General features: G+C 39.9%; 3 protein-coding genes across 5 annotated transcripts; 2 read left to right on the forward strand and 1 right to left on the reverse strand.

Annotated features, from left to right (window-relative positions):
• Positions 1-1,669: 1,669 nt before the first annotated feature.
• LOC127622869 (E3 ubiquitin/ISG15 ligase TRIM25-like) lies at positions 1,670-5,185 on the reverse strand. The gene is made up of 6 exons (XM_052096987.1): positions 4,547-5,185; positions 3,528-3,623; positions 3,196-3,429; positions 2,875-3,023; positions 2,663-2,710; positions 1,670-1,738 (listed from the first exon to the last, which is right to left on the reverse strand). Exons 1-4 carry the CDS (start codon positions 5,129-5,131, stop codon positions 2,886-2,888), a joined length of 1,053 nt encoding a protein of 350 aa, XP_051952947.1. The 5' UTR covers positions 5,132-5,185; the 3' UTR covers positions 1,670-1,738; positions 2,663-2,710; positions 2,875-2,885.
• A 3,695-nt stretch (positions 5,186-8,880) lies between these two features.
• Positions 8,881-31,164, forward strand: gnb5b (guanine nucleotide binding protein (G protein), beta 5b). 3 transcript variants are annotated; one of them, XM_052096986.1, is made up of 15 exons: positions 8,881-10,058; positions 10,172-10,415; positions 10,907-10,977; positions 14,134-14,283; positions 15,023-15,134; positions 15,651-15,787; positions 16,316-16,357; positions 16,783-16,859; positions 17,044-17,176; positions 19,719-19,862; positions 26,292-26,383; positions 27,409-27,457; positions 27,854-27,950; positions 29,852-30,018; positions 30,575-31,164. In XM_052096986.1, the coding sequence occupies exons 4-15, from the start codon at positions 14,158-14,160 to the stop codon at positions 30,584-30,586; spliced, it is 1,188 nt and encodes a 395-aa protein (XP_051952946.1). In that variant the 5' UTR covers positions 8,881-10,058; positions 10,172-10,415; positions 10,907-10,977; positions 14,134-14,157; the 3' UTR covers positions 30,587-31,164. The 3 variants fall into 3 exon arrangements, with proteins under 3 accessions (XP_051952946.1, XP_051952945.1, XP_051952944.1); XM_052096985.1 differs by having other exon boundaries at positions 10,172-10,406; XM_052096984.1 differs by lacking the exon at positions 10,172-10,415.
• Positions 31,165-32,713: 1,549 nt separating this feature from the next.
• bcl2l10 (BCL2 like 10) lies at positions 32,714-38,428 on the forward strand. The gene is made up of 3 exons (XM_052096988.1): positions 32,714-32,806; positions 33,681-34,091; positions 37,610-38,428. The coding sequence occupies exons 2-3, from the start codon at positions 33,684-33,686 to the stop codon at positions 37,730-37,732; spliced, it is 531 nt and encodes a 176-aa protein (XP_051952948.1). The 5' UTR covers positions 32,714-32,806; positions 33,681-33,683; the 3' UTR covers positions 37,733-38,428.
• Positions 38,429-72,089: the final 33,661 nt, after the last annotated feature.

The following is a 72,089-nucleotide window of genomic DNA, read 5'->3' on the forward strand; positions in this document are numbered from 1 at the left end:
TTTTTATGCACTACAGGCTTCTCATCAGCAACGTGACATTTTTGCTGTGCAATTAAAGCTTGTTTTCTCGCAAGTGCAACAGAACCACTTGCGCCAATGATCTGCTGCCCTGCACTCTGGTGCGCTCACATAAATGGGGCTTCCTTCGATATTTTGTCGATATTGTGGCACGTAGACCACAAAACTAATGTGACCCATTTGAATCCTAGTGAGAATTTTCTAGTTTCAAGCGAAATGGGGGAATTCATCCATAAGATATTTTTAAGTGGTTATAAGACATTACAAGTCATGCTAGAATTTATATACATTACACATGTACATAATTTAAAATAACATACATTAAATGTAAATTGAGATATTACAAAAAACACACCTAAGAATTATAAAAGAAAATATATTGATTCTGAATCTATACTGGACTTTATTCAATAAATGTTTATGTCAGTGCATCTTATTTGGAGACTTATTTTATAAATAACTTCCACTGTATAAGTTTGACTTGTTATGTTTTGTATGTTACAATTTTATGTTATGGCTGTTTATAAGAAGATATTGCTTTTGTAACTTAAAACAGGCAAAGACCCCATATTATACAATCACGTCAGAAAGCCTTTGGAATGTTTACACTTTACCACACTTTTACAATTAACTTTATTCATTTCTGTTATGTTAAAATTGGATGTTGCTTGTGTTATGCATTATACTCTACAGTTTAACTATGAATAGGGCAAGTTTTATAATGTATCATAACTGTAGTTATAATCATTTATGAGAAGTTATAACATATTATAAGGTGTATTATATACATGTATTATGCCTTTACCATATATATATTTTTTTAGCTAATTATGTTTTCTATTCCCAAACCCTACCCCTAAACCTAACCCTCATACAAACCATTTTGCTTTTCAGAATTTTCATAAATGCATTATTAATATGTTTGTTAAGCGGATTTGCTATTGTGATTTATGTCGGTACTGTTTGCTTGTGTAATTTTCTAATTTATTCTTAACTAACTTTTAAAGCACAATCATTAAAAGATTACTGTAATCTGATGAGGTTTTTACTCTGTTACAGAAATATCTGACTTGTGATATCAGTGGCAGATCTTCAGCTGTAGTATTTATTTATTGATCAGAAAATACATCTCCACAACACTCTATTAAAGCTGCATGAAAGTATTACTGATATCATTTCTGTATAATCTATATTGTTAAATCACAGAGTTTCACTGTTGAACCACAATAAACAGTAAACCCCGGATATAAAGGTTGAGTGAATGTGGTCTGTTCTCTGTGGATGAGGTTCATTGTGTCAGAAACGTTGTAGAAACACAGAGTTCCTGCACTGTGATCCACATACACTCCTATTCTACACGAGTTGTAGCGTACAGGGAGATTAGTCTGTTTATTATTGTGACTGAATGAGTAACTGTAGTGAGAACAGAACAAACTCCAGGACTGATCATTATTTCCAAATCCACACTCATCACCTTCCTTCCTGCTGATGCTCTTATACGACATGGATATAAACACACCATTTTTCCCACTCCACTCAGTCTCCCAGTAACAGCGTCCACTCGCTCTCTCTACACACAACACCTGACGTAAACGTTTAAATCTGTCGGAATGATCAGGATACAGCTGGCGTCCGTGTGTGTAAGAAGCCACTCTGTTCCCCTCAGACAGATAGACGTGTTCATTTACTGTGTTTGGATCCAGATTGAACTGATGGAAATCTGATGGGGATAAAACAAAACAGAATCAGTGAATGTGAATTTTAAACATGAACATGAAGATCTAGATGAACTGTTAATAAATGTGTCATGTATCAAGTGTTGTGTTTAGTAGCTCTTGGGATTTAATAATGATTTAAAGGATGAAGTTAGGTTCAAATAAAACATGTTTTACTATTCATTAAGTTCATTCACTTTTGAGATACTTCAGCATCTTGTGTATTGTTTTCCTGTTAGTTTAAAATGTTTTCCTTGACATTGTTCAGTCATTAAATGAAGCAGTGAGTTTTATTTGATTTTATTGCTACATTAAAAGTATTTTTGGGAACTTTTGCTTATTATTTTTTCCTCCAATGTTTGCTAATCCATGGGTTCACTTTTCTAAAGTCACTAAATCTGTTTGTGATTTCTGGTCCAGTCTCCAGAAGTGTAGTTAGAGATCAGAACTCACAGCACAACAACGTGCGTTCAAATCACCAGTTGGATCTTTTCATGTGTTCAGTCATCATAGGTTTATTTCTCACTAAAGGTGTGTTGCTACAGAGTTTGATTGAGTACCATTTTAAAATATTGTCTGTTTAATTAGTAGCTAAAAATGTAGTTCACTTTCATTGATTTACATAAGAACAGCTTGAACATTTTGCTAAAAATCTCCTATTATATTCCACGGTTTCAGAAAAATGAGAGATAAGGATGGCATAATTTTTATTTGTGTGTGAATTATTCCTTTATTTGTTAGTTTCTGCATTAGCGAGTCTCATGTTCATCAAGGTAAACGTGAAACGCTGTTTATTTTAAAGTAATGTTGGTTCTTTCATGTATCTTTCATGTGCTTTCAAGACTCTTTTTAGGACCTTTCAAAAATGAAACCTTCTATAAGTATCTTAGCACACTAATTATGTTTTGTGCTTTTTCTTTGTGACATACATTGTTGGAACTCCTCTCTGATCCTCGGGACAATGTTGATGTGTGTGACTGAAAATCAACAGACATAAACAGCATCATTCTCATATAAAGACAAAATCATAACTGTGTCCATTCTGAAATCCCTTTAATATGCTCTCGTGCGTTTTCTACAAGATATTAGATGATTTATGACTCATTTGTGAGAGTAAATGAATGTTCAGTGTTTAACCTACCAGAAAACGTTTTAATCTGCTCTTTGCAGAAATCCTCCACTTTTGTCTCTCAGCTGAAGGACAGATTGTCTTATATCATCAACAGAGAGAGGGGAACTGAAAGTAATTCTGACTGTACATTCTAGAGGTGCAGAGAGAGACTGGAAACTCTACAAAACACACACAAAGGGGAAAATATCTCACCACCTGCACACTACTGCCTTAAACCTGCACTACAGTCAAATGTTTGCTGCTCTTGTTGACTTATCTTTAGTCACTCAAGTGCCAGTAAATTTCATTTTAACAGCATGTTCTTGTCGTGTTTTTGTAGATCTCTGTTACCTGCAGGAAATGGATTTGATCATCTGTGTGTAAAAGCTGCTCCAGCTCAGCATTTCTCCTCATCAGATCAGCGATCTCCTGCTCCAGTCGCTCCAAGAGTCCTTCAGCTCGACTCACTGCAGCCTTTTCCTGATCTCTGATCAGCTGTGTCACCTCAGAGCGGCTTCTCTCAATGGAGCGCATCAGCTCAGTAAAGATCCTCTCACTTTCATTCACCGCTGTCTGTGCAGAGCGCTGTCACACACACACATTACAATCACACAGTGAAAGAGCTTCAGCACTGGAGGAGAGTCCCAACTGAGTCTCAAACTTCTCTATTGCTCAAAACTCACCTTATGAGACTCCAAAGTCTCTATCAGCTGCAGAATATCTTCCTTTCTCTCCTGTATTCTCTGCTGGTATTTTCTCTGTGTTTCTCTCAAGTGTTTCTGTTGAACACAGAAGGGGTGATACATGATCCCAAATGTTTTACATTGTTTTGTCATTGCACTTCATCTGTATTCTGTTGAACACTGAAATAACAGAAAATGGGATTTAGTACCTGTGTCCCAGGCCGCTGCCTCGTCTAAATCCCTTGCATTGCCCTCACATGAGTCCCTTTCTTTGCCTCCGCATGAGTCTTGTGATGTATGCTATTGTGACAGGGCGGAGGGCGGGGCCGGGTCGTGGTCCTACACACCCGGTCCTTATCAGGCTAATCCTCCGAGAGGGATAAAGGCCGACTGCGGACGGTGGTGCGACAGAGAGAGAGTGATTTACGGACAGCTGTCCGACACCATGGTGTGTTTGTCTTTTTGATTAAGTTTATCATTAAAACTATTATTTATATCGTCAAGCCGGTTCTCGCCACCTCCTTTCCATTAATTATCTTTACAGCTATTTTTCCTATAATGTGGTATATGCTATTTTTCTATGTATAACTGTGTACATCATACTGTGCTTAGATTATATTTCACTGCTGTACTTCTCCGTCCTTGTGATAGTGAAGGGGGTTTGGTATGTGTGGGATTCTTGCATGAGAAACACAGTGCCAGACACCAGCAGACACTAGATAACCAGAAACAAACCGCCTAGGCCTCAAGGCTCTTTGCTGTAGACACACCCATACACACAAACACACACACACACACACACACACACACACACATGCACATAGTCATAGAAATGTTTGAAGCTCAATCCCTTTTTCTCCACTTTCACTTTGACTCTGTGAAACACACTGCATCTGTGAAGCTCTATAAAGATGAATATTTTTTCTGCAACCCTGGTCTTCTGGTCTAAAAAATATAACACTGCTTCCTAAGAATGACTGTTCAGTATTAATACATCAATAAATAATTTCAGTTCATACCTCTTTCTCTGTCCACTCTGCTGCAGCCGATACAGTGGCATGGTTTTCATGTTCATCCATCGTACACAACATACAAATACACTTCTGGTCAGTATGACAGAAAAACTCCAGCAGTAAACCATGTTGAGAGCAGATCATCTTCTGGAGTCGTCCAGTGGCGTCCATCAAATAGTGTCTCTTACCTTTAAAGAAACTCTCATGTTGTTCAAGGTGATTGTAACAGTAAGAGTTCAGACACACCAGACAGGACTTGACGGCTTTGTATTTTCTTCCAGTGCAGATGTCACACTCCACATCTCCATCTGCAGCATCAACAGGAACATCAGCTTGAAGTTTAATCTTCTTCAGTTTCTCCACCACTTCAGCCAGCATGGTGTTTTTATTTAAAGCAGGTCTTGTAGTGAAGGTTTGTCTGCACTGAGGGCATCTGCAGACTCTCTTCTGATCATCCTGATTCCAGTAGTCTGAAATACAGCTCATACAGTAACTGTGTCCACAGGGAATAGTCACCGGATCCTTCAGTAGATCCAGACACACTGAACAACTAAACTGATCCTGAGCCACTGAAATATTGGCTTCTGCCATTTCACTGCATGTAAACAGATTGAGAGACACATACGGCAACTCCACAACACTTAAGTTTTGTTTTCTCTGAACTGAAACACTGAAGCAGTTCCTGGTTCTGTATTTAAATGACGTGTGCAAAACATCTAGGTTACGTATGTAACCGCCATTCTCCGATGGAGGGAACGAGACATTGTGTCGGAGAAGCGACACTAGGGGTCTCTCTTGAGCGCCGAAATATGCCTCTGACTTATGAAAAAAGGCCAATGAGAAGTTGGCAGACAGTATTTGCATACCCCGCCCCTGGACATATGGGCATTTAAGCAGGCAAATAAGGGAGTTCATTCAAGATTTTTCTGAGGAGCCAGAAATGGTCTGGCCACAACAGTGGCTCGGATCAGCGACATGGCGGGGAGGACACAATGTCTCGTTCGCCCTCGGCGAGCAGGCGGGGCATGGCCCGTGGTGGCAGTCTTGCGGCGGGGCATGATGTGAGAAATCGCCAGTTCTGCTTCTTCACCGTGGAGAACTGTTGGGCAAAGTCCTCGACGGTGTCGCCGAAGAGGCCGAGCTGGGAGACAGGGGCATTCAGGAAGCAAGTCTTGTCGGCTTCACGCATCTCGACCAAGTTCAACCATAGGTGACGTTCCTGGACCACCAGTGTGGCCATCGCCTGACCGAGTGACTGCGCTGTGACCTTCATCGCTCTCAGGGCGAGGTCAGTCTCTGAGCGCAGTTCCTGCAGTTTCGAGTTTTGTCTGTGCTGTCGAAGCGCCCAGGGGCAACAATGCACAGCCGTGCACAGGAAAGGAGAAAGCCGCTGTTATGCGCCGTCAGATCCAACAGCATACAGATCGTCAGAGGATTACATGGAAACTTGGTGTGTGTGTAACTCACAGCAGACTGCATACACGACCATCGGCTCCGAAGTAATTTTCTGAATGAACTCCCGTATTTGCTCGCTTAAATACCCGTATGTCCGGGGGCGGGATATGCAAATACTGACTGCCAACTTCTCATTGGCCTTTTTTCATAAGTCAGAGGCATATTTCAGCGCTCGAGAGACCCCTAGTGTCGCTTCTCCGACACAACATGGAGAGAGCGACAGAAAGGGAACTGTGAGTAGCACTCTGATTATTTACTGTAATGCACATTTGCATATATATATATATATATATATATATATATATATATATATATATATATATATAAAATTAGGGTACAATGGGGATAAAGAGGGGTAAAAAGCACATTTGATTTGATTTTCTCTTAAAACACCATCTATCAACAAAACTAGTACTTTCTTTAACACCAGTTTGTCACTATACACTGCAAGATATTCCTGATCCACGAGATCATTGTGTGCAATGTCTAAAGTTTGATTTTGAGGTCATTTGATCTAATATTTAATCATTTTTTAAAATCTTGCAAATTTATGTAGCTGATGAAAATACCAGAAATGATCACATTTATTTAAATACCAAATACTTTTGGGGGGTCAAAAGCCCCCCTGTTACAGGGACTAAAGGCCCTCATAATACATTTCTTTAGAGAGGGGAACAGATTTGTTATGAAAAATGGTTTAAAGTGTGCTCATGTTGATTGATCAAATCACAGTGGAGATTTATTTGTTTATAGAATACTTGAGATGTAATGAAATGCCAAATGTGATTGAAATTAACAGGAAATGGTGCACACTTTTCTGAAATGGTTATTTTGAATAAGCATAATCTTAATTTGCTAATCAAAAAAGCATCTTGCTGTCTCAACATTATTTGAATTAATTGCATTAGAAAAAAGCAAATCTTCCTTATGGTGTGCCTTTAGCTGTGTTGTACCCTATCAGACTAACACAGAATAAGTTACCAGTATATTAAATTATACACAAAGTAATTACAAATTAACACCTCCACGTATTTCAGTTCTTCACTATCTTTAGGCTTACACAACCTCTTCTTCCTGTACTGGCGATACCTGACGGCTTGATGTTGGGAAAGGTGCACATTGTTTTTGAGTCTACTTAGATTAAACCTTAAAAAAAGAAAATTGGGTTCAGTAATTTAAGCTCAATCGGCAGCATTTTGGTTTTTTTTTACCAAAAAAACATTATTTTGACTCGTCCCTCCTTTTCTTTAAAAAAAAAAATCTAAAGTCATACAGTGACACTGTCACGATTTCCTGGTTGTCTGCCCTGTGTTTCACTAATCTTTGTCTAAAACTACACTTCCCACAATTCCCGGCCCTTATCACTGCCAGCACTCTGTCATTGTTCGCACCTGATTGTCGTTTGTGATCATCCTGTGTCTGTGTCTATAAACCCTGTTTGTTCTCCATTCCCTTGTCGATCGGTGAATGTTGATGCTTGTTTTCACTGCCTTGAATGTTCCTCATGTGTTCAATGTTTGCCGCTTGGATGTTTTGATGTTCCCATGTTTACCCGTCCTGCCGTGTTCATCCTGCCGTGTATTCCCAGTTCCGTGTTAATCCGATGTGTTCGTGTTTTAGTTTCAGTTCCCCCGTGGATGTTTCTTTTGTTCCTGTTTGTTTGTTTGCACTTTGTCAATAAAGAACCCGCACGTAGATCCCACTCCTTGTCTGCCCTCGTCTGCATTCATAACTGTCTGTATTTTTTAACATTATATCAGTGCATTGCCTTTGTGCCATTAGTTTATTCAATAAAACACAGATTCTTATGTTATCTGAACAAATTAGTAAATCTAAGTTGATCTGTCAAAAATATAAAGTAAAAAAATATTTTTTACAGTATGGTATATCATGCTCTACTGAATACTGTAGCCTATGTCTCCATGAAATTCAAACACAGAGGTAAAGTTGATAATTTTTAGTGCTCTTCTGTTTCATCTTCAATGAGTTCATTCTTTTCTATGCTATACAGATGACACTGTGGCATAAAAGTGAACTAAACAAAAAATGAGGAACTATTGCAGCTGACCTGTTATAAAATACATACAAAATAACTTTATAAGATAAATAGCTATTAAGTGCATTACTTTGAAGCTTATAACAATGATGATTCTCTTCAATTGCCTGGTTTGTTCTCAAAACTGGCCCGACCAAGTAATCGGTGAAGACGAATGAATTGAAGCTGCTGTAGCGAGCAGCCCCCTCTGCTGGTCAAAATAAACAACACACCGTTGGCTTTGCTGCTCAGGCTTTCTTGCCATGTAATATTTCACAATGAACACTGTTTTGAATGCTCAGGAAAAACGGGGACATTAACAGGGACAACTCCAGTCAGTTGCAGGCCACCAAAAACCGGGACTCTCCCCAGAAATCTGGGACGTCTGGTCACCCTACCAGACAAGCTTAAACATGCTCGCTCCTCCGAAACTGGACCACGGTTCACTTGATGACCACTGATGCTGTTGTTGCACGTGCTGGGTGTTGTTAAACTCATGCTGAGTTTTACACAGAGAGGGCTCGGATGTTTACCGCGATTTTATCAAAATCATTTAGAAGGTCAGATAAAAGTCATCGAATCACTGACTTACATTGAATAAAGACTTACATCGTACCGGGAGACTCTGAGAAGAGGTGGTATGCAAGAAAAACTAGACTAAATTAAAGTAGTGCAGGTGCTGGGGAGTACTCGCCCATTTCAAGCACTAATCAGAAGCATTAATTAAAGAAAATTATTATTATTATTATTATTTTATTTACAACAATAGAATATCAGCAACAGATAATACCTCTATTGATACCTCTATTTACATATTCCCTTATGTCTCTACCAGCGGCGGAATGGCCTTTTTCCCAGGGGGACGGACGTGAAACTGGGCCAAAGGGTGCCGAACGGGCGGCGATAAGATGAAATGGGCCACTGCGTTATGCTGAACGGGCCATGACTGGCTGAAAAGGGCCGCAAAACCCTCAAGTCAAGTCTTTTTTTCAACTACATTTGACTAATTGTCTGAATAATGCACAATATTAGTCACATATCACTCCTACAACAAATCATATTTTCCCACCTCATGCGTCAAAGCCCTTTTATTTATTTATTTATTTATTTTGATTTGGACCCCCTTTTATCTCAACCCATCATGGACATGTACCATGGAAGTGTTTTGAAAATGATTCAACACAATTCTTGCAGTTCTGGGTAGTAACAGAATTACATGTAATCTGTATTACATAATCAGATTACAAAAATCAAGTACTTGTAATTGGATTCTTTAAGGGTTCTGCACATAGTGTACACTATTGTTCAACTGCAAAATGTGCAGCAATATGGAACAAAGCCCATCGCTATTGTTGCTGCTGATGCAGTGCAGTCCACTGTATGAACAATTGTTCCTTGTGTGACTCGGTGGAAAAACTGTGTTTTACAATATTCTGCTCTTTTAGAATATTTTTGTTGTTCAGCTTTGGAATAAGTGATGGACTATCAGTAAGCAGTAAGGGTTAAAAGTGTTTCACTGTTTTTATATGAAAGCTTTGACCTATCAATGTCATTGCTGTTAATTTTATGGTCATTAATGTTTGTAATGTTGCTATTATTATGCTCTTAAATGAACTTGAAGTCTCAGTGTGTTTTTATTTCTAAAAATTGTATAATTATATTTTGGCAATGCGCTGTCATTGTTGTTAGATTTAATGTTATTTCATTCATGTTCCAAAAGTAATCAGATTAGATTGTCCCAAAAAGGGGCGGAGGAGTGCCCTGCCGTCCCCCAGAAACCCGGAGGGGGTCAAGGTTAGACCGCCGTCCGCGAGGGGAGGAGGGAAGTAACTCCCCGATCGCCTGGAGCGGTAGGTCCGCTGCCAGGGGCGGAGGAATGTCCCCAGGTGCCGCCAGAAAAGCGGAGGGGCGTCCTGTCCGCTGGGGGTCGGAGATTTGACTCCGGTTCGCCCGGAGAGGAGCGGCTGTTGTCCGCCGGAGAGTGTGGTGTAGTGTTCGAGGACCACGCGACGGTACATCAGAGAACTGGTGAGTGAGCTTCTCTCGCTCCTCTCTCTCTCCTCTCTCTCTGTCACTCCGTGTTGGCCTTTTCCCTCGCCTATTTTTTGTTGTTGTTGTTTTCCCCTCCTGTCTCCTCCCAGGTCGAGTAAGGCGGGGATGACCTGAAGGGGCGCAAAGCACGCCCCTCCCAGGGAAAGGGGGGAGGGTGTAGGTCATGCCGGTGGCACTGAGGAAACGCCGGGAGGAGTGTGGAGCAGAGGGGGGGCGGGGCCGGGCTAGAATGTCGCACGCCCGGTCCCCAATCGGCCTGATGGGGCGCGCGAGGGATAAAGGCGGCCGGTGACGACGGTTCGAGAGAGAGAGAATTACGAGCATGTCCGTCATGTGTGTGTTTATGTTTGTGTGTTTTGGTTTTGAGTTTAATTAAATATTATTTATATTGACAAGCCGGTTCTCACCATTATGTTTAAAATACAGCTGATTGGGTCAGACCAACTTATAGAGAACTGTTCCTTTAAAACATTTGGATGATCATTTGAACTAGGTGCAGTTTGGACTTCACATTGTGCTCACTATTTTGTTTTGCTTTAATATCAGTGTGTAATACATCATTGTACATCACAGTCTGTTTTGATTGCTATCTCACTCAATAAAATAAAGCAGATGTCAAGATCTATTTGGCAATTGCAGGACCACATACAGTAACTACACTGATGAAGTACAGGCCTGAGCTTTAACCAGCTTAATCAAGAGTATTTGTGAGCTCTCGTGTGTCTCTGTCTCTGACTGGCTACTATTTTAGCTGGTAAAACTTCTCCAGGGTATAAACCCTAATGCTCCTGTAAGGAGCTTATAATCGCCTGCCTTTCTCACAGGTCCAATCCCTTTCTCCTCCCTCTGAAGACTGGAGCCTAAACCGGCAGCACACATCAGAATAATTTGAAAGGTACGTTTAAATAAACAGATTCTGTTAAACTTTAATGTGACAAGAAATAATATCACAAATGTGTCTGCAGAGATACAAGAAGCTTTAGAGAAACAAAGGCAAAATGTCCATAAAAACATTCAGTTAACTGCACTTTAAAGTGTGGGTGAATAGATTGTGTTGGTAAGTTTGAATGCAGTTAAATGGTAAATATAATCTTATACAGTTTGCATGGTATGCATGGGTAGGAAGGCAAATGAAACATTTGTAGATGACTATTGTTTTCAAATGCATTAACATTTGCATTTACATTTAGCAGACGCTTTTATCCAAAGCAACTTACAGAGCCCTTATTACAGGGACAATCCCCCTGGAGCAACCTGGAGTTAAGTACCTTGCTCAAGGACACAATGGTGGTGGCTGTGGGGCTCGAACCAGCGTCCTTCTGATTACCAGATTACCAGTTATGTGCTTAGACCACTACACCACCACCACCACTCCATTTGCAATACTGTTGTATCCTTAATTTTATTTAGCACGGATGTAATGTTGTGTCGTCATTTCCAGTACAGTACGTGTGATTGTGTTATGATAACGTGTTAATATGGTGTGGTTTTAAAAGGTCTTGAATGCTCCTCATAAAAGCCTGTATGAACACACTGTAACCAGCAGGGGGAGCTGCTCTTTGATCATTTGTTGCACAAATAACACACAGTCATACCATAACGTGAATTTTAAAGCCGCCCTGTTTGAAAAATAATGGATGTTGCTAACAAATCGCTAGATAAGAACTACAAATGCCACATGCTTAAGAGTAAACGTGCCTGACGAAATGGAAAGCTCTAGTATTACTTTAGCTGAGTTCCATTAATCTGGGAATTTTCGATTTGATATCTCTGACAATAAAAACATTCCATTGCTTGGTGCGCAAAGATGTATAAGCAAACAAAACTGCCATGCTACCGTTAGCTTGATGTCTCATAGCAACCAAACTGATAAACAATGCTGCAAAACTAGCATTTGTTGTACAGGTGTAATCAAAATATTCTGAACACATGTCTCTGCAAACGTTTGATAAACAGGGACTTTGACTCACTGACTGATTTTAATGAAAGTGAATGATTATATTTAAGTGCTTCTCCCTGAGTGCCGACATGTTTGCGTGATGTCACGCACCTGCATCTCAGCGAAAACAGAGTTGAAGATTTCTGCATGAGTTTCCAAGTTGGAAGTCTGACTTCAAAGGGCATTCCATTGCATTTTTCCTATGTTCAAAATGAATCTTATCTCTTGGGGGGTCCCTTACACTGACCTTTTCCATAAGAACAAATGCTGGTAGCTGCAAAAGCGCAAGACTGTCTGCTCCGTTTGAACTGAATAATTACATCAGATGCAAGAATGACTCCCCGAGAATCACTACAGGAATCCTACCAAAACTTCAAAGAATAATTACAAAGAAAAATATGTATATATTTATTTTTAAACGTGGTGGCTTTAAAATTCACATTATTGTTATGATTGTGTATATAAATTGAAAAATCCAGATGGAACTATTGCTCGAAAATGCTAATTTTCTTCCGGGTGTTTGAGTCCAACCTGGCTGTGTATCGTTTCAAAGGCTGCGTGCTAGATAGGATGTGTCATTTGAAGGCTGCAGTATACCGAGTGTCCGGACAAACGGTATGTAACATGATTGCTATGACAGCACGCCACTCTTTAACATGCGCAAGCGCTTTGAGTGAGAAGAGTCCCTTTATAGAAGGGAATGTATGAGGTACATTTTAGGAGAGTTATAATGATGTAGAGAGAAAAGAAAATAGATTTTACAGGTGTACTTTTAGTCTAATAATTTATTTTAATTATATATTCATATAGGCCTAATTATACATATTACAGTATATACTCTGCACCCATCTACTGAGATACTTCAACTTGGGAATTAACATTCCTTGCATTTGAACATCATATTTACGGGCAAATCGGCATCATGTGTTTGTTAGACATTTACATTGAAGCAAAGAATTGTGGGTTGTGAGTGCTCATGAAGGATACACCTCATGCATCCTCCGAATTCCGTGAAAGAAGGACGCATTCGAAGTGTCCTACTCACTTTTCTGAAACGAGACAGCCTCGATGACGTATGCGGCCAACAAATACGACCTCCGGAGGATACAGCCTTCCAAACGAGACACAATGCTACACTGTTGTCACATGACGCTATTACAGTACATTGAATGTTTAATTCAGGTGTCCTGTTGTCATCTTGAAAATAAAACTGGTTATTCCAATTTTCTGTTAAATTGTCAAGTCATGAGACATGAAAGAGATCGTTGCTGTTTATCAATCACACCGGAAATGGACAAAGTTGTGCGAATTACATTGTAGGATTCAGTTTTCCATGCAGTGAACTCTGTTTCACATATTGGCAATTAGGTCATCCATACAGAAAATGTGCATGCTGTGCACTGTATACATGCTACATAGAGCAGCAATAGTTAGAGTATGCTTCTCCAGTCGTAGCCACATACACAGTCCGCAGTAGAACACAGAATTGATTTGGTATTGTATTGTTATTTGTTGGTACTGCACGGGGTTGTTTAATTACTAAATCACCTTTGTCACAGCTAGTTTAAAACATGGGTGTAACACTGATACCAAGATATTACACATTCGACATTTACACTTTTTTAATCGCTTTCTTATTATATAAACATTTACAGACCACAAAACGTCTTTTAACTGGTTTTAAATAGTTTAAGTAACAGCTATGAACCAGAATAGGAGAATTTGATTACAAATTGTGGGTTCATATTGGGATCTCTGATTTTTAATTGCTTGAATTTGTATCTTGGCCGAATTTGAGCACAGTTTGAAACATTACTGAGCTGTCCTCTGAATCTCTATAGGAGGCACATGCTAGATTATGGGGTCTTTTTCTCTGGAGAAACATCTGAGAAGCAGGAGACTTCAACAAACTTCTATATTTTTAATCTTATTGCTGTCAAGAAGAGAAACTATTTAGATATTAAGGAGATCTAATTTGTGGTTTTTCATGAAATAAAAAAAAAGCCATAAAAATGTCAAGTTTGGAGTTCATGGGGTCATAAATAGTTTTTTATTTTTTAGTAGTTTTTGGTTTCTGTGAATCCTTCTGTCTTTTTATCCTCATGTTTACAGGCCCGTCCTCAAACAGACGCAAAGATGTGTGACCAGACATTTTTGGCCATCACGTTTGGCCCGTGTGATAACTGCAGTCATAGCAAACCTCTGATGAACATCTATCTGAAGAATGAGCCTATCAACTACTGCTCGCTGTGTGTGGAGCTGGTATGTCATCACACACAGCGCTTATTTTAAGACTTCTCTCAGAATCTCTCAGAACCTGATTTCTGTTGCTTAATGCTTAATTTAGAGAACAGCACAGACACTTATACAGAACACCAACACCAAAATGAAATACATGTACATTATTCTTTCTTTTTATGTGGTAAAAAATACACTAACATGTTTTCAGCCACAAAGCTATTGAAGCTACTGTATTGCAGATAAACATTTTAACAAAAGAACAACATCCAGACATCAAGTTTATAAAATACATTTAGAATAAAAAAGACAATTGGTATATGGCAGGAAAAAAAATATTTTGCAGTAGTGTTACAAATATTATTTTAGAAATATAACAAAAAATATAACAAAAATACATATTTAAGGGAAAGAAGGGAAATCCGGAAAATGAAAAATTAATGACTAAAATAAAATATAAATACATTTTATTTTCAAAAAGAAGTCGAAAATTAAAACAAATACTGTATATGCAATATGCATGATATTTTAATGATATGGAAATTTTTAAAGTTAAGTGAAAAATAAATGAAATGGTTTAAATGATATTTGGGGTATTTTATGCATTTTATACAGGGTATTTTGGGGTGGGATGCTGATGGTGGTGATGCGTCACGTGACGTGCACGCTTTGACCTCAGCGCATCATCAGCTGTATCAGTCTCTCAGCTCGTGACACAGCTCATATTTACTGATGTTCTTCATGTACCTGTGATTTATTAAAGATGGCCTGTCAGGGACTGGCGAAGGGCGAAACCATCAACACGCTGAAAGTGGAGTCTGACTCTCTGAAATCCAAACTGGAGGAGGAGAGAGCTAAACTGCACGATGTCGAGCGTGAGTAAAACACAGCGGCGGTGTGTCGATCACTACTGAGCTGCCTACATAGACAGCATTTATGGGCGTCAATAATGCACGCTTAGGAAAGCTATCCAGGTAGGCAGCTCACTAATTTTTTAAACAGCCATATATAAGACATGACTGCTTTTCTCCAAAATGTAATCTAGTACGATCCAAAGATGTTCGCATGTCCTAAATCATTTGTGGAAGAAGTTTTAGTCTGTTGGCACCGATTTTTAATTGTCAAATGTGCGATTTAGATTTTATATCTAGATGTAGGCCTATATTTTTATTTTTATTTAACATTTAGCCTAAATTGTATCCACATATTAACATAATAATTTAATTCTTGTTTTTATGTATCATCAGGTTTCTGTAATAGTCTGAACATGCAATGATTTTAATTCTGGGGGTTATCTGATGAAGAAATGTGGTTAAATGATATTTGGGGTATTTTATATAAATCATGTAGCAGCTGTGTGTAAAAGAAGATTTGTGTTTTTCTAACTGCAGTACATCAGGTGGCAGAGAAGATCGATTCTTTGGGTCAGTTCGTCATGAAGACCAGGAGAACTTTAAAAGGACATGGGAATAAAGTTCTGTGCATGGACTGGTGCCGGGACAAGAGAAGAATCGTCAGCTCCTCTCAGGTAACACGATGTATCATCATCACTATGGGCCGTCACAGTACCAAAGCACTTTCCTGCTTTCATGAAAAGACATTGGTTGATCACTTTTAAAGCGATAGTTCACCCAGAAATGAAACTCACCCTCATGTGTGACAATTTTGCCAGGATGTTTGAGCTGCACTTTCCATACAATGAAAGTGAATGGGGACTGAGGTTGTCAAGCTACAAAAAGACTTTTGTCTGTGACATAATAAAGCATAATAAAAGTAGTACAAATCACTTGTGCACAAGTCTTCTGAAGCCAGAGGATAGCTGTGTGTGAGGAGCGGACTGAAATTTAAGTTGTTATTTTTGAAAATCTTCCTTTACATTAATTTTCATTGTATGGAAAAAAGCACTTTGGACATTGTACTATAAAATTATACATTTTAAAGAACTATTCCTTTAACATTTATTAGAAATGGAAATGCCATGTGCTTAGTTATCCACTCATTTTATTATATTTTATTTTGTATTTAATTTTTTCACTGAAATGTATCTCCTCTGTAGGATGGAAAAGTCATTGTGTGGGATGCATTTACAACCAACAAGGTAAGTCTATCTGTCGCACAGAACTGTGTGTGTGCTGCAGAGAGATGTTTTTCAGTTTTACAGCCATTTTACAGTATAATCTGCATGCTTTACAGTTGTAATGCACTCTAATGGAAGCCCAAAGTATTAGTGCAAAAATAATCCTGCAGACACACACCATACCACGGTCAGCTAACATTTATTTGAGCCCAGAATGACGCATTTGACTTATCTGAATCAATTATGAACTATACTTCATGCAGGTGCCATCACTGCACATCTGGCTGTGTGTTTTTGATGGTGGCTAAATCTTGGTTACCTTGATAGTTAATAAATCTTTGCACATGGCACATTTAATCTCGGTCAGTTTTGTTGGAATAGTGATGAAACGAATGTTTGTGGTGTGTGTGTGTGTGTGTGTGTCTGTGTGTCTGTGTGTTGTACAGGAGCACGCAGTCACTATGCCCTGCACCTGGGTCATGGCTTGTGCTTACGCCCCCTCTGGTTGTGCTGTGGCCTGTGGGTGAGTTTGTGTCAATGCTTTTTCAACTTCAGACAATATCAGCTATATCCATTGTATTATAAAAGAACAGAGTCAGCATTAAACACAAGTACTGTAAATAAAATCTGTGATTTAATAATATAATCCATGTATCTACTCAATATATAAAATATTCATTACTGTGCAAAATCTCTTTCTTTCTCAGTGGGTTGGATAATAAATGCTCTGTTTATCCTCTCTCTCTGGATAAAAATGAGAACTTGGCAGCTAAGAAGAAATCTGTGGCCATGCACACCAACTATTTGTCTTCCTGCAGCTTCACCAACTCTGATATGCAGGTGATTGTGCATCTATACTATATGCTATTTGAGTTTGAGGACAGATTTTGCTCCAGTAGTGATCTAAATCTAACAAAACCTCTCTTTGGAGAATGGGATATTCCTGTTTGGAAAAATGGATTTTGAAAATATATATATATATATTTATAATCTGAAAGTCCTAAAAGCTTTGGCATCATTACAGACGAAGTACGAAAGGAAATATCTTTGCCTACATGAAGGGGCTTTTGAATGTTGTCTTCGTAGCAGTGGCAAGTTATGAACCACTGGTTTATGATATTTATAATTAGCTTTATAGAAAACAACAGAAGTCTGTGGTATGTTCTTATTTAAATATGCTAAGTAAACTCTCACCCTTATGCCTTCTCAAACTCGTATGACTTTCTTTCTTCTGTGGAATACAAACAAAGTTATTTTGAAGAAGGAATTAAGTGTTTTTGTCCACACAGTGCAAGTCAATGGGGTCCAAAACTTTCAAGCTCCTAAAAGGCAATTCATACAACTTTATTCGTTTAATCCATGTCTTCTAAAGCGATATGATCACTTTGGGTGAGAAACAGATGGCATTTAAGTCCTTACTCATTATAAAGCTTGACATCTGCTGTCTCCTTGGCATGTTCATGAGAGAAGCTGTTTCTCACGCAAGTGATGGCATTGCTTCAGAAGACATGGATTAAACCACTGGGGTCATATGGATTAGCTTTATGCTGCCTTTATGTCCTTTTTGCAGTGTAAAAGTTTTGGACCCCATTGACTTGCATTGTACGCACATAAACACGATCGACTGCATCCGCACCACTAGGTGTCAGTATAAAGTAAAAGACGACTGTCAAATTGGTCAGCGAAACATAAACAAAATATAACTTAATGCACCGTTCACATTAGCCTAATAAAGAGATCCTTTTGTAATTACATATATATATATATATATATATATATATATATAACATGATATAAGAAAAACAAAATCCATAAAACAAAACTCAGATGTAATTTAACATTTGTGCACATAGAATAAACTGTCTTTGTTTTTGGTGTCGTTTGGTCTGTAGACATCAGTACATTGAGCTGAGTGTTGGATCTGTAATGCATTGTGTGAGGAGATAGACCATTTTTAAAAATTCAGAGTTGAATAATTAAACTGTACATCTCTGGAAGGGATGAGTTTATAATAACTGTTATTTATAAAACATACACATATTACTCATTACAACAATCATAGTTGTGAAAATGTCGATTTTCAGTACAAATTTATTTAAATATTGATCTTTTTCACACCCACAAATTTCATATTGCTTCAGAAGATATGAGTTTTTTGTGTGTGTTTTTTTTTTTTATGTGACTTTTTTTCTAAAGAAAGAAAGTCATACACATCTGGGATGCATGAGGGTGAGTTAATGATAAGATAATTTTCGTTTTTGGGTGAATTATTGCTTTAACTGTACACTGTACCTGCCAAGGAACAATGCAACTTGCTGTGCGCTCACAAGTGTGTGGCTTTGATCGTGGCCTAACCAGTCAGAGTTTAGAGAAAGAGCTATACTGTACATTTTTATTACAAATAGTAACAAAGTGATGCACAAACATACTCTTTAAGATCTTTAATGAAATGAATAGCAGCTGAATGGTTATAAATTGTTTGTGGTGAATGTGTTGTGACACATTCCCAAATAAGAATATCTCAAATATGTGACTAATAATAGCTGAATTTCTTTTGCATGTGACCTGTCTATTTAACTACTCTGAAATTGTAATAGTAATTTGCATTAATTACGTCAGCAGTTTTCCATTAGGTGTGTGTTTGTTTCAGGAAGTTGCAGGTTTGGGGGGTTTTTTTCTCTCTATATTGTCTCACTTCAAAGTTTGTTCCTCTTTCTTGGTTGTGTAGGTAAGCTACAATAAAAAGTGAAAAGAGGAAATTACATTTTTAGTCATCATGTCAAGGTAGGGGTAGATTCAATACATCTATTTAAAGAGCAATAGAAAGTGTTATAACTGATTTCCACAGTTATAAAAACCTCTATTGGGGTTTAACTCCTGAACCGATTTAAATTGAAATATTCGACTGATATAGAGTCAGTGTAAAAATCACCTTTGAATTGTAAAATAGGTCCAGTTTAAGAGGCGGTGTCCACAGAACATGTCATGGACAACCTGGAAATATCGAGGGATATTAAAATTGTGATTTTCTGGAAAATTCGTGGATTTGAGTAAAATCTTAGAAGTCATGGATGTTTTATAGTAAATATCATTTTTCCTAGTTATGCTCTGCTCTGAAATATTTCATCTGCTTGACTCGATTCCTTTCTTGAACCAAATTCAAACCTCAATATTTTTTATGGGGAAAATAGTAGTTTGTGGTGTCATTGTCATGACCAATACCTCCACATGAGGGCGATAAAGGTATTATATCCATTTTTGAGAATGTCATCAGCCATCCAAGTCATTGCAAAATGTAGAAGCATTGAATTCAAGTTAACTGTACTTAGTTAACCATTTGACTAGCAAAGAGGAGACAAATATAGATGTGTTTGTGTTTCAGATTCTGACATCAAGTGGTGACGGCACATGTGCATTATGGGATGTTGAGAGTGGGCAGCTGCTGCAGAGTTTCCACGGTCACTCAGCAGATGTGCTCTCATTGGACCTCGCTCCCTCTGAGACAGGAAACACCTTTGTGTCTGGGGTCAGATATACCTGTTTACACTCAACACATCCACACTCACACACCTCAACCGCCCTCATCTGTTACACACATGAGATTCCTATCAGTACAGCAATGCTTAGATCATAGTTTGGGAAATTTTTTTCTGAAATAGTTTTGCATGCCCTTGCAATAGTTTGCATTTCCTCACAATACATTTACCATGGTTTTACTTCAGAAACCATATTTTAACCATGATATTTGTAGTATATCCATAGTAATAATACAGAAAAATTAAAACTATGATAATAAAAATCATAATATTGAGGTTATCATTTTACTAAACTAACCACGGTAGGTTTTTAAGCTTAAATTGAAATAAAATTGTGTTAAATAATTAATACATTTAAGAGAATGTATGTATGTAGATATGTGTATATGTATGTATAAATATAATATATGTCATATATGTGTTACTGTAATATTACTGTCAAAAGACACTTTAAATTCTATATATTTTGGGGGGGGTTTTATAAATGAAGATGTGTGATTTAACAGTTTAAGTTTTGTTATGAAGTATATGTCAAGTAGATTCAGCTACACTACGGGTCATGTGATTACGTGCGCATTCTTGGAGCTTGGCGCTTTATGGATATAGTAGATGGGAGAGTACCCGTTCAGGGACAAGCTCATTTGAGTGGAATTCGCTGCACAGCATAGAAGCCATTTCTTCCTTTTGCTTCGTGTGCGTTTTTGATGTTAACCACACATACTAGAGGTCTGCACGGGCCTAAAAATAAAACCTGACCTGTATCCAAGACTGTGTGGCCCAACCCTACCCGGCCTGGACGAAACCGTCAGATTTTAAGCCCGAAATCAATCCGAACCCTAAATTGCTTTTCCAAGCAAGTACTGTTGCAATAGTATTTTATGTAAGCATATAGGCAACATTCGTAACCGTACTGAAACAGTAAACATACACAGTTTTAACAAGGCACGGCAGCCCCCTAGAGCAGAAGGGAAAAAAGTAATGCCTTACCATTTATGTGCTGAAACTTCACCTGGTGCAGAACAATCTGGAAATATATGAAACAATGCAACAGTCCACTCTTTACAGCCTGAACTTGTTCAGATTGTTGAATCTTTATTGTGACAACTGTGCTAAAAACAATCTAGATGCAGCGTTTTTGACAATTTTAAGTTCTTTTTAACTTGACATGGTGTTTAAAATATGCCGGTCCAGCACAAGACATGTTGCAAATGTCAAAGACATTCATCAAACATGTGTTTATACAATGGGAAAATAGAACAGATCTGCACGAAAACACATTCGGTGTGAACGGTCCCTAACTCGTCCATTCGCACGTGTCTGTGAGTGAGAGAGCGTGCGTGAAACAAGTTCGGTAAGCCTGTTTATTTTTTCATTCATTACAACCCCGACCTAAACCCGAAGTGCTGCTTGATAAAGCTGACCATAACCCGGCCCGAAACCCGTCGGGTTGCAGACCTCTAACACATGCACACCCACACAGATACACAGTATATGAATACCTCCATCAACATATTCACCATCGAGACATTCATGATGTCTCTGCTTTGTGGGAAACAAAAGGCCCTTTGAAGGGTAATTGGAACGTCATCTAGTCTCTCTATGTGATCAATCTATCCTAGTCACTTAATCGTGACCAGGCTGTTCACCTTATCCTGCACCCTTAAAATCGAATCAACTAATACAGTCTCTTTCAATGTCCTTCGAGCCGGAACTTAAGGGTGATTGTAGGGCAGGCAAAGGGATGGAATTACCACCTTACCTGAAGCTCCAATATGTTCTAATGGAGCATTAACTAAAGCGTCCCCTACTGTGCTCCCTGCATGAACTCTTCGGAAGAAGCATCCTCCAGAGTGATATACAGACATTCCCAATCAAATTAAGAACAAATCTATCTGTGTAAAAAGTTATGGCCATCAGCAAAGATAAGTCACATAACCCTCCTCGTCCTCCTGCTGATATTAATCACCCATTGGAACCTGGGGTATATCCTTTGCCTGATGAACTAACTCGTAAACTGGATGCTCAGGCACAGGTATCCTTAAAGGAATGTGAGAGGTTGAATTACCATGTTACCATGCAAAGATGTCTTCTTAAAGCTAAAATGGAACTAGAGGAGGCGCGTTTGATTTAATCACTGGTGAGAATTCAGACAAAGATCTGGATGTATCTACACAACCAAAAACCAAAGTTTTTTAAAGCACCCTGTTAAGACCATCACAAAACAGTCAGGTGGCCCAAAGGCCACCGCAAAGGAGTCCAGTAGCCTAAGGGCTACTGAAATCAATTGGTGTACCAACACCTTCCTCTCCATCGTTCTATCCTAAACCTTGTTTAGGGTCTTCTCTTCAACAACCACCAGATCAATCAAATCATTTCCATCAACCAGTTAGCCAGCAAACACAGCAAGTTAAAGCAGGACGGGATGGAAAGGCTAGCATTATGGAGTTCATATCTACTGCGTATGTTATACCCCAACATAAATTGAAATACTTTAACAGCTGGAAAGTGATTTTGCACTGCTTTACAGGGCACTGGAGAGTTTGTTGAACATTCATGATCACCTGACTGAGCAGTATATGTATATTCTAGATCTTAATGGACCATCTCAAACTGCTTAGTGCATACAAATTAGCCAAATCCTACCTCCATGCAGCCAAAACATACACGGTAGCTCTTACGGCTCTGCGAGGAAGGTATGGCCAAACTCATCAGTTGGTGTAAAATGAAATTGCCAAAATCCTTCAGTCCCCACCTATTAGAGTAGGTGACCACAGTGCTTTCCAAGACTTTTCCCTTTCAGTCCATACCCTGGTGGGTCTATTGCAGTCAGTGAAAACCACCGTGGTCAGTGAATTACGATGTGGATCACATGTCGATAATATGCTTGCTATACTTCCATTTTCTTATCGTGAAGGGTTCATAGAGCACTGTATCAAACAAGGAATTCTCAAAGATGGATTGGAGAAGAATAATAATTTGGTGGACTTTTCAGAATGGCTTCAATTTAAAGCTCAAACCAAGAGTATTGCACATTCTGCATCAGTGTCAGCGTTCCCAGACAGGAAGGAATTCACTAGGAGACTCTTTACTCTTTGTGATTCCATAGCTTGTCCCACTACAGCTGACATTGGCAAGCATCATCTGCATTTCAATTGTTCTTTCCAAGTAAAAGGCCAAAGCCTTAATGCCTGCCTCCTTCCAGGGCAAATCTTGGGCCCTTCACTTCCATTGCATTCCAGAGCATTCCATAGCATTTAATGGGGATGTAAAGCCTATGTTTCATCAGATATGCCTGCTACCTCAGGACAAACCATTACTCCATTTTCTGCAGTGAGACTATTAAAATGGCGTAATCTATGAATGGCGAGTTTTGCCTTTTGGCACTACATGTAGCTCTTGGTATGCCATCTACACTATGCAGAGATTAGTGTGGAACATCCTAAAAATTATCAGGAGGTACAGGATTAAGTGATGAAGGCCTTTTATTTGATAATTGCCTGCAAAGTTTGACTTCTTCAGCAGATGCCATTGCGCACTTCAATCATATCCATGCTCTTCTGGCCAAAGGTGGATTCGAATTTCGTCAATGGGCTAGTAACATGCCTGAGGTAGCCCAATATTTTCCACCAGAGGTATGATCAGCCAGCACCGATTTATTGGTTTCAGAGGCAGGAATCGATCCAGAAGAATCGACCCTCTGACTACGTTTGCAATGTGTTCCTGATACCTAAGGATATAAGCATGGTGTCTCACCAATAGACTTCCCAACAATGCATCATATCTACCAAACATTGGCCAGACAGTACAATCCTTTAGGATACCTTCTTCCTTTATAAAAGCAGAGCAAAAGTGTGAATCCAGGATCTTTGTTGGACTAAGAGAGACTGACCATTTGTCCACCTGAGTTTCTAAAAAAGTTGCAGAATTGGGAGGGAAAAATCTCTGACCTCTCCAGCATTGATGTAACCAGATGCTATGTACCTACATGTGCTGATCGAATGAGTGTATGGGACTGTGGGTTATCTTACGTCTGTGATTCAGAGTGTTCATGTTCAAGTGTCTTTCGTCATGGCCCATTCAAAAGTTGCACCAAAGAAGCAATTCTCCATGCCATGCCTATAAGTAGAAGTGTTCTTTGGAATGATTATACAACAGTCTTGGCATGGTTAAATGCCAAATCTTGTTGATGCAAAGTTTTCATCTGCACTTGTGTCATAGAAATCTAGGATCTCACAGATCCTGAATGTAGGAGGTATGTCGATAGCCAGAATAATCCATCTGATTATTTCAAAGAACTAATGTAGATGGAATATAGGACCTCCATTCTTGCTTCAGTCAGAGTTCAGAGTTTTTTTTGGCAAAGTCGGCATAGTTGTTCCCAAATCGGTTTCTGATTTCCTTTTTTCCACTGCAGAGAAATCTAAGTTGAAGAAATCAGCCCAATACCTTAAATTGTCCACTGAAGTGATAACGCTACCTGATGCTTGTCAACATTCAGCATGCCGTGAATTGCTCTCTGCCACTGAACAATTGATAGGCAACTCTGTCATTGTCAAAGACTCCACTTGTCTCTCTGCAGAGATAATCTTTCTTCAGCGATCCCAAGCGGTTAGCTTCCCAAATGAACCCAATGCCTTATGGAAAGGACAGCCAGTACCCAGACAAAGTCGACCCTTGCCATTATCTCCTGAGCTGGATCCAGTCTTTGAACTGTTGCGAGTAGGTGGGAGACTCTGAAGAGCACAGGATTTGGATCCTGACACCATTCATCTCATCATCTTGGATGCCAAGCACCCTCTAACTAGGCTCCTCATCAAAGAATATGATGAGAATTTACTACATCCTGGTCCAGAAAGAGTATATTGTGAATTAAGGCACAGAAACTGGATTATAAAGGGTAGAGCAACCATTTGAATGCATCAGTATAATTGCAAAGAATGCTGCATGTGGAAATCTAATCCAGCAGTCCCAAAAATGGCAGACCTACCACCAGCAAAGTTACATCTTTTCAAGCCTCCATTCTGATCCAAACGTTTTGAGGGCTTTGGTCCTTTCATTATTAAGATAAACGGTGGGGGTATCCTTTTCATGTTTTTAACTGCCCGTTTTGTGCATCTTGACCTATTGGAGAATCTTGATCCTGATGCCTTCCTTATGGCTTTAAGGCACTATAAAAGAGTTCAATGGAAAGGAGGAGGTGAGAACCGGCTTGACAATATAAATAATAGTTTAATAAAGAAATAAACCAAAAGACACAAACACACATAGGATGGACAGCTGCCCTTAAACGTTATCTCTCTGTCGCACCACCATCTGCCTTTATCCCTCTCAGAGGCTTAATTAGCCTGATAAGGGGCCGGGTGTGTAAAATCACGACCCGGCCCGCCCTTCGCCGTGTCACGGGCACTTAATTTCACAAAACTAAATTATGATACTTGTAACAAAAAAAATAATAACCTCAAAATTATGGTTATTACCAGAGTTTTAATTTTCATGTAATATTATTATATATTCACTACGAATATCATGGTTAAAATATGGTTACTGTAGTAAAACCATGGTAAATGTATTGTGAGGGAACACAAAATAGGTGAGGGATGCTAATGTTATTGCGAGGGTGCTCAAAAATCCGTCTTGTCATCTAAGGGGCTCTTAGATCCAGATCTTAGGAAAATTTGTGACACACCAAAATATTTTTTTTTCCTACAATTTAATATCAGTTCAACAAATTGTCATAATTGTGATGGGACAGACAGATTCACAATTTTAAAGTAACATTGGTCACACTTTATATTAGGTGGCCTAAACTACTATGTACTGACATTAAATACATACAAGACTATGTATTTACTGTGTAACCACATGTTGTTCAGCAAAATTCACATAGTTGCTGCTACTGAGGTTGAGGTACGGTTAGGTTTAGGAGTAAGTGTAGGGTTGGGTTGGATTGGATTAGGGGTAAAGTTAACAGTGTAACTACAAATGTAATTCAATGCAAGTACTTTAAATGTAATTATAATGCAACAACATATATGTACATAATAAGTACATTGTATCAAATGGTTAAGTATAAATTAGTTAAGGCCACCTAATATAAAGTGAGTCCGTAACATTTGACTCTACTTGTCATGCATGTTAATTTTACGTCACATAATATTTTATGAGATCTAATTGTTCAATTCCCCAAGAACATGGGTTTTGGGCATTTAGTGCTGTTTTAGAAAAAGTAATGAAATGCCAAATTGTACCCTATTCATAGAAATTGCCTTCTAACTCTCTGATTTTATCTGTAATGTTCTTGATTCAGTCAGTGTCCGCTCATACCATGTGCAGCTATATTTATCACATCATTGTCATAAGATTCAGCCTGTTGTGAGTGTTGCTCTGCTGGTCTGTAAAGTGCTGTGTGTGTGTTTCAGGGCTGTGATAAGAAGGCTAATGTGTGGGATATGCGCTCAGGGCAGAATGTTCAGTGCTTTGAGACTCATGATTCTGACATCAACTGTGTGAAGTGAGTTACCCACAGCCTGACTCTTCCTGTTGTTTCCCATAGTGATGTACAGGGTCCTTTTGCCACAATTTGAAAATGTACCAGTCATAAAACTAGTTTACACTGCTTTTATTTAAAAATTGCTTGTTTCTGACAAGCACTGCATCACTCGCAGCATCATATATGAGATGATCATATCTGTAAAACTGCAATTGTTACGAATGGCACATTGGGATTTTGTTCCTCATATTTTTGCCATAAATTCTTTAGCTGTGCATTACTCTCTGAATTTGCCAGCGGTTTGTGGGCGAGGTCAGAAGTTCATGTTTAAAATGTCAGTTGTATATATAAATAGCCTTAAGTGGTTTGAACTTTTCTGAGCTTTTCATTTCATACCAAATGAAAGCATTCATTCACAGGAATATAACTATGCCGGTTTTTGCCGTATTCTGTTGCCTTCACACCACAGTTTCAGTGATTATCAAAAGAATCATAAAGTGAAATATGATCGCTGTAAGACAACACACATCTTATGTCTACTCTAATCAAGCCCCAAGTAGCCACACACTCTATTTCAGTTCTTGCTTAGGCTGTATTCAACTTTCCAATTACACCAAAAATTAGCTTCTAGTGCACTCAGAGGCCGAGATATTTGATGAAACATTGTGGAAGGTGCATGATTCTGTATAGTGAGACCTATATTTTCCAATTCGTCCACTGTATGTGGGTAAGGGGAGCTTTTATATTTGGATGTGTAAAATGCAGGCGGCAGCTATAACATACAGCAGATATTGGTTAATGAAAGGAATATTTCACATACAGTAGCGCTAAAAAGTATTTAGCCACTTAAGCTGCACTTTAAAATGTTTCATTTCAAGCAAAAAAGTTCACACAAAAAAATTTTTAGGTTTCAAAAGGTAAAACAATAGATATACCGATAGGCTCAAGTACCCCCACGACTACATAGGATTAGCAGGTAAATAAGATTCAGTCTTCTTCAGAACTTCAGTCTTATACAGTATATGAGTGTGTGTTGCTGTTTACAGATATTATCCCAGTGGAGACGCTTTCGCATCTGGATCTGATGATTCTACGGTGAGTTCTTCTGTGCTACTAAACATCAGTGACAGCATTCCATCACAAAACAGTAATCAATATTTAAAGGTTACAAAAGACCCTGTGTAGACTGATTAATACTCCCCATCCACACACACCCTCTTGAGCCATACTTTAATGAATGTCTTTGTAATCAAGTGATCTTATGCTTAGTTTACTTAAATGATCTGAATTTTGAATAATGTTGATGAGCTAATGGCATTAGGTGAGAGAGTTTGTTTGTGTGTTCGTCTAATGTTGATATTTCCGGTCAAGGTCCATGCAAACGTGTCTTTGCCTTTTAAATCCAATCATTTGACATATTAGTCATCCATTGATCAATGTAATGTCAAACAGTCTGAATCCATACTGAGCTCGTGTGTGATGTTGTTTCAGTGTCGTCTGTATGACTTGCGAGCTGACCGTGAGGTGGCCATCTACGCCAAAGAGAGCATCATATTTGGAGCCTCCAGTGTGGACTTTTCTCTCAGTGGTGAGACAGAATTCTGCTTTTAAAGCCAAAGTTCAACCAGCATTGAATATTCTATCATCCTTTACTCACCTTATGTCATTCCAAACCTCTATGGCTCTCTTTCTGCTGAGGAAAACAAGTGATGAAGTTTAGGACTATGTTCTTGGTGCTCTTTTCAATACGATGAAAGTAAATTGATATTCTGCTCCAAAAAGCAGAATAAAAGTAGTCCATATGTCTAGTGCACTATATTCCAAGTCTTCTGAAGTTGTATGAAAGCTTTGTGTGAAGAACAGACTCAAATTTTCATAATTTTTCACTGAAAGCTTCCCCTCCACCATAGCTCTCAAATGTATTTTTCGTTCGCTTTTATTCATATTTGACATGTCGTGAAATCGGCAAGTTTGACGTCGGTGACATCAAACCTCATTGGTTTTCGTGTCTTATTATTAATGTCAAAACTGGTGAGGCATGTCTTGACACGGTATGTTTTAATGTAGACAAATGATATTTAAGAGCTGCGGTGGTGGGGAAGATTTTTTTGGTAAATAACTATTTAAATTTGTGTCTGTTCCTCACACAAAGCTATTGTATAGCCCTATAAGACTTGGAATATAGTGTACAAATTGTGTGAACTAGGGGTGTGCAGTGAAGCCATTATAGATAGCCGGATAGAACCGGATGTGGGCGTGGCTAAAACCGGAAGTGCGTCAAGCTAGTTTTAAAGTGTAACTCTCATACATTTAGGCTATAGCTTCTGTATATAAATAGGAATAGGGTTATTTATATATTATTATTATACCTGCAGTTCAGATCTGACACATTTCAGCAAAACTCTTTTTTTTTGTTCCACTGAGAAAAAAAAGTTGCACAGGCTTCGAACGACATGAATATTGAACTATTGCTTTAATTACATGCTACAATGATGAAAACATTATTTTTAACAATTCTGATTCATGCCCATCCTATACTGTATGTTGACTAGTCATCGGTGAGCATATTTGTCACTTACATGTTGTGCAATGACTACCATACACTATTCTAAGAAAATATTACTGGTTATTTTTTAAATACAGTGTGCCAATACATATTTATTAAACAGGACACATAGTTTATAATGACTCATACCAGCTGAAATCAAACATGGGGTTCTAAGGAATGTTGATTATATATCACAGCTGTGACGCCTACACACTATGATAGCATGTGTCTCACATGTGTCTCACTTGTGATTATGGACATATAAGAGTACAATATATCCTTACATATATATAAGTAGCTGGATGGCATTGCATTAGATAATAATCACTTAACCTACATTTATCCAAAAGGACTTACACGTATTGCTACAGTTCCCGGTGAAATGAACACTAGAGACGCTACAACAACAAAGACTTTTATTCAATCAATCACAAGTAAAACAGCAGATTATCAGTTCATAAACACTTACTTTTCGGCCTGTTCCTCACACAATGCTATCTTATGACATCAAAACACTTTTATTATTGTGCATTACTTTTACATTTGTATTATTTAATCAACTACATTTACAAGCTTTGTTGGGATCAAACTGCAGGGTATGAGTCCTGAAGAGCCCGAAAGTGTTATAGAAGCACCACAAAATGACATGGTTGCTTCGGCAATTCTGTTTTTATCTCACATTTGCTTTTTATTCAAATATCGGATAGGTTTATGTTTAAGGTTAAAGGAAGTGAGGTAGGGAGGTTTTGTTGATTTAAAAATCGATACAGTAAAAACATTCAAAACCTCAACCATTTGGGAGAAAATTAAACTCGCTTTTAGCGCCACTCAGTGGACATTTCATAACAGAACGATATCAATACGTGTAATAAACCACATAATGTCATTTTGCAAAAATGTCGCCATAGTCATGGAGCTTTCAAATTGTCTCTTTTTCACAGGCCGGTTGCTGTTTGCGGGTTATAATGACTACACCATTAATGTCTGGGATGTCCTGAAAGGTACCAGGGTGTCGATTCTCTTTGGCCATGAAAACCGGGTCAGCACCGTCAGAGTTTCCCCTGATGGTACTGCGTTCTGCTCAGGGTCATGGGATAACACCTTGCGGGTGAGTGTCGTCCTGTCGCCCACTTAGGGAAATTACTTGATATACGGCATGTCTTACAATCACCACAAAGTTACAGTCATAACACATATAAATAGAAATATCATGAAAAATAAACTGTGATCAGTTACAGGACCTAACATTTGCTCCAAAGCTTGAACATTCATTTCAATTTTATCCTAAAATCCTGATGTTCATGGACATATTATGTTCCAACTACTTATTCACCAAATACAAATCTGTAAAATATCACACTTTCATTGCATTTTCACTTCCATTATTCTGTGGTTTTGGTCTTTACTGGCATCAGTGGCCAGCTCTATATTGTGACTGGCAGCTGTTAAAGGTGCTTTACACCAACCTGTGGAAACCACACAACACACGTCATACATTCCCTACACTCTTCTCTTTCGTACCCTTTAGATGACTGAAAAAAAGAAACCCCTCTTTCTCTCTGTGTGTGTTCCTCTTCTGTGTATTTTGATGATAATTTGGGTTTGTTTTTTCAATACCTATGAACACAGTTTAATATTTACTCTTATTCATTTCTTTGCTGCAGATCTGGGCTTGAGGATTGGCCGTGCACATATGTGTGAAGAGATATTTGTAGAGGGGCTTCTCAGAATCACACAGCACACAATTACTCTATTTTATTGATCTTAGCACAAATGACTTTTTATCCTGCTATTTTCCTTCTATTTTAGTAAAATACAAAATTTAAATAGATTGCCACTGTAGTAATTTGTAAATTACACTAAAATCTAAAGAATGTTTTAATATAATTGTCAATAGTTTTGTAGGTACATTTTATGGTAATGATTTAAGAGAGTTGATATCAGTTTTTGTGCAACAGACCTAGGAGTTTATATCCAGAACTTTCTCTGAAATTCACTTTACTATCACAATTTTATGTATTTATCTTACACAATTCTATCATTATGAATGAGTTTTGCTTGCACTACAATGTAAAAAAGAAAATGTTTAAAGTTGTCCGGTGGCTATAGGCCTTTTTCAGGTCAAATGTGTTGTCAATCAAAATCAATTAGCTGAAATTGTTTAATGTTTCAAATTTACATACACTATGTATTTACTCTTGTCTCATATCGTTAATTGTTGTCACTGTAATCAGAATTAAATGTAATCTACTTCTCTCTCTCTCTCTCGTGTGTGTGTGTGTGTGTGTGTGTGTGTGTGGTTTAAGAATAATTACAATGAACATTATTAAAGGTGCTGTTATCGATTTTATCTTAATGAAGCTTTCAGAACTGAGCTGTTGAATTAGCCACGCCCCCTCATTCTATAAATCCGCCCTCCAAAGGTAATTTTGAGACCAAAACCAAGCAAAAGAGCAGCATTGCTTGTTTCTGTGGCTGTTACATTCAACAGTGGCACAATAGCGCCCTCAACTGACAAAATGTATTAATCATAGCTTCAATGATCTGCTTCAAATTAAACACTATGAGAAAGAGCAAAATGATTGACAGCTGAAAAGTTGTCCACTGTCCATTGACACAGTTTTGTTTGCTGTTTCAAAGTCTACAGCTGTCACAGAGTTTCATGAGATATCTCAGGACACATCATTAAGGTAGAAGGAACATTTTTTGCATGCTTTTCCATGAAAAAAAAAAACACCTTTAAAAATTGAAAGCAACAAAATATTCAGTACAACAGCAACAAATTCAAACATAAAAATATAATTTCAACAAATCTGAATTAGTTACAAAGAAAAATATTTATAAAAAGATTAACCAAAAATTTTAAATCTAAATAAGCGATACACAAAAAATATTTAGCCAATTTGAATATTTACGCAGTCCAGCCAGGTCCCCTAAGCAACCAAGTTGGCCCAGTTGCTAGGGAGGGTAGAGTCACATGGGGTAAACTCCTCGTGGTCATGATTAGTGGTTCTCGCTCTCAATGGGGTGTGTGATAATTTGTGCTTGGATTGCAGACAGTAGCATGAGTCTCCACATGCTGTGAGTCTCCACGGTGTCATGCACAACGAGCCACGTGATAAGATGACTGTCTCAGAAGCAGAGGCAACTGAGATTCGTCCTCCACCACCCAGATTGAGGGGAGTAACCACGCCACCACTAGGACCTACTAAGTAGTGGGAATTGGGCATTCCAAATTGGGCGAAAAGGGGATAAAATATATATATATTTTTTAACAAAATTAGAAAATAAAAGTAAAAAAAATTATTTTGTTGAAAGATTACTCAATTCAATTTGATGGAATTTTTGAAATTCTTCAAATTGTTTTTTTTTTTATTGTATATAACTTATAAAATCGATTGACCATTTATAAATATTATATATCTATATAAATCTATATAAATATAGTCTATATAAATGTAGACAAATAATTAACAATATATAGGCTATGATATAACATTCTATGGATGTAAAAAAAAATTCAAGAAGTTTTTTAGAAGCACTTCAATTTTCTTCTTATAAAGAATCAATCAGGAAATCATTAAATCTCTATGAATACCAATGTTTCGAGTAGAATGTTTAATTACAGTGTATATTAATGTATAAACAGAGTAACCCATAAATCATATTATCGTTGTATTTGTTTGTTCAGTTCAAGAATTTGTTCGGGGGAAAAAAAACCCTGGAGAAATGGAAAGAACAAAGCATTAGCGTCATAGCGTTGGGCGGGATTAACGATCTCGTGGGCGCGGTCTAAGTAAATACAGCGCGCAAGTGACGCAAGCGCGTCTTCTCTGAGAAGTTACTGCTGTTTGCGCAACTGTCGGTGGAGATAGCAGTCTGACATCGCTGGGAGGGTGAGTCGCTTTATTATTTTCACTTTTAGAAAAGACATACTCCACAAACACGTGCCAAAACGACTATGAGATCCAAGCGGAATGCAAATGAATTTAGGAGAGCGTGCTCATTTAAATTCTGTGACGTTTTCTCGCGTCTTTGTGTTGTACTCGAACTGTAATGGCGCAGCCGGTTTTGTGTTTCATACCATTGCGCGCATTATGTCTTCAAAACGAAGCTGTTTTAGGTGGTTCATGTGTTCATTCAATAGCTAAACGTTATTTTAAGCCGGGTTTAGAATGATACCGGTGAGTTTTCCCTCCCAAACCTGAATTATATAACAGCCGATGCATATTGCAGCCACGAAGGCCGTTAGAATGAATGATGATTTACCAGTTTCTAAACTGATCTGGGTTCAGTGTGTTTGTTGAGTCAGCTGTACTAGTAAATTATGTTTACTATAGTGTGGGCCAAAATCACTGTTACTAAAGTATTAGACACCACTGTCATCGAAAAAGAAATCAAAATGACAAATATTTGTGGAAGTTGCCTTCAGTGTTTGAAAGACATAAAATAATAATAATTTATTATGATTTAGTTGCAGTAACAAAAACTGGAGTAACATTGATGTTTTGGTGGAAGCGATGTTTACATCTAAACCGTATAAAGGGATTTGACAAATAATATGCACTTTTTATATAGCACAGATGGCTAACATTATGAATGTATGAGGGAAAGTGTATTTTTTAGATGCTTTATGTTAATTATAGAAAAACGAAAAACGTCGCTTAAGTTTTACAGGAATTGTTGCATTACTTAATTTAAATGATTGACTTGACTTTGAAACTTCTATTTGTTGAACTGACATACAGCTTTGTGTAATCCTTAATTTAGAAAATGTCCTGTTGGTTGAGGGAACAAACATTGATGCTGGTAGAAGATTACATCGGGTTCTGCAGTGGGATCCAACAGACGCCTCCCAGCGAGTCAGCAGAGGCCATGAGATGCCTAGCCAAAGAGATGGAGCAACAGCACAGAACCAAATTCCGAGCTCTCTCCCAAGAATTCATTGATGCCTGTGGATCGGATCCCAGCAAGTGTCTGCAGAGCATTATGAGGGAACTGGTGGTAGATGGGAAACTGAACTGGGGTAGGGTGGTCTCCATCTTTACTTTCACTGGAGTGCTGGCCAGCGAGTTGTCCTCCAGAGGAGAAGATTGCGAGGGCTCCTGGAGACTGGCCGAGACCATAGCTGACTATCTGGGAGGGGAAAAACAAGACTGGCTGGTGGAAAATGGAGGCTGGGTAAGCCTTAGAAATACAAAAAATGGATTAGGAAATGGAAAATGCACAATGTTTATCTGTTGACAAGGCTGTCGGTAGATTTTAGAATTAGGAGGAACTTCCACATCGGAAACTCCAATAAGGTTCTCAGATTGTCCCAAAATTGGCTAATTAATTGATTTGTCCTTTTATTAGCCTATCACAAGTCAATCTGACCGAGAAGAATAAAAAAAACAATACAATAGGGTCTCAGACAGGGGCAGACCCTCCGTAGCTACTGGTTTCGATGTAGAACTGATGGAGTGTTTAGTTGGGGTTTTCCCACACCCAGAGAGGTATATCCACATCAGTTCTGTTTAAAGTGAAACTGCGTGGGTATTGAAAAGGTATCATATCGCATTTCTTTTCATCATACATGTGTGCACTTTGAAAAACCCAGCATGCTTGCACAAAGCATTTGATCCCATGATCTCTTTGAGTTGTTCAAAGTTTTTCCATCTTAAAATATACATTTTAAACTGTAAATGAAAAGTACCTAGTGTAGTGAGATCCCGGTTAAACTATTAGATTCGAGCTGCGTGCACATAATTATGGCCGCTCCTGTAATTTTGAATTGGACGGTGACTCAATTCGGACGGTGACTTCCCCTTTTGTGTTCCACGAAAGAAAGAAAGCCATATGCTTTTGGACCATCAGGGTGAGTAAATGATGACAGAATGTTCATTTTCGGGTTAACTTAGCCCTGTAAAGCAGTTAGTTGCATTTTCTTTCATTCTCTCAGACATCATCAGTGACGTCATGGCAGTGTCTTTAAAGCGAGTGCTATCAGTCTTGAGTCAAGCAAACGGCAGCTTGTATTTGCACGAATGAATAGACTGTGAGCTCTGGCGCAGCCCTTTCTTTTTCGCCGTTTTTTATTTTCCCTTTCATTTGGCAGCAGTTGAAAGCAGAGCTGAAGGCCCCTCAGCCATTTAGTCTATTGCGTGTACACACGGTTGGTCTCCATGCTTCACTCAGAGTATGTGCAGCAGATGATTGTGGGCGAGCGCACCTGGACTCGCTGGCTCTGACCGGCACAGCAGGTGCCTGACTGAAGACAGCTGCTTTGCCTGACTCCTCAAGCCTTCTTCTGTTTGTTCGGAACCTTAGATTGTTACAAACAGCAGTTAAGCCAGTCTGTGCCTTTGTCGTATCTACATTTAACCCTCAAAATGCCAGTTAGCTTGTGAAAGCTGCATCTTTGGAGTATTATATAACGTGGTTCTTTACACGAATCCCAGCAGTTCAGAGGTGAAATATCCACTGTGTGGCGATTAAAAGAGAGTTTTAAAATGAAATGTATAGAGTTTTACATCACAAGAAAACCAAGCTCCCTACCCTAAACCTAACCGAGAGTGTCATAAAAGTGATTGTGATATGAAAACACAATTGCTGAAGCAACCACGTCATTTTGTGGTGCTTCTATAAAACTCTATAAAAATGTGTTGACTTGCGTGCTCTTCAGGACTCACACCCCGGTCCTTTGCATTCCATAGTGCATTCAGTTGAGCTACTGTGCAATTTGAACAAGTTTGTATATTTAGTTTATGTAATGGATGCGTTAAAATGTATTGCCTTACAAGTCGTGCTCTATAGTAAAAGTGTTTAAATGTCATAAGATAGCATTGTGGGATAGCGTGCACTGGAGATGCACAATTGAAATAGTTTAATGTTAGCATGTTGTTAAGCTAATATGAATGTGTAGCATATGCGTTAAGTGTTAGGCCACAGATTTGATGATCATTTAATTTGAAATATTGTTAAAAAATATATGTTTTGTTCACCCTGACAGCAGGGTTATATAATAATTCTCAGAGAGGAAGTAGGTGGAGTATTATGTAACACCCTGCTCATTGTTGAGATTTTTAGCTACTTAATGACTAAACGTGTTAAAAATGCTGCTGTGATTGTCATGCAATTGGATCATACAGTTGAAATCAAAAGTTTACATGCACTTAGGTTGAAGTCATTAAAAAAAATGTTTGACCTCTACAGATTTCATATTAGCAAACTATAGTTTTGGCAAGTTGTTTAGGACATCTACTTTTCCAACAATTGTTTACAGATAATTGTTTCACTTTTAATTGACTATATCACAATCTGTGCCAGACGTTTACATACACTAAATTAACTGTGCCTTGAAGCAGCTTGGAAAATTCCAGAAAATGATGTCAAGCCTTTAGACAGTTAGCCAATTAGTTTCTTATTGGAGGTGTTACTGTGGATGTTTTTTAAGGCCTACCTTCAAACCCTCAGTACCTCTTTGCTTGACATCATGGGACAATCTAATTAAATCAGCCAAGACCTCAGAAAAAAAATTGTGAACCTTCACAAGTCTGGTTCATCCTTCTGAGCAATTACCAAATATCTGAAGGTACTACATTCATCTGTACAAACAATAGTACACAAGTATAAACAATGGGACCACGCAGCTATCACACCACTCAGAAAGGAGACTCATTCTGTCTCCTAGAGATGAATGTAGTTTGTTGTGAAATGTGCAAATCAATCCCAGAACAACAGTAAAGGACCTTGTGAAGATGCTGGAGGAAACGGGTAGTCAAGTATCTATATCCACAGTTAAACAAGTCCTATATCAACCTGAAAGGCTGCTTGGCAAGGAAGAAGTAATTGCTCCAAACTGCCTTAAAAAGCCAGACTACAGTTTGCAAGTGCCCAAGGGGACAAATATCTTCTGGTCTGATGAAACATAAATGTAACTGTGTGACCATAATGACCATTGTTATGGTTGGAGGAAAAAGGTTGAGGATGAAGAACATCATCTCAGCTGTGAAGTATGGGGGAGGCAGCATCATATTGCAGGGGTGCTTTGCTGCAGCAGGGACTGGTGCACTTGACAGAATAGATGGCATCATGAGGAAGGACAATTATGTGGATATATTAAAGCAATATCTCAATGTGTCTTCCAAATGGACAATGACCCCAAGTATACCTCCAAACTTGTGGCAAAATGGCTTAAGGACAACCAAATCAATGTATTGGCGTGACCATCACAAAGCCCTGACCTCAATCCAATAGAACATTTGTGGGCAGAACTGAAAAAGTGTGTGCGAGCAAGAAGGCCTACAAACCTGACTCCGTTACACCTGTTCTGTCTGGAGGAATGGGACAAAATTCCACAAATTATTGTGAGAAGCTTGTGGAAGGCTACCCAAAACATTTTAAAGGCAATGCTACCATATACTAACAAATTGTATGTAAACTTATGACCCAAGGTGAATGTGATGAAAGAAATAAAAGCTGAAATAAATTATTCTATCTACTATTATTCTTACATTTCATATTCTTAAAATAAAATAGTGATCCTAACTGACCTAAGACAGGGAATGTTTTCTACGATTAAATATCTGGAATTGTGAAAAACTGTGTTTAAATATATTTGGCAAAGGTGTATGTAAACTTCTGGCTTCAACTGTATCTTCGTGTAGGAATTTCATGTGAAATCCAAAACTCACCCTGGTTTGTTTTGTCTGTTGTAGGAGGGTTTCTGCAGGTTTTTCCACAATGCAAGACAGCTGAACCAAGAGTCGTCGATGAAGACAGCACTGTTCGCAGCGGCTGGAGTGGGTTTAGCTGGCCTAACCTTTCTCTTAGTACGCTAACATTTTAGTTGCTATTCTCTTTCACACACACACACCTGCCCTTTTGTTTTCTGTCATTGGACGAGGTAAAAATGGCTCTTAAAGAGAAACCGGTCGTCAAGTTCTCAGACGAATGTTTTTGCACATTTTTCAATGTCCACACCTGTAACTGTATCAACTGGTCATTCATACATACATGTTGATTGTACATTCTTAACATGGCCTTCAGGAAACAAGATTGAAGTTCTGATTCTTTACATATCTAATATGGTGCTTTTGATTTTGTAATTGCTTTTGACACTTGTTCCTGTGTAAATCTTGTTAGTTTAGATAGCATTTACAGTTAATTTTGTGAGAATGAAACAACAGTTTGTAATGTTTTTTTCAGTCCAAGATGCTTTACTGAACGCAGTCCCAAACCATTGACACATGAGACAAAAAGTGCATATACTTCATAATGATAGAGCAGTTCTTGACAGGATGAGCAGTTTGACCAATTTTCGCTTTGTAATGTCATTTGTGTTAAAGGTGGTAGCTTGTTCAACTCAAGCATCTGTGATATTCTGCCCAATCATAAGTGACCATTTTACGTTGTAAATGTATTTATTTACCTCTTTCAGAAGTTATTACTGTTTAGGCAATTCCCAACAATTTAAAAACATTATATTTTTGCATTGTTTTATTTATTAACTTCTTTCTTAATAAAATAATTTTACTGTGAAGAAAATGTGTTTTATATTGGGTGTAAATCAGATCATTTATTTTTACACAAAAAAAAAAAAAACTTTTTAATTTTAAGATTTACGCATTTCAGTTTCATAACAAAATTCCATCATGTTGAATTTAGTAATCTTAAACAAAATGTAAAGTTTAATTTAGTTTAACATTACACAATTCAAATTGTAATGTGTAAATCTAAAAAATAGGCTATAATATCTTTTGGAGTGTTGGTCTGAATCGGACTTTATGCAAGTATGTGAATGTAAACGCTTCACAAGCTCAATTTCAGGGCCCTCGCACTACAGTTTGCAAATCCACTTATTTCAGTGGAGATGGTCCAAGAAAAGTGTGATAAGCAGGAGACTTGAAGCTATGGTGGACTTCTCATGTACTTTTTCATCAGAAATCAACAAAATACCTTATAAATGCCATTATTATTATTGAGCCAGAATCTGTGTTCAAAAATGGTAAACTTGCAATAATGATTGTACGCACAGAGCTGTCTGGTTTGATTTGGAGGGAAATGTCCGGCTTCTGTCATATATCCTTTCATTTTTCAGTAATGTCCATACTCTAAATATCCTTGCAACAGAATTCAGTTTTTTCGGCTAGCATTTTTTGTTTTTAACTGGAATGCCCATCACTCACAAAATTGGACACATCCTGCAGTCACTTGCATGTTTGAGTATTAAGTTTTAGCTCATTTGATTCTGCTTTAAGCTGTCAATTTGTGTACAGTATTCTCATTATTTTCTCAATCAACTGCAGTATTCCACAGATTTCTCCCCAAAATCAGCACAGAAAATGAGAAGAAAAAAGTGCAGAATCCACCTGGGCCTGTTGAAGGGTTACGAGGATTATAGCTCCATTCTTTATGTCAGGAAGATTGTGTTAAAGATTATCTGCCACCAGTGCAAGTCATGCAAAGGAAGGGTGGCATGGTCAAGATTAGGTTCTTTAGAGCAAAGGCAATATGTTTTCATTTCTCTCTCTGGTCTCTCAAAACCAGGAACAGCTGACTTGTCAGAGCACTCAGCACTTGGCAAATGCTGACGTTACAGAAGATAAATACAGAAAGGAATGTCCTTTGCTTGGAATATTTCAGTATTTCTTTAAACATGCATTAGAACTGGGTGACTGTCCATTTGTCTATGTCTGTATTTACACAGCTTAACATTATCTCGCTTCTTCACTTTGCATTGATTGACTGAATTTGTCAGTGCTTTGCATGAGTTTCACATGGGCCTTTTCCCTGTCTCATTCACAAATTTGATGGGAACTAGAACAAGGATCTATTTTCTCCATCCACAAGTGATCCAGACTTTATCTTGCGCATCAACTCTGTCATGTCTGCATTTGCTTGAACTGAACAACTGCAAAGATCTTCAGCTGCAGTGCCAATAGCTGACATAAAGATTTATGCAATTAAAATTTTTATATGAGCATATCGAAGCAAAAACAAATACATAAGTCATGCATTTTGCATATGTATGGTGAACAAAGAGCAAACATTTACTTTGAATATTGAAGTATATAATGTACATGGCAAAAATGATGTGGGCACTGCCTTCTAATTAACAGGTTTGATACTTCAGTTCTCTTACGAGAGGTTCTCTCGTATTGCGTAAGCTAGCTTACGCTACGGGAAAGATTCATCTTTTCTGAGATATTGAAGCCAAAAAATTATCCTTAATTTTGTATCATTTGTCAACGCAGTGCAGCAACTGCAGACCTTGAGCGGGCTAGCTAGCGAGCTCATTGGTTGCTCTGCGGCAACTGCTGCAGCCTATAGATCGAACTTGAGCTGAACTTCGCGTCCAATGAGAAGCGTCCGCGCTACTGCAACAAAGCCCGCCAAAATGGGCGTGGCCAGAGTGCATATAAGCGTAGTTCGTGAGGCTGGAACCCTGATTTTCATCTCTTCAGTGAAGCTCTTCGCATCTCTGAACTGGAAGCAGCGTCGCCGTTCGAGGGGCATCTAGCAAGCTTGGACAGCGCTCGAAAAAGCCGGCCGTCTTCGCCACCTTCAGCCATCCTGCGAGCTCACGTATCCTTTTTAGAGCAAGCTAAGTTCCTCAGCGAACTTCACAAAAGAGTATCGGCGTCTTTTAAAGATGCCTCGCGACTTCCTGCGGCTCATGCCGCTCCTCTCAGCACCGGAGACCGCCACCTCATCTGCGCTCTCTGCCTGGGGCGGGAACATGCAGAGCTCGCCCTCGCTGACGGCGGATGCGACCTCTGCGAGGAGCTTCGATGTCGACCCTGCGGGCTCCACTCGAAGCATGCAAAACCGAAGCCGCCAGCGCCTTCGTTCGCCGTGCAATAAGAAGCGCCGCTCCCAAAGGCTGCCGGAACCGGTGTTAGAAGCGACTGCCTCGCCGGAGCCTCTCCCTCGAGTCTCGCTTTCACCCTCCCCGCCCCCCCAGGACGCGCAGTTGCCGCTGAGCGGCCGCACTGCTGCCATCTGGGGTGACGAGGCCTCTCCCTCGAGTCTCGCTTTCACCCTCCCCGCCCCCCCAGGACGCGCAGTTGCCGCTGAGTGGCTGCACTGCTGCCATCTGGGGTGACGAGGCGGAGGATAAGGGTTGCTGTTCCATCATGGCTTCGGACAGCGAGGAGTGGTCAGGCTCCCAAGCCTCCTCCTCGGCCCAGGAATCCATGGCCGTCTTACAGATCCTCCAAGCGGACCTCCTTCGAGAATGGGATGAGAAAGGCGGACACCCAGAGGCTGTTTCAGATCTAAGGAGCGCGACGGACAACGCGCCGCTCTCTCCGTCCGGTCTCTTCGGTTCCGCGGTGAGTGGCATTGTTGACCGTTTCATGGAAGTCCAGAAAGCCACCCAAGCCATGAATCTCTTCCTGCCTCGTCGCGCTAGCTCCTCTGCAGGCCGCCCACGTGACCAGCCTCCTGCACGAGCCTCTTCACAGCGCCCAGCTCAGCAAAGCCAGACTTTTCAGCGTCGACAGGGCGGCCGCCCTAGGTCGCGCTCAGACAGCCGCCGCGGGCCTCGGCCTAAGATTGCGTTGAAACCTGAGCAACCGAAGTCCTCCTAGCTTTGTTGAGAAAACGACGGCTCAGTCCCGCCGCAGCCGGACAGCCGTCAAAGCTTCGCCCTCTGTCAGTCTCCTTCTCTCAGGCTACTGCAGTGGTGGATTCAGCAGCCAACAAGCCGGTGATACTGCCCGCTTGCCTGCACTCAAACGCTGTTTTCACGGCGACCCAAAGAAATCTTGTAAAGAGCAAACATGCCTTATGTGTAGAAAATGTGCCCACAATCTAGTGTTCACCCCTACACACAAGCATTACACTTCCCGTGTTCCTATCAGAGCCCACTCACATAAAGCGGACACAGCCCGCTCGAGTGTTAGAGTCAATAAACGCGCCACCGAATCCGTCGCGGCGCCCTTCTCTGGCCGCTCTGTCACACGACCAGCCTTGTGTAGAAAATGTGCCCACAATCCAGTGTTCACCTCTACACACAAGCATTACACTTCCGTGTCCCGATCAGAGCCCACTCACATAAAGCGGACACAGCCCGCTCGAGTGTTAGAGTCAATAAGCGGCTCACCGAATAAAAGCGCTAGCCCATTCTCTGCCCGCTCTGTCACACGGCCAGCAAACACTTCTCTGTATGTAAGTCCCGTGCTCTTGACTATGCTCACGCATCACTTAACAGATGTGACTCTTTCCCCATTCACCTCAATCGGAAGTCACTCACAGAACAGCCTGTCCCTGCTGTCTGCGAGCAGTCATGCATAAGCACAGTAAGCGCGCTCACACATTCTGTTCAGCGGCTGTGTGCAGCAATCAGGGCGATTTGGCCATTCACCCTCTAGCGTTACGCTTCAAAGCGTGGGAAGCTATCCCAGGATATCCAAATGGGTGTTAAGCACAATAAAACAGGGCTATTTGCTACAGTTCGATTGCCGCCCTCCCGCTTCAGAGCTGGCTCGAAACTATTGTGAACACGGAAGCAGCCTGCATGCTTCGTTCAGAAATAGCAAACCTTCTATGCAAAAGGGCCATAGAGAAAGTGCCGCCTTCGCTGAGCGAGTCGGGGTTTTACAGCCGTTATTTTCTTGTTCCCAAGAAAGACGGTGGACTCAGACCAATATTAGATCTCAGGGTTTTGAACAAGGTGCTTGCAAAAAGACCGTTCAAAATGCTTACAATCAGGAAACTTCTCGCGCATACGCGCCAGGGGGACTGGTTTATCTCTCTCGATCTGAAAGATGCCTATTTTCAGATTCAGATAAATCCCCGTCACAGGCCATTCTTGAGATTCAGCCGACGGCCAGGTTTATCAATACACCGTCCTTCCGTTCGGCCTGTCTTTAGCACCCGTACTTTCACGAAGTGCATGGATCGCGGCGCTCGCACCCCTCGCGGAGTCAGGGCTTGCGAATTCTGAACTATTTGGAGGACTGGCTGATTATGGCACAGTCACATACGGAGCTTCTGTCTCACAGAACAGTTCTCCTAAGCCATCTGAACAGTTTGGGTCTTGCAGTCAATTGGACCAAGAGCTCACTACAGCCCAGTCAGGCAATTTCCTTCCTTGGAATAGAACTAGACTCCGTGGCAATGACGGCTCGCTTATCTACACAGCGCGCCGTGTTCAGCGACTAGCAGCGTCCTTTCAGATGAACAGCCTCACGCCTCTGAAAAAATTTCAGAGAGTGCTAGGTTACATGGCCTCAGCCGCAGCAGTACTTCAGCTGGGTTTACTGCGCATGCGCCGCTTCAGCATTGGCTAAACAACCGCTGCGTCTCGCCGGGCTTGGGCCACAGGCGCCAGCCGATCAAGGTGACTCAGACCTGTATTTCAGCTCTGAAGCCCTGGACAGTGGCCGAATGGTATCAGCGGGAGTGACGATGGGAGCTGTATCTCGCCGAAAAGTCATCTCGACAGACGCGTCCAACACGGGTTGGGGCACGGTCTCGCGAGGGCTCTCCGGTTTTTTGGCCTATGGTCAGTTCAGGAAAAGCTCCTTCACATAAATTGTCTGGAAATGATAGCGGTCAAGTACGCCGCTATGCGCTTTCTCCGGTCATTCAGGGTCACCACGCCCTGGTCCGTTCGGACAACAGATCTGTGGTATCCTACCTAAACCGTCAGGGCGGTGTCAGATCCAGGAACCTCTTCCATCTGACCAAACGCATACTGAGTTGGTCCCAGTGCCACCTGCGCGCCGCTGAGGGCGACGCGACGTGCCAGGCCACCTGAACGATGGCCCAGACAGACTGTCCAGAGACAATATTCCCCAGGGGAATGGTCCCTGCACGCACAAACAGTCCAGAAGTTATGGCGCATATTCGGCAGAGCAGAGATAGACCTCTTTAGCGTCAGAAGAGAACTCTCACTGCCCAATATTTTTCTCGAGCGAGGACGGCTGGCCCAGGACTGGCCCAACCGCCCGCTTACGCCTTCCCTCCCGTCTCGCTATTGCCACAGGTAATGCAGAGGATCAGGAAGCAGCGTCACTCGGTGCTCCTCATAGCCCCGCGTTGGGAGAATCAGACATGGTTCCCGGAGCTTACGCAGCTGTCACTGACAGTGCCGTGGCCCATCCCAGTGAGAGCAGATCTCCTCTCTCAAGCTCGCGGCACGATCTGGCATCCCTACCCAGAGCGCTGGGTGCTGCACGCGTGGGTGATCAACGACTACCCGTCGCTCTGCCAGAAGGGGTAATAAACACCATCATACACGCTAGAGCCCCTTCCACGAGAAGACTCTATGCGTCAAAATGGTCTGTGTTTTCAAAATGGTGCACCGACAGAGACCTGGACCCATGGACATGTGGGGTGTCGTCGCTGCTCGTGTTTTTACAAAGAGCTGCTGGATAAGGGCAGATCCCCAACCACGCTCAAAGTGTATGTGGCGGCCGTTGCGGCGTTCGCTGAACCCCTGCACGGCCAGTCACTGGGAAAAAACGAGCTGGTCATCCGCTTCCTCAGGGGAGCTAGAAGGATGAACCCCCCGCGCAATACTCGTTCTCTCGTCTAGAGAGAACCGAGGTTACGTTAGGTAACCGATTCGTTTTCAGGAGCATAAAATCAAGCATACAGCCATGAAATCTCAAACATTTACAGAAGAATGGGACAAATCTTTTCTATTCCTGCACTGATCGCCTTGTGTAGGTGAGGTCCATAAAGAAACGCTGAACCCAGACAACACCCCACTGACCTTTGTACACCTCACTGATGCTCTCGTGTCTGAATGAGAGTAAATCCCCACAGCTGTAGTTTAGAATGTTCCTAGAAGATGAAAGATGTTATAACAGCAAAGGGAGGACCAGCTCTTAGTAATGCTCATGATTTTGAAACTCAATGTTAAACAAGCACAAATTGATTTTGCGCATAACTCACAATTTTCAGCCTGCAGAACTCTCCCACATCATAACATTCATCTTTGGGTTTCTTTAACTTCTGGCACTCTCGTGTCCAAGGGTGTTGATTTTTATTCAAAGATTCCAACTGAATTGCAATCTTTTTACCAGGCCTTCATTATGTATGCATACAGTGCATCTGGAAAGTATTCACAGCATTTCACTTTTTCCACATTTTGTTATGTTACAGCCTTATTCCAAAATTGATTAAATTAATTATTTTAAACAATACCCCATAATGACATCGTGAAAGGAGTTTTTTTTTTAAACTTTGCAAATGTATTAAAAAATAAATAAATCACATGTACATAAGTATTCACAGCCTTTGCCATGACACTCAAAATTGAGCTCAGGTGCATCCTGTTTCCACTGATCATCCTTGAGATGTTTCTACAACTTGATTGGAGTCCACCTGTGGTAAATTCAGTTGATTGGACATGATTTGGAAAGGCACACACCTGTCTATATAAGGTCCCACAGTTAACGGTGCATGTCAGAGCACAAACCAAGCCATGAAGTCCAAGGAATTGTCTGTAGACCTCCGAGACAGGATTGTATCGAGGCACAGATCTGGGGAAGGGTCCAGAAAAATTCTGCAGCATTGAAGGTCCCAATGACCACAGTGACCTCTATCATCCGTAAATGGAAGTTTGGAACCACCAGGACTCTTCATAGAGCTGGCCGCCTGGCCAAACTGAGCGATTCGGGGAGAAGGGCCTTAGTCAGGGAGGTGACCAAGAACCTAATTTTATTTCACAAAAGTTAAAAATGTCATTTCCATCAGTGCTATCGCCACCACTGAATTCTATAAAACACAACTCAGAATTTCAGATGTGCTGGAAATGACATGGTGGTGGAAATGTTTCCAACATTATCACACGGGAAGTCACCATGTTGCTTGAATGTTCCAGTACCCTTGCATCCACCCCATCATGCCGAATTACTGGGAAGTACCCATCAGCAGGGGCGTAGATTCTGGGGGATGGGGCTCCACCATAACCTCTCCAATAATCAAAACAAGCAATTATTTATACCATGAGCAATGGAAATACGTAAATGTTTATCGCTGCAAGGTGTTTACCTTCTCCTGTGGTGTGACTGAAAGTATTGTATCGTACCAAATGGAACACACATTTTTTTTTACTAAACTGAAGCACTCGCTGATGTTCGGCTGTTCAAACGCACATGATTTGTTTTTCCGCTAGCTTTAGCATGTTAGCTAAATGTAGTGCAATACTTAATGTACATATCACACTGCATGGGGTGATAAAATTTTATACATAAAATGTCCAACATTTCACTCCTTTTTTTTTTTCTAGATGACATCTTTACCCCACTGACGGTTGGATAGGTTCATTGTTTGTTAAAAACAAATAGATGTATTTCTCTTGAAGCTTTACAGCTAAAACAACTCGCTTTCGTGAGATCAGTCTGGAATATTCATGACGATCAGAAAAAAATGACATTTCTGGAAGACAAATACAAATAAAAAAGTACTGTGTGTGTGAGAAAATGTTTTTTGTTTTTTTTTTAAGTCTGTTCTCATCATGGCTGTTAATCATAACATCAGTTTTCTCTTTGAAGTCTTTTTCTTTCTTTTTTCAATGCACAATGATGGTCTAGATACCGACATCAAATTTCCCATGGTATTGTGAGATGTCTTTGATTTTATTGCATTTGACTGGTTTTGAAAAGTCACATGAGTGTTGAGAGTACACTAGTTTCTGTGTGTGGTATAATAAAACACAGAGGAAGTAGCATGAACTGCTAGCGTCCCAGCATACTGGTTCTCTTGGTAATCGATCCTACAGTTGCTTCACCCATAGAAGACACATATGAGTCATATGTTGACATACAGTTTATAGATTGTGGAGCTATAAAATGAGTTTGGGTAACAGAGAAGTGTGTTTGAGACATTGTTGAGATCTCTAATGAAACTCCTGAGAAGTAGGAGACGTCAGCCAAAATGTTCCATCTAATATTAAAGCTATCTAGGATAAACAATTTGCATAGTACAATGATCTCCTTTGAGACTTTTCTTTTAATGAGATTTATGGTAAACAGAAAGGGAGATTATCATTGTATAACAGCTTAATTTTCAGTCTGTTCCTGACACAAAGCTATCGTATGGCTTAGAATAAAGTGCACGGGTCATGCGGACTACATTTATGCTGCTTGTTTTGTCATTTTTGGAGCTCGACAGTCACCGTCCCAGTCAGACTTATAATTAAACACACAGTGAAATCGGAGAGTAGGTTGACTTTTCTTTAGCTAAAGTTGGTCTGTGCTAACTGAAACGCTGCCCCCAGTGGCCAAAGCGTATGGGCACATGTGAGCTCCATTTTTCCACAGAGGGGTGCCAAAAGCGAGTTGTGAAGCGAGTTGTTTTCATTTGTACAGGCTGTAATACAGTGAAGAGGAATGCATGTTTTAAAAACTGAACCCCCACACCTAAACCTAACCATGTAATGTTAGAGGGGAAAATGCCACCTCCGATTCGTGAGCGTCACTGATTATGCAAACACAATTTCTTCCTGGTTTTGAAGCAGGGTCCGAACCCGGGTCTCCCACACACCACATGGGAAGGTAAATGCGCCGGAGCCGATGCAGAAATGTCTGAGAGGAGATGGTGTTTGTCAGTAAGTCGACATAATGTGTCAGATCGCAGAACTCTCTGAAACAACATGCCGACTTCCCCTGTGACCCATAGGGAAAAGTGCCCTTTGGGCATTCTGCAATATATCTTCTAGTCTGTTTCGAAAGACATGAGGATGAGCAAGTTAACAAGAAATCAGTTAGCAAGAAATGAACATGCAAAGGTTGATTCAATATATATCACGCAATGTTTTATGTGACCTGCTCCATCAACCTGAGTCATTTTGACCCAGAAAAATATTTTGAGTTTTATGCATTAAAGTAATGAGGAAAGTCTCGTTCAATATTTAAATGATTACCACAGTAATGTAAAGAAACATAATCTATATTATCATTCAAAAGATGAGTCTTTCCTTTTGACTTATAAAAATCAAAAGTCTAGGTCAAAGTGACTCATAAAGGTAAACATAGCTCTAGTTTCAGACCGCTGACAGTTGCAGAACATCTTTTGAGCTAATTGCAGATGTGTTTTTGGTCTAGCACCATCTGCGCTTGGTGACATATTGAGGTCCAGAGCGCTTTTCCTGTTGCAATTCTGAGAATTTCTACCAATGAAAATGCTGAGCTGTATCCTGTTCCTGCTCTGCTTCTGACATCACAGATGGCCTTACACTTTCCTCAAAGACTGACTAACAATACAGGTCCTTCTCAAAAAATTAGCATATTGTGATAAAGTTCATTATTTTCCATAATGTAATGATAAAAATGTAACTTTCATATATTTTAGATTCATTGCACACCAACTGAAATATTTCAGGTCTTTTATTGTTTTAATACTGATGATTTTGGCATACAGCTCATGAAAACCCAAAATTCCTATCAATACAGGTCCTTCTCAAAAAATTAGCATATCATGAAAAGGGTCTCTAAACGAGCTATTAACCTAATCATCTGAATCAGCTAATTAACTCTAAACACCTGCAAAAGATTCCTGAGGCTTTTAAAAACTCCCAGCCTGTTTCATTACTCCAAACCGCAATCATGGGTAAGACTGCCGACCTGACTGCTGTCCAGAAGGCCATCATTGACACCCTCAAGCAAGAGGGTAAGACACAGAAAGAAATTTCTGTACAAATAGGCTGTTCCCAGAGTGCTGTATCAAGGCACCTCAGTGGGAAGTCTGTGGGAAGGAAAAAGTGTGGCAAAAAACGCTGCACAATGAGAAGAGGTGACCGGACCCTGAGGAAGATTGTGGAGAAGGACCGATTCCAGACCTTGGGGGACCTGCGGAAGCAGTGGACTGAGTCTGGAGTAGAAAGATCCAGAGCCACTATGCACAGGCACCAGAAACAGCGGCAGAAGCGCCTGACCTGGGCTACAGAGAAGCAGCACTGGACTGTTGCTCAGTGGTCCAAAGTACTTTTTTCGGATGAAAGCAAATTTTGCATGTCATTCGGAAATCAAGGTGCCAGAGTCTGGAGGAAGACTGGGGAGAAGGAAATGCCAAAATGCCTGAAGTCCAGTGTCTGGGGTGCCATGTCAGCTGCTGGTGTTGGTCCACTGTGTTTTATCAAGGGCAGGGTAAATGCAGCTAGCTATCAGGAGATTTTGGAGCACTTCATGCTTCCATCTGCTGAAAAGCTTTATGGAGATGAAGATTTCATTTTTCAGCACGACCTGGCACCTGCTCACAGTGCCAAAACCACTGGTAAATGGTTTACTGACCATGGTATTACTGTGCTCAATAGGCCTGCCAACTCTCCTGACCTGAACCCCATAGAGAATCTGTGGGATATTGTGAAGAGAAAGTTGAGAGACGCAAGACCCAACACTCTGGATGAGCTTAAGGCCGCTATCGAAGCATCCTGGGCCTCCATAACACCTCAGCAGTGCCACAGGCTGATTGCCTCCATGCCACGCCGCATTGAAGCAGTCATTTCTGCAAAAGGATTCCCGACCAAGTATTGAGTGCATAACTGAACATAATTATTCGAAGGTTGACTTTTTTTGTATTAAAAACACTTCTTTTATTGGTCGGATGAAATATGCAAATTTTTTGAGATAGGAATTTTGGGTTTTCATGAGCTGTATGCCAAAATCATCAGTATTAAAACAATAAAAGACCTGAAATATTTCAGTTGGTGTGCAATGAATCTAAAATATATGAAAGTTTAATTTTTATCATTACATTATGGAAAATAATTAACTTTATCACAATATGCAAATTTTTTTAGAAGGACCTGTATATGCACTATACTACACCTAAACAAAGATACCTTTAGAAATTGATGGACTCTTTGAAATAATGCAATAATGTTTCAAATACAGTTTAATAGTATTTTAATAAAGAAAAATGAACCAGACAATCCTACTTACTTTAAAAGTAATATTTCACCCCAAACAAACATTCGGTAATCATTTAGTCACTCTCATGTCATTCCAACCCTGTATTACTGTATTCTCTTTCCATGAAACAAAAATGAAACCAAACATCTGCTTGCACATACAAGGTAAGCAGATGTTGATTTATAACATATTATGACACCTTTAGTCATTTTGGGTGTTTGACAAATACTGACAAACACCAAACAGGTCTAAAAGGTGTCATAATAGTAGTCCATAACATGTACATTATATTTCAAGTCTTCCAAGCTTTATATGAGAAACAGAAAAAAATTAAGTTGTTATTCACTGATAATCTTGGCCTCCACCATTGCCATTTTTTTATAATTATTTTCTCTGTTGCAATTCATCACATTTCATATCATAAATGCCTGGAAAGACACATCTAAATGCACCATTATTTTTATTAAACGCAAGCCTAAGTGAGATTTTAGAGCTATGGTGGAGGGGAAGATGATCAGTGAATAAATGCTTAAATTTCCATCTGTTCCTCGCTCAAATTTGTCATATGGCTTTGAAAGAATTACAATCTAGCGTGAGTCATTTGACACTACTTTTATAGTGCTTTTTTACATTTTGGAACAGGGCAGTATAAATCACCATCCACATTTATTTTGAAATTCCAACGCAGCCTAATTACATATACATGTGTATATACTTATAGTACAAGATGACTAAATCATAAATTATTTTAGTTGGCTCATACAAAAAACTATGACTTTTACTCCCATAGAGACAAATAAACAAAACATTGGAGCATGTCATTATGATTTTACCTAAGTTTAACCCCTCAACTAAACCCAAAACCTAATTAGATAACTACATGTATTTAATAAGGGTTAGGGTTGGGGTTAGGTTTAGGGTAAGTACCTAGTAATTACTATAGTTGTTGTCATTTATGATGGGAATTTTTATTTTATTTTTTTTGTTTGTATTACTTTTCTATCTTTCTTTTCTCATATTGAGTTAAATGTTTGTTATTGAAAAAATTAGGTATTCAGATAAGTCCCATAAGTGTTTCTAACCTGTCCTGCACATCTCTTTTCTATTTGCCAAATATATATATATATATACAGAGAGAGAGCGAGAGAGAGAGATAGATCAGCAGTTACAGAAATACTCAAATCAGCCTGTCTGGCACCAACAATCATGTCACAGTCCAAATCACTGAGATCACATTTTTCCCCATTCTGATGGTTGATATGAACATTAACTGAAGCTCCTGACCTGTATCTGCATGATTTTATTCACTGCACACGATTGGCTGGTTAGTTAATCACATGGCTGATTGTTGGTGCCAGACGGGCTGGTTTGAGTATTTCTGTAACTGCTGATCTCCTGGGATTTTCACACACAACAGTCTCTAGAATTTACTCCGAATGGTGCCAAAAGTAAAAAAACATCCAGTGAGCGGCAGTTCTGTGGATAGAAATGTCTTGTTGATGAGAGAGGTCAACAGAGAATGGTCAGACTGGTTTGAACTGACAAAGTCTACAATAACTCAGATAACCACTCTGTACAATTGTGATGAGAATAATATCATCTCAGAATGCTGTCCTGAGATGGGGGTTGGCGCTGTTATGGCGGTACAAATTTACTAAAAATGAAAATGGTCATCATTTACTCACCCTCATGTCATTTCTTATCATAATTATAAGATTTGGCTTAGACTAGGTATGACTTTTAGACCACCTGATTAACAAATTTCTAATTGATTCAACACAGGCATCAGATTTTAGCTAGCTTACTATCTAACACTTTATTTTACTAGAGGAAATGTCTATGAGCAAGTCTGGTTCCTGATTCCATATATATGCAATGCAAATGAGTGATGTAACTGTAATCCCCATGCTTTCCTATTAAAATCATGGTACTCAGTACTTTCTTGGGTAAGTACGCTGTAAGGACACTGAAAGAACACATACTGTAAAATAAAGTGCAACCAGAAATTATGTTAAATATCTCACGTTTGGACTTGTGTGGTCATGAGGCTATAAACAAAGCCCCAAAAACAGAGGAATAAGTATGAAACTGTTCCATGTGGACGCATTCTCTGACTAGACTTGGCAGATTTTCTGCAAAAGTTCACCCAAAAATTTAAACTGGTAACACTTTACAATAAGGTCCTTAGTTAACAATTAGTTAACAACATTAGTTAACAACATTAGTTAACAACATTAGTTAACAACATTAGTTAACATGAACTAACAATGAACAACACTTTAACAGCTTTTATTGATCTTAGTTAATGTTAGTTTCAACTTATACTAACACATTTTTTTTTACATCAAAATTTGTTTATGATAACATTAGTTAATGCACTATGAGCTAACATGATCTAACAATGAACAATTGCATTTTATTAACAAACAATTAGCAAATTATGAATAAATGCAGTAAACAATATTTAATTAATTAATGTTAATGATGATGGATTTATATTTTATTTTATTATTTAATTGTAGTATATATATATATATATATATAGCTTGTTTTACTTTCCTTTCTTTTCTATATAGGCTATATTTCTTTCTATTTTCTTCTGGTCATATTGAGTTCAATGTTTGTTAATGAAAAGGTGAGGCATTCAATTTTGCCCATAATGGTTTCTAACCTCTCCTGCATATCTCATTACTATTTTTGTATACTTGCTTTGTTATTTTATTATTAAGATGCCAAAAAAAAAAGTGTTACCGTTTTAGTAAACCAGCAGTATCCATATTTTGTACCACAAAAAAACTAAGCATGTATTTTGATACAATGCTTCTGAATTTTTTTAACAAACTTTTTCTTTATTCATTTTGTATGTTTTATCATGAGTATCGTGATTAAAATATGATGACTAGTAAAACCACATTAAATTAGGAAAGGGATGAATAAAGAAGCACGAGGGAAAGCAAAACTATTTCAGAAAAACAAATTCCCTACTTCTTCTAAGGGGTTCTGTATAAAAGTACTGTTCTTTAAATATCTTGATTATTTACAGTACAGTACAATGTAAAAAAATATATGTCATTTTAATGGTAAAAACTGTAAACAATACTACAGAAAAAAAAGTTAATTTATTAACGAGTTTAAACTGTAAAATACACATTTTTAAATGTGTATTTTATTTTATTTTTTTTATATATTTTAAAAGACAATATAGTAGATTTACAATAAAATGTTGTAAAATTAAAAAAAATGTAGATGTAAAAAGTATGATTTTCCTGTATAATTAATGGTAAATATTTACATTATATTTAACAGTAGAGTACATGTACTTTTTACATTCAATTATTGTTACAATTACAGTAGAAAAACAATAATCAGGCATTCCCAGAATTCCCTGCATGACCATGATACATTTCATTATATTTTATGGGAATAGTTGTTTTTTTTCTGACTTTTTCTTACTTTTAATATCAGTTATGTGTTCTATGGTATATTTAATGTAGTTTAGTTAATTTGACATGTGTTATCCTGATGGTGTTTAGTGTTTGTGTGAGTGACACTGAGCACTGTCTCTACATGTTTATTGGTCATTGCTCCAGGAAGAGACACCATTGATGAACTTCATGTCATCATGTGCTCTTCTGTAATTACTACAGTGATTAACAATACATTATAAAGTGAAAAGCAGATATTTACAGTTTCAGAAGATTAATATCAAGTTTATGACATGTTATTACTTGGAAGCGCCAGTGTATAATAATAGCATTACAACAGTTTTTAACTGTAAAATGTATAGGTTGTTCTGTAAAGTTGTTTACATTTTTACTGTATTTTTAACATAATTATTCTGGCAACTGTTTTTTTTTTTGTGTGTGTGTGAAAACAACAGGAATTTTTTTTACAGTGTATAAGTAATAATTTATCATTAAACTATTTGATTGAATGAAAAATTGGTGTCTGCTAATTGTGCTAAAGGTAGTACCATTAAATTCCCGTAATACTATGTAGTACTATTAAGTCTCAAGCAATAATAATAATAATAATAATAATGCTAAAAGTTTTTAGGAATTGTCTCGGCTGCTTTGTAACATTTAGCATTGAATAAAGTCATCATTGTAGATGTTCTGCTGGACATTGTCCTCGGTCAAATTCATGATTCTGTGCTTCCTCAAAACTATATAGCTAGAAAGTCATTAACTATTGTAAATATTTTAAAAAACGTTTTATAATAACAGAGTTTTTGTGAAAGACCGTTCATCTAGACGTGTCCTGTTGGGTTGTCACCTGCACCGTTCATCCACAGAGGTGTGAAAAGGAGTCTCTCCTCTAACACGGCCATTTTACCAGTGTTCCTTTAAATATTAAACAGTATTAAGAGTGCCGATCTGTACATTGTACCTGTCTGGGACACTCTGTCCGTGTCGTTTGAGGTGCTTCATGATACAGTGTTACGTTGCATTTTCCTGGCCTCCACTGATCGCTGTCAATCACGTGGTATCTGCAAGCCAGAGCATGTAGTGCCATATGGGTGCCATGCGGTTCATCCTGTGATCTATATCACACACTGAAATGATAGCCAGATATGAGGGATCTGATAAAACATGTGATTCAGCCTCTTGTGATTGTTTCCATGGAAAATTGTGTTACAGCATGTGTTTGAACAGCACAGGTGAGAAGTCCTATATTCCCATGACTGTTTGCGGATCTCAAGTGATCCTTTTGGCCACCAAAGAGCCCCTGTTAGCTTTTATTATAGAGTTTCTGAGGGACTTTTGTCATGATATGTATCAGATTGTGCCTCTCATTCACAAATATTTTCCTTGTCCACTTTAGTGAAAGGTGGATGTTACTATAGATGTTGGCTCAATTCCAAAACCTAGTAATCTGCTTTGCTGTCTATTCAGGCTTTCTGGCTGAAAACATACAATTCGGACGACTCGCAATTTTAATTTCAATACTATTTTAATAGAGTTTGGTGTTAGCTTTGTTGCTAAGCTAATGCTATGCCGATCGTTGAAGAGCTGTTTTGCTCCTTCTTTCTGATTGGTCAATATTTCTCTTCAGGATCATGGGTAGTGTAGTTCTTCACCAGCAATTCTGCTATTAAACAAGTTGACATTGAAAACAAGTGACATTGAAATAACAAGGACTGACAGATTTGGCAGGAGCATACACCAACAATGAACCAACTTAAAGGTTTATAATTCCCCTACGGAACAAATTAATGGAATAAAATTATTTTTACTTCTGAAACTGGAATGTTCCAGTACATTGCTTCGGTCACCTTCTTGAGTAAATTTATGTACTGAGCTTATTGAGTGTGCCTTAAAATTCTGCCTATTCTGCTACTTAGATTCTGGACCAGATGTAGGTACCCAGGGCTGGACGGGTACCTACATGGGAAGAGAAATCGGCCCAGGATTTTACATAGCAACTGGCCCAAAGTGTTCACTGTCCTTTTCTGCATATCGTGGCCTGTTTTGTGGTCTGTTCTGCATAACGCGGCGGCTCATTTTAGCATATAGCGACCCATTTCATGGCTGACCCACCGGCCTGCTCATTTCTCCCAATGGCCAGTCCGCCCCTGATCGGCCCCAGAGTGCGTCAGCCCACCGGGAAAATGCCTGGTATGCCAGATTACCAGTCCAGACTTGTAGGTAACTATATGGTTTTGGAGCCGAGCCCTTGTTTTCATTTCATACAACCAAGTGTGTCATCAGGGGATGCTTAAAGCTTAAACATACACTAACCTCATTTACAGTACATTATTACAAACAGCAGATGCTGCATTTTCAGAGGAGTGGAGGGTGCTAAAATTCCAGTGTTTTGGTGGATCAGGTCATTGAGGACACTGATGTTATTTGTGGTGTTTGCTAAGACAAATGTCACTATTACTTTTGCTCATACTTAGGGTTAGGGATTTAAATAAACCCCTTACGCTAAGTATTATACTTAAGTTCATAAATCGTTCCGCACCATTTGTGCTAAGAACAAGAATGAAACCTCAATTGAGGTCATGAGGCATATCTAGGGACCAGACTTAAGGGTGGGCTCCAGTAAGCAACCAATGCAAAACACCCGGAGCATGGCGGCAAGCACCACTCATATTTCCTACTTTTCTATAATCTAGATTTTGTTTGCCATATTTAAGAGATAAACTGAAAACTGTCTTCATGCTCACTCTCAAAATGTTTTATATATTTAATGGGGCTTTCACACTGGCAGTTTAGTCCGAAAGAGTGCACAGTTTGCATGAAAAGTCGATAATGCCAAAGCTGTTTTGTGGATTGGGGAGCGGACTGCGGTACCGAACCCGAGACTACCTGTAGGGGGTGGTCTGAGTTCAGATGCAATGGAACTGTGGCACGGTTCACATGAGTGAGAAAGCAACCTGTGATCGGTCAGCACTTGTTCAATGGAAGGAAATAAAAAAAATTGCCGATTTAAGCACCAATGCAACGCACAGAGGTGCAAGTGTTGTTCACTCTGGTGTACACAAATATAGCGACCCGCATTGTGTTCTGCATCATGTGCATGTTAGTGATGACGCAACTGATGATGGAAAAGCACAAGGGATTCATATGTGTAAACCACCTAAAATACAATTATAAACAATACATTTACATTGATTTGCTTGAAGAGGTTTGTGTAAAATGATCAAATGACCAGTGTTCTCTTAACTCCCGAACATGGTTGCCAATTTTTTACTGAGCAAACACTTACTTGAGCATTTTTCCACCTCAATGTGGAAAGTTTTGTCATCACCTTTGATCATTTTGCCATGTAAATACGTGACAATGGGTGTTCTGTACATGAATACGGGACTCTAGAGCCTTTTTCTTGACTATTTTGCCACTTCAGTATTGAACATTTTTGCCATTTTGCTGCTCAAAAATGGGACAATATGTGACCCTACAACAATATTATGTATCTCGTTACTTCTTAAAGTCAGCAAAGAAACAGACAAAGAAACATGAAAACAAACAAAATTAATAAGAGTTCTTTTAGTGTTGTTATTCAGCTTTTACATCATAATAAGTTTGGCAGTCGAGGGCAAGATGCATTTATTCAACCCACAGAAAATCTTATAATGAGTCATGTTGAGTGTCAAAGCCAAGGAGAGGCAAACATTTGTTGTAACTCTTTGTGTTCATAAAACAAAGGCACTAAGGGTTACTAATTGTGCAAGAATCCAAAGGGAACAGCACTGACCTCATTTCCTGTGGCAGTAATCATGAATAGAGTATTGTTGTTAATGACATTGTTGGCATGAAGTATTGTTGCTAATGAAATGAAGGACACAAACCGTAATTTAACCTCACAAAGTCACAATGTGTTCTTTTGTTTATGTCTAAGATCTCCATCAAAACATCTGGCTGTCGTAATGTCCAGCCTTGTTTATGAAGTTGTTTGCTTTTTGGGATTACAGAGAGATTATAGAAATGGGAAATTCCCAGATTTCCGTAAAAACCTTCCTCCACAGTGTCAGTGAGTGGTTGGATATTAAAATCAAGGCCATCAGCAGTTTTTCCAGTTGTTGAAATGCAAAAGCATGTTTATAAGAGACGCTATAGTCAGCTGTCTCAGATGTAACTGGGGTGACTGGAAGGGAATTGCCGTAGTTCTGGGAAAGGTAGGGTTCAGAGATCCGGACAAACAGTAAACCCTGACATTAAAACAAGCCCTGGCAGGACTGTCCTTTATGACATCACTTATGTTCCACCCAGTGAGCTCACTCGGCCAGCTGATTTTGTTAAATAGTTACTTGTGAACAACATCAAGTAACTAGAAATCACCTGAGAACATCTGTGACATCAAAACGAGAGTGAGCATCAAATATGTTATTAATGGTACACCAACCTCCCATATAAAAAATAAAGTATAGTCTGAATTTAAAGGAGTACTTCACCAAAAATGGAAATTCTGTCATCATTTACTTTGCTGAACACCAAAGGAGAAATTTTAAAGAATGTTAGTGATGTTCTTTTACCTACAATGAAAGTATTTAGTGACCAAGACAGACACAAAAGTGGTTCATTTGACTTATGAGTATTTTTCGAAGTCTTATGAAGATAAATGGAAATCATTATTCGCTGTGAATGTTTGCCGTAGCTCTTAAATCTCATATTCAAACTTGGTGCGTCACCATTGGTTATGAGACACACCAGAAACCAGTACCATTTGGGATCATTGACGTCAAATGTGGTAAAATGTGTATTTGAAAGTATACAATGCAAATTAAATTGGAAAGTTAAGGCAAAAGGGATTTTTTTTCAGTGAATAATGACTAAAGTTTCAGCCTGGCTACGACTTATGATATGCAGGGTCCCTCAGGGGGCCACAAGGGAATTATAGGTCGTCCGCGGGAAAGTTTGTAAAGTTTCCCAATTTTACATTATTATTTAGTTGGATTTTTTATTACATTTAATTATTTGTTTAATACATTTATTTATTTAATAATTTAATCAAACACTTTCCAATTATTTAATATCATGCTTACTCATTTTCTCACACACTATAAATGGGACTTTTTTTTTTGGAAGGGAATTCCTTGCAAAGGGATACTTTTGGGGGTCCTTGGAATAAAACTTATAAAAAAAATTGAAAACCCCTGACTTATAAAACTTGGAATATAGTGCAGAAGTTGTATCGAGTACCTTCTGCAAAATATCTGCCTCCACTCACTTTCATCTTATAGAACAGATAAACATCGACATTCTCCAAAACATCCTGGTATGCTGCAGAGAAGAATATCATTTGGGTTGGGAATGATATGAGGGTAAGCAAATGATGACTGATTTTTCATTTTGTGAATTATTCCTTTAATTTGAAGGTTTCAAATAAAATGAAGACAATGAATGCACATTATAAATGGAATGAAACCATGTGGACATGATTAGACGTTATGACAGGTGTTTTCCTATCTGAAGGTTATTTCCATTTCGCTCTATTGATGTTATGAGGACAAGGAGGAAGATGAAAATCATTGGAGGAACATGTGTCTGATGAGTGCTTCAGACAGAGAGATCTGATCTGTCTGATCCTCACAATACAGAAGGTATGTAGGCCAGCCATGACTTCTCTACTCGTCTCCAACCCCTGTTGTCCTCTCTATCTGTTCATTTGACTCCCTTCCTGCCTCTCTAAATGACACTGTAGTATTAGTGATAAATGCACATTATGCAACACATGAATTAGGGATATAGAACATTCTGTTCAAACACTTTTCAAACCGGATAAGTCAGAACTACATCATATCTTGCTAGGCATATGCATATCAAGTCATATCAGAAAATGTAAGTTCAGTGAGGTTAGAGACTCTAGTCTCATTTTTTCCCCATTACAAATGAGTATATTAGCTGAATACCAATTGACAGAGTGACAAGTTGAATTAAAAAAGGACATGCATTTCAGAATAACTTGTTTGTACCCCTTTTGCTTTGATGACAGCTGGCACGAACAAAACATGATGTTCATGTTATCCAGCATGATTTAAGAATGTTCCAAAGAGCATCTTGTGTGTTATAATGGAAGCAAAGAAATCTGAAGTTGTGTACAGTGGAATTGGTCAATGTCACACATTTGCTTACATTTGATTAGTAACTAAGAAATATTGCAGAATCTTAAACATTTCTTCTTTATTTTACATGATCATAACTTGTCTTGTTTGTTTGTTTTAAACCCAAAACTTTGTTTTCTTTCTAGGTTTAAATAAGATTTTCAATCTCAGACTTTTGTACTCTGCTATGTTTTTCTCTAAATCAAATCATAATTTTGCAATGGTGCTGCATAAACAAAAGTATTTGTATATACTATTGTACCTTGCAATACTGACCTAAAGACTTGCATAGAAACTCTATTACAAAAAATGAACACTAAAAAAAAAAAAAGCTATAAGACTATTAAATCTTTCTTTTTAAATGCCTCCTTTATTTTAGTATGTTTATGTCTATATTTCAACATGGTTGTCCTACCTGTTTTGTGGATTGCTTCCTTGTTTTTGCATTTTTGCAGTCACTGTATTAATTATTTCAGCACAATGAGTCAAAATGAGTCAAAGCTTTATTCAAAGTAATATCCTTTTATTTTCATTATTTATGTTCAAATTATACATTTAAAAAAATATATGTGTGCGTGTGTGTATGAGAGAGAGAGAGATAACTTTTTACAGCATTTAATCATTCACATTCTCGTAGGTGAAAGCAACTTGATTAAAATAGCATCCTAGATTTCATTGCGTTTTGTTAACGTCATCGTGCCCTGTACAGAGCCCTTCTATCAATGGAGACTATAACGATAACAAAGCAGTGCATAACGCAGAGGTCCATGGCGAGGTGAAAATAGTTTTTTTTATGTCTATGCTGGAGATGCTTCAGTGTGCTGAATACACTCTTCACTTAATAATCGCTAATCTGAATCATGTTTTACACTAATACTCATTTTGGAGTTAAAAATGTGTCGAGTTGCCAACGATAAAATAGCTGTTTTATAAGAGAAGACGTGGATAATTTTGCGACAGTTAAGAGTTAGTTTACGGCTCTCTCCGTTTATTTGTATGGTATCCGCAAACGGTGACTAACTTAACACGCTTGTTGACCGTTATGCTAGAAAGACTTAAGTTATGCTCTCAACTAGATAGAACCAAAGACTAAGCTGCGGATGTGGTTTTCAAGTATATTATATCTCTGCTCTGGTTTCCTCACTAGAGTGCGCAGAACCTTCATTTATAACAAAACAACTACATAGATGTGAAAGTCTCACCACAGTTGAGTTTCACCTCACTTTAATGATTCACATTGCAGTTTTAGGTGACATAATTATTGCCAGTTTGTGATTCACTCTGTTTCACCAATCTACTGTCATGTGATTTATGCATTTTCAAAAGTATCTTGTATCAAAATCAAATCCCTTTATTGTTACTCAACCATATACAAAAATGCAACATTGGGTGAAAGTGTTGGGTGCAACATAGAAATATGACAATTACAATAAACATCTTGTTACACAACACAATATACAACTAATAATATACAATATACACAAAATAAGAAGATTGTATACAATAAAAATAATATACAATATTCAGTATACACAAAATAAGAAGACTGTATACAAAAAAAAATAGACTGTAAACAGATCAGTGTAGATGGACCATGTGAGTTCCTCTGTGCTGCTGAGTCTCTCCACTAGTGCTCCATTGATGGTGATGGGGCTGTGTTCTCTGTCTTTTCTCCTGAAGTCCACCACAAGCTCCTTGTCTTACTGATGATGAGGGAGAGGTTGTGTCCTTGACACCAGCGTATTTTTAAACTACTAGGCATTAGGACATTACTATTAGGATATTAGAGAAACAATATCATAAACTATGGATATAATGTACATTTTAACCAAAAGTTGAACTTGTATAAAAGTTATTATTTGATAATTTTGATATCCTAATTATTTGATAAATCTCAGTTTCTGGAATACTTTTGTGTTTCATAACAGTTTTACTGTTTAAATTGAGCTGAAAACCATCTTCACCATAGGCATACTAGACCCTATTTAGGAGGGCTTCAGACCTACTAAAATTAATCTCAGCCCCCCCTAAAAATCAGTGACTGTCATAATTACGCAAATCAATGCAAAATGTATACAATTAAGTATAATTAGACTTGTTTTGTTTGTGAACAGGGCTGGACTGGTAATCCGGCATACCGGGTATTTTCCCAGTGGGCCGACGCACATTGGAGCCAATCAGGGGCGGACTGGTCATCGGGAGAACTGAGTGGGCCGGTGGGCTGGCCGCGAAACGGGCTGAATGCGGCGCGATAAACTAAAATGAGCCGCCGCGTTATGCAGAACGGACCACAAAACGGTGCCGCGATATTCAGAAAAGGACAGCAAACTTTTCCAGTTGCTATGTAAAATCCCTGGCCGATTTCTCTTCCCTGTCCAGGCCTGGTTGTGAATGACAAGGCAGCCCTTTATCAACTCCAAAAAAATTCACTCCGAAGAACGACAAAGCCAAATCTGCAACCTAGTCTCATAGAATGAATGTTATTCTAACTACATTTTATACTACATATTTGTATTTTTTTTGAAGCCATGTGCCTATATTGAAAATGACTTACATTAATAAAACTACAAAATCACACTTTAAAAAGCCTCCTCTAATTATCAAGACAAAAAGGTGTCATGTACAGTTTACAGTTATAAAAAATATACAAAATTCACAAAAGAACAGAGCATAGTTTAGGATATAACTCGTGCTTCTCTTAGAACTTCCCCTCTAGCTGACTTTATATAAATCTTCACTCAATATTACTTTAACTTGTTTGTAGATGTCTATACATGCTATTCCTATTTGGGAGACCCCTGAACTCACTGTGTAAATATGGTATCAGGCATAAACCATGTTGCATTCAAATAAACACACATGATATAGCACATAGTAGAGGTGTGTGTTTGTGTATAAAGGGGTTCTATCGCATCCATTAATGACAAAGGAGAGGACTAGTTTTATAAAGAGAAAAACATCCACTATTTCACATGCGTTTAGTCCAGCGACCAGTGGCAGATTTAGGCATGGGCCAGTGTTGCCAGTGGTGGCACGAGTCGCCCGCACAGACATGTACAACAACTTTGGGTGTGTGCTGAGGCAGGTTTTGCCCAGGGCGCCATACATGCTAGAACTGCTACTGAATGCGACACGGGACTCATTCACAATACAGCAGTGATGCTTGATTCCCATGTGTTTGAGAATGCTGATGGGTTATAAATACCCATTGCCCTTACATGTTAAGGAAAGTGAGATGATTTACTCGTGCGGTAACTGATAGTGAATCACTGAGAGCATGACACATATTTATCCCCTGGCTCACACTGATGTTAATATCCACACATGGATCAACACTGTGGGAAACATCCTTCTGATTAAAATCCAACACAACATCACAAATAATCATGATGAATTTCAAGACAGATGTTAATTTTTATGTTATCGATGGTATCTTTTGCTGTCCAGCCAGACAATTTTGTAACATGATAAAAATAATCTAATACTGCTGCGCTGCGAGGCGTGTGCCGCAGACACTCACTAGAGGGCGCCACTCGCTCACCCATCACTGAATGAAACGGTCATTGAAGACGATTTTAACAAAGCCTATTGCGCTTTAGTTATCGCGCAAGGACATATCTTGATTTCAATCTTAAATCGCAGCCTTAATGATACCATATTCTTGTCTCAGAATTAAAAGTCTGCAGGTTTCAAAGCGTTGGTTTTCTCTCATCATGTAAGTGTCACTTTTACTACAGTCACGTCAGTTAACGGCAGTTTTTCCTCATTAATGTGACAACGAGTGACAAAACCTGTACATTCTGCAGCTGTTATTAATTCTGATTAAGTCCATTTAAATTAAAATAGTTTTCACTTAGTGTGTATTCTCCAAAAATATAATATGATTGACTAATTATCTCTGTGTCAGAGAACGGGCAGAACTCCCACATATCAGACCGCTCATCTGGGTATTGTGTATCACCGGCTGTCTGTGCATTGTCACTTACATAATAACCGGTTGACTGTACACTATAAATTATATAATGACTGGCTGACTGTACATCATCAATTACATAATGACCGGAAGACTGTACATTATCCCATGTATTCATGATTTTTAAGTTGAAATAATTGTATTATGTGAGAGGGGAGACATGAAACTAGCACAGCTGTGGGAAATAAGTAGCCTAGCCCTAGGACAATGGTCATTTATACAGTTAAGTGGTCATTAATCAATAATGTTTCACCTCAGAATGCTGATATTGACCAATCAGGATCAAGTATTTCAAAGAGCCGTGCAATAATATATGAAGTTTCTCTATATATATATATATATATATATATATATATATATATATATATATATATATATACTCTCTATATAAAAAATGTTAAGACCAAATGCTGTTAGATACTAGGTGGGGAAAATATTTATAAATATGAAATATGAAAGATAGATATGCTATTTTCCATACAATGAAAGTGAATGGGAACCTTGTTTGAGCATTTCAGCTCTACTTTTAATGTGCTTTATTGGTCCTTTTTGACATTTTTAATCCACATGACATGCTAAAACCAGAGTCCTCTGAAGCAATTTTATATTTTGCATCAAGAACAGACCAACATTGTTATCATTGTTAACTGAAAAATTCCACTCTCTAATTTCATGAAACTTAGCAATAAAAGCTTCCATTATATCTATTCCTATATTTTCCTCCCACCTGCTGCCAACTGCCCTCTGAAATATCTGCAGTTACACCACCTCACCAATAGAGGCCACCATCCCCAAAATTCTGCAACCATAATTTTCACCTGTTTCCTGTTGACTGTTTATTTAGTCTCACTGATCAAAAGCTCTTTGTGAAGTGTTGCCAATACCTACTGCATTTCTTAATGTTTCCCATGTGTTCTGTTGTCTGAGCTGGGTTTGGTCGTTATTGCCTTTTCATTTCACGTTGTTTGCCTTGGAGGTTTGGATTGTTTACTTGTCTTATGCTATTGTGTGATTGACGTTGATGCTTATATCATACCTTTGTACTTTCTCCATTTCTTATGAAACCACTTTGCTCATCACACCACTGTCAAATCCTTTAATATATAAGCACCTTGCAAACAGCCCAGTTGTGTAATAATCCCATGTGAGTAAACAGGGTTAAGTGTCTTTCTCAAGGGCACAATGGGTCATAGTTCATGAATCAACACTTGCAGGGTTTAAACGTTTCAGATGCAGGTGTAAAGGAATTAAATATACCAGCAACAACTACTTCACTGTTGCTACTGTGACTTTAAGGTGTTGGCAGTGTTACAATTGTGGCATGACTAGCTTTGTGAATTCTGGCCAAAAAGCTCTGTCTATGTCTCCATTGGCCACAAAATCTTGTCCCACATTGCAAGTAGGTCACTGCTGTGCTTTCAGTAAAACTCCATAGCTGTGTTTTGTTTTACAGGGCCTCTGCACACTGAGCAGGGGGTCTCTGTTGAAGTTGATTTGGAATGCTCTGCAATGTCATCAATGCCAATAATTGCATCACACTGATTAGGGGTTTTGGGTATGATGACATCATATTTTTGTGTAAATAAATATAATATAAAAAACACTTTACATACTTACTGTGTATTTATATAAAATACTGTATATATATATATTTAGAGATCATTTACTGTTGAGATATTTTATTTGAATTTGATATTCAATTTGATTTATTTATTTTTTTTATCATGCACGTCTTATTAAAGGTGCTCTCAGAAATGTTTTGAATATGTCGTCTTGGAAATACAGACACTTAGGGGCCTGGATGCTGCATCATTCAAACGCAATAGTTTTCAGTTAGCAAAACATTGTAGAAATTCTCTATTCACAGCTGGCCATAATTATTTTAATTTATAAAAGAAAGTGTCCAATAACAAGCAGGTCATGTGATTCTAACATGGCAGCACCCACGAGGGCGCCCCTGCCCCATGTAGAATAAACAGTTTTTATAAGGTTTCTGATATGATTAGAGTCCTAATCTCATGTGAGTGGTCATGATTTTATTCTTATGTTTTCAAATTGCTATTCATTTCTATAGTAAATCTAAGTAAATCTTTTTCTTTAAAGTAAAGAAATTACTGAACACACCTTTAACTATTACAGAACATGACCCAGAGTTGCTATTTGCATTCTTTACTTTCACACACAACTGCATAGTAACCACTTCTGAGGTGAATTAAACTGAATAAAACCACAGACCTGCAACTCATTTTCACTGTAATTTTGCCAAACTTTACTGTAGTACTGAGTAAATTTCCTTTTCCACCTCCTACGAAGTAATGTTATGTACACTTTTTTCCTAAGTCATTTGCAGTGCCCTTCGGACTGAACATAGGTCGTCTCTAGAAAGGAACCATCAGGATGGGAAAGTCTCACGAGTTAACAATACCCCATGTGTGCAATCAAATGTTTCTTTTTAAAGGTTTCACTGGTAGTACGAAAAAGTCCTAAATGAAGTAGGCCTATATCCAAAAAATATTTAACCTGCGGGTCTTGGAGCTCCCTTTTTAGTGAGATCAGTCAGCAGGCCCATGACGACCAAATATTTAGGCATGAATCTCCTATAATAGCCAGCCAGCCCCAGGAACTGTCTCACCCCCTTTTTGGTCTTGGGCCTCGGGCAGGTCGCAATTGCCACAATCTTGTCTATTTGGGGACACACCTGCCCGTGGCCCAAGTGGAACCCCAGATACCGTACCTCCAAGGCCATTTTTTCATGGAAAATTGATGTCAAGGGGATCTGCCAATAACCCTTTATCAAATCCAGTGTAGAATAAAATCGAGCAGTGCCCAACCAATCGAGCAACTCATCAACACGAGGCATTAGGTATGCATCAAATTTAGACACTGTGTTGAATTTTTTGTAATCCACACAGAACTGTACAGAACCGTCACTCTTAGGAACTAGAACAACCGGGCTGGACCAATCACTGTGAGATTCCTCTATTAGACCCATATCGAGCATTGCATCCAAATCTTCCCAGACAATTTTCTTTTTGTGCTCGGGCAATCGATAGGCTATGTACCACTACCCCTGGCTTGGTCTCGATGTGGTGCTGGATGAGGTTTGTAAGACCCGGTACAGGGGAAAATACATCTGCAAACTCCTGTTGCAACATGGCAACCTCTGCGAGTTGATAGGGTGAGAGGTGGTCTCCGCAAGTGACCAGGGTGAAATTATTGTGTTTTGTATTCACCTCTGGGCCGAGCTCAGCCCTCTCCGGAACTACCATAGCCAATGTCACAGGGACCACCCACCCCCACAATTTCAGGAGGTTGAGGTGATATATTTGACGTGCTCCTTCTCTATCATGAGCTTAACTTCATAATCAAGATCCCCCACTCGTCGTGTGACCTCAAAGGGTCATTGCCACCTGGCGAGTAATTTGGAGCTTGATGTGGGGAGTAATACGAGTACCTTATCTCCCTGTGCAAATTCCCGCAGCCGAGTTCCCCTGTCATACAGTTGCCACTGTCGTTCTTGAGCTTGGAGCAAATTCTCTTGTGTTAGTTGCCTCAAGGTGAGGAGTTTTGCTCTAAGATCAAGAATGACAGCGGCAAGTTTCGTGTATGACATCAAGCACGCCACGCAGGCGCCGCCTATACCACTTGAATGGGGAAAATCCAGTGGAGGCTTGCGGGACCTCTTGTACTGCAAATAACAGGGGATCGAGCCATTTGTCCCAATTTCTAGCATCCTCGTGCACAAACTTACGAATCATATTTTTAAGTGTTTTATTAAATCGCTCCACCAGGCCATCTGTTTGTGGATGGTAAATTCTGGTGCGGATTGATTTAATGCCCAATAATTCGTAAAGCTCACAAAGTGTCCATGACATAAAGGTTGTGCCCTGAACGGTATTTTGAGGAGTGCCTCCAACACTGCAATGCGCAGAGGCACCGCTTCAGATATCACGTTGCATAGTCCACTAGGACCAATACATAATGGTGTCCGCTTGCTGACCGCTCTAATGGCCTGACGAGGTCCATTCCAGTTCTCTCGAAGGGGACTTCGATCAGCTGAAGGGGGCACCATGGCATGTTTGGGGTGGCGGTGGATTCACCAGCTGACATTTACGGCATGCTGCACACCACCTGCGGACATTGGCGTCAATGTCCGGCCAATAAAAACGGGCTATTAGGTGGTTTAGTGTTTTTTTTCCCCTAGATGATCCGCCATGGAATTATAATGAGCCGCCTGGAACACCATTTCCCAACAGCTCTGCATTATTAAGAGCTGGGTTGTATCTTCCTTTGTTTGAGCATCCTGCATCACTCTATACAACCGCTCGTTTATAATTGCAAAATAAGGATATGAAAGTGCAACTTTCGGCTGGAGTTGTTGAGCATCGATCACTCTCACTTGGTTAAAGGCGTGCTTGAGGGTTTCATCTCACGACTGCTCCAAAGGAAAATCCCCTGAGGATGGGAGGGGCTGCCGCCTCTCCCTCCCCCCCTGATGTCATCATGACGTAGAGCTGATGAAGACGGCCTCATCGCTTTTGTTCAGGCCCCATCCGTGCATATTCCCTTTAATACAGGCCAATTAGTCCCCACAACCAGTGGATGGGTGAGGCGGGAACTAATCATGGCCTCCACTCTATTTTGTTCCACGGAATTTTATCATAAGGGTCACCACGGAGTACTTGCAAATATCCCCATGCACACACCTCACCCTCACCATTTTGGCGCTGTCCAAAGCCTCACGTTGAACCAACCATTGGTGGATAGTGGTTTGATTTCAACCTGTGTCCACCAGTCACCATCAATTATTTTGGTGAGTACCCCCCTTGACTCTTACCGGTATCCGGTACATACCGACCTGATCGGGGGCAGCCTGCGGAGTGTCAGGGATCTGGACCATCATTCCCAACTCCACACTGGCATTGATCCCAGAAGTGTCCCGGATCCCAGCAGACCGGCCCAGGAGCCATGCCCACACCTGCGTTGGCGGACACTTCCACCTGAAGGGGAGAGCGACAAGGCACTGCAGCTGCTGTGGGTGGTGGGACTCCTCGCTTCTGCGGGGTAGGAACGAGCTCTGGGGAGAGAGCAGAGAGAGCGAGAAAAGGGGAGGGGGAAGAGAACGTGGAAAACATAGAGGGTGGGGAGAGAGAGTGGGAGGGCTCTTCCGCTCTCGGGTATGCATTCAAATGGTCCTCCGCCAATTGAACTGCTTCCTCCAGCAACACCGGACAGTGACAATGGACCCATTCCACCATCCTTTCTGGTAATCAATGGATCAGCTGCTCCGGCGTCACCAGGTCGATAATTCCCTCTCCCGCCAGCAGCCATTTACAACGTCGTTGGGAGAAGGCAAACGGGTGGCCGGACTTTTCCAACTTAATGGACCGGAGGAGCTGCCGCTACTGTTTGGGACTTCGGCCAACCTGTTGCAGAATGGTCTTCTTGAGGACGCTGTAGTCCAGGAGACTAGCCGTCTGAAATTGTTGGGCTGCGAGATGGGGCTCCCCGGACAAAAAAGGAACGAGCCAGGCCGCCCATTGAACTCGCTGCCAGCCCCAGATCTCAGCAGACCGTTCAAAGAGGTCCAGGAAGGCTTCTGGGTCATTCTCCGCCCCCATCTTCATGAGCATGGGCGGGGTAATGGGGCTACTGTTGTCCGGGGTCATAGGCAGGGCTTTCCCCTGGCTTAGAAGGCTTTGGATCCCCTGGTTGAGCTCTGAGGATCTCGTGGAACCTATGATCCAGGTTCTGTCAAAGCTCAAGCAGGGCCTGTTGGAGGGAGTGGTGTAGACCTGAGGACTTGAGGACCTCGGCCAATTTCTCATCAGAAAGGAAGGAGAGCAAAGGGATGCAGGTTTTCCAGGCTCAAGTAAGACCTTTAATCAGCCACTTCAATGCTTTACAACTTCGCATACTCATCAGCTTCACAGGCGCGTAGTCACTTAAACACATTAACTTCACAAACATAACAGATTAAATGCAACAGCTTCAGGAGCACTGCAGCCTTCCTTGTGCCAGACTCTCTCTCTCTCTCTCTCTCTCTCTGTCTCTCTGCTGGTGGCATGGCTGTTTATATGCTGCTCTCCCCATGCTCACTAGAATTAGAGACAGGGGTTAAACATAATCTAGCTCAGGTGTAAGCACCCTTACCGCTTTCTGTCTCTCCGGACGGATGCTTGACCACGCCCCCGCTGCCACATCAATATTTTATGTACATGTATTTATTTATTTGGATAGTAGTCATGTAATAAGTGGGATAATTCACTATCAGTCAGTTGTTAGCGCAAAATAAACCCCTTAAGACTGATACAAGATCCTGATTACCCTGTTGGTCTTTATTGTGTGATAACAACCGGCTGACTGTACATTTTCCATACTTAACAACTCGATAATGATTTAAGTAATATACAGTTTATGCAGTAAATAATGTGTAATTTTTAATGTTTACCTTTTGCAGTAATGCCGCTAATAACTAGCCATAATATTTGTTGGTTAAACTCTGTTATTATAGTCTATGGCTGATACTACTGCAAAGATGAGTGTTCATGGGTAGAATACAGACTATAGAATGATGATAGGCCTATCTTACTTTGGTCAGATGTGTGAATGGCTTTTCACTGCACATGAGTGAAGCAGCATATCAAACAACAGAGTGAATGGGAACTTAAGAGTATCAGTAGTTCCCCTTCTGTCGCTCTCTCCACGTTGTGTCAGAGAAGCGACAATAGGGGTCTCTCTTGAGCGCCGATATTCACCTCTGGACTATGAAAAAAGGCCAATGAGAGTTGGCAACCAGTATTTGCATGTCCCGCCCCCGGACATACGGGTATTTAAGCGGCGCAAATACGGGAGTTCATTCAGAAAATTTCTTTGGAGCTGATGGTCGTGCATGAACTCTGCTGCGAGTTACACACCAAGTTCCTGGTTAATCCTCTGATGCTCTGCATGCTGTTGGATCTGACGGCGCATAACAGCGGCTTTCTCCTTCGTGCACGGCTGTGCATTCTTGTCCCTGGGCGCCGACAGCGCAGACAACTTCGAAAGAGTTATTCTAAAGAGTAATTTCAGCTCTAAAGAGCAAAACACAGCGGCGTTGAACGTCCTTCTCAGGACGCGTCTTTTTAAAGACGATATTTCCGCCCTGTGTAGTTTCTGGATGTGGTTGATGTCTCCCCACCTCTGACGGTCATAAAACTGCCTTGCATTCCTGGGTTGCGATCACACGCAGGCAGCGTTTTTATGAATGGTCTATGTTTTCAGTGCGAGAACATAGCCATGACAGCATTAGTGGTCGTAGGCTTTCTCTTGTAGTGAGAGAAAGCCGCTTCAGCCGCCCCGCCTCGCCTCCTTCCCACGGGATTGAGGCAGGCGCGTGGCGATGAAAACAATCTGGGGACAATGACGGGCTCCGCTTTGCTGGGTGAACCCCTCGAAACCCCCCGCCTCCCCGCACGCTTGCTTGTTTCTGTCCGAGCTCGGGATGAGCATTCTCTCCAATGGGTTATGTTTTCAGTGTGAGAACATAGCGCGGCAGCGTTGCGATCTCTGCTTTCTCTTGTAGTGAGAGAGAGCCATCTCAGCCGCCCCACGCTCGCCTCCTTCCTCACGGGATTGAGGCAGGCGCCATGGCGATGGAGAACGATCTGTGGAGAATAACGGGACGCTTTGCCGGGTAAATCCCCGAAAACCTCCCGCCTCCCGGCACGCTTGCCTTCTTCCCTCGAGCTCGGAATTAGTGCGGTCCGCTTAACGGCCTACCGTCCGGTCCCTCGAGCTCCCCAGCATTGGATGATGACATCACTGCTGCATCGGAGAGCGTAACAGCGGCGTCGGATGCGGATAACTCGCCTGGGCCGCCACCTTCGGGTTTCCGCCCAGTCTGAACCTGACGCAAGAAGGTCCGCTATGCTTCCCCAGGCTTAATTGGTTTCGCGGGCATATGCGCTGCTCACAGCCGCGCCCGGATTCCTTCCCGGACGAGCATGACGAGCTGAGCAAGCCTAGCTTCCTCGCTCCTCCGCTCTCGCTACCCTCGGTGGTAGAACGGTCCCAGATCGCTCCCCCCTGCACGCCATGGCCCCCTCCTGCAAGTCCACCGGGCCAGGGCACTTCAAAATCTGCACTTGGGTAGTCCTGTTCTTGACGTGCTGCAGGAACTGCACTCGAACAGGCGATGGCCACTCCGTGGTCCAGAAACGCAACGATGGACAGGCAGTACGGGAGGCAGACAAAGCACGCTTTCTCAAACGCCCCGCCTCCCAGCTCCGGCCCATTCGGCGACACCACTTGACAACTTCGCCCAGCAGTCCTCAGTGGTGAAGAAACAGACGAAGGCTATTTTCAAGCAAAAAAGCATCCTGCCCTGCCGCAAACCTGCCGCCAGGGGCCATGCCCTGCCTGCTCGCCGAGGGCGCCCTCCCGCGGCTTTCAAGAAAGAAAGAAAGTGGTGCTCCGCCTCAACTAACAAGTGAGTGGGCCCAGCTCTCAGCCCCAGCGTTGAGCCCCCGCAGAAGTTGGATGCCCATCGCCTCACGGACCCCCTTGAGGACCCAGAAGGCTCCCAGGCGCTCCTGAGATGACAGACCCAGAGACCGAGACGCTAGCTCCGGAGTTGTTAAGACCACTCCGCTCCTCGGTGGAGGGCCGGAGGAGAATTTTTGTTAAATTCGCTACATTCTATAGAGCTATTTCCTTGTTGTCTCTGGGGTCACCTGGCCCGCAAATGCCATTCTCGGCACTCTGCTTTCAGGCCTCAACAGTCCCGGCTCCATGGACGCGGTGTCCCCGCCTTCAGCCTCACG

The sequence above is a fragment of the Xyrauchen texanus genome, chromosome 29, assembly GCF_025860055.1.
Source record: "Xyrauchen texanus isolate HMW12.3.18 chromosome 29, RBS_HiC_50CHRs, whole genome shotgun sequence".
In the NCBI taxonomy this organism is placed as follows: Eukaryota; Metazoa; Chordata; class Actinopteri; order Cypriniformes; family Catostomidae; genus Xyrauchen; species Xyrauchen texanus.

Bases quoted from the DNA above. Each gene is read 5' to 3' on its own strand.
- bcl2l10 (XM_052096988.1), top strand. From the start codon at position 33,684: ATGTCCTGTTGGTTGAGGGAACAAACATTGATGCTGGTAGAAGATTAC. The intron at 34,092-37,609 runs GTAAGCCTTAGA...TGTCTGTTGTAG, and splicing joins TGGTGGAAAATGGAGGCTGG to GAGGGTTTCTGCAGGTTTTT.
- gnb5b (XM_052096986.1), top strand. From the start codon at position 14,158: ATGTGTGACCAGACATTTTTGGCCATCACGTTTGGCCCGTGTGATAAC. The intron at 14,284-15,022 runs GTATGTCATCAC...GATTTATTAAAG, and splicing joins GCTCGCTGTGTGTGGAGCTG to ATGGCCTGTCAGGGACTGGC. The intron at 17,177-19,718 runs GTGATTGTGCAT...TTTGTGTTTCAG, and splicing joins TCACCAACTCTGATATGCAG to ATTCTGACATCAAGTGGTGA.
- LOC127622869 (XM_052096987.1), bottom strand. From the start codon at position 5,131: ATGGCAGAAGCCAATATTTCAGTGGCTCAGGATCAGTTTAGTTGTTCA. The intron at 3,430-3,527 runs GTGAGTTTTGAG...TGTGTGTGACAG, and splicing joins AGACTTTGGAGTCTCATAAG to CGCTCTGCACAGACAGCGGT. The intron at 3,024-3,195 runs GTAACAGAGATC...TGTGTTTTGTAG, and splicing joins ATCAAATCCATTTCCTGCAG to AGTTTCCAGTCTCTCTCTGC.